Raw genomic sequence first — 72,089 nt, forward strand, 5'->3', positions numbered from 1 at the left:
GGGCCCGGCGCCGGCCCGACCCGGCCGGTCCGCGGTCGGTTGCCGTGTCGACAGGCACCTGCAGGCCCAATCTACGCTCGATCGGCGTCGACGGACGCGCAGCGCGGCGGCCAGCGGACCACCGGCCGGCACTGCGCGACCGTGGGAACCGATGCCATCGCGCCGGCCGCCAGGTGCCGCCGGACACGCGTTGCTCCGCTGCGTTGGCCGACATGCACGCGCCGGTGTAGGCAGCTGCGCCGGGAGACGCGTGCAGGGATACAGCCGCTGACAGTGTGTTCAAGGCGACAGGCTCTGACAGAAGCGCTACGGAGTGGTGGAGAATACGATGTGACGGGGTTGGCAGCGGCCAGACACATCCACTTCCGTGGACATAGTAGTTTAGGACCGTGTGGACCGTGGACCGCATAGTTTTGACATTGTCACCGAGTGACTATCAAACGGGCAGCTGGCTACACACACTTTTTCACTGCTCTCTCCATGTGACCTCAATAATTTGCCGTTTAACATTTACGCTCAGGAGGCAGTATTTCCAGCTTTTACGCGCTGACGTAACCAGCGGCTCCGACAGGCGTGGTTTGGTAAAGGACATGCGCCGATTTTCACAGACCCGTGCTGTTGAGGGCAACAGCTCCAGAGGTCCAGGCATCTCAAAAGCAACCTCAAGGCGGAGCTCCCTAACGCACGCAGTGAAACACTGACACTGACACTGAAACACTGACACACTCGGGACGGTGACCACTGATAGACGTGGTCAGTGGGGCACCCTCCGGAAATTAGGGATGGAGAAACAGCCTCTGGCTAACACACCAAAGGAGGCGGCCTCAGACAAACGCACTAAGGAAGGGTGTCTTCTGCTGATGGGCTCAGAGAGGCAGCTCTCCGACGGACACACTCAGAGACACAATTTTTGTTTGATATACTAAGCCGGAGGGGGGTGGGCATGTTCTGACTTATGCGGTCAAGTGGGCAGCCTCTGGAAGACATCTTTAGTGAGGAGGCCCCTTAGGGGCGTGCGCACGCACTAGACCCGGGGGCACTTTCCCCTTACCGCAGCCATGACATGTGCAAATCTGCTGGTACATGTCTAAATGCTTACAATTAAAAACTCCAGGCATAGCGCTAAGCTCGGCTTTCAAAGAAAAATTTTGACCTGTGCTTCTCCCCCAATTGTGAAATCCTGCGCACGCCCCTGAAGCCTCTGGTAGCCAGGCTGACCACGCATATATGGCCCCATGGACATGGAGCTCTGTCACATATGGATGGTCCCACGGACACGAACTCTGGCTCATATGCTCAGGCAGACGGGCTCTGGCAGGCACGTTTCGGGGCGACGTCTCATATACATGCTCGGTTGGACATTGCCTGATGGGCGGAGCCAGGAAGCAGATCTGGACAGACGTAATCAGGCCAGTAGTGCTTGGTGGACATCATAAGGAACGCGGCCTTCCAGAGTCGCAATCAGGAGGACGGCTTCTGACAGACGGTGAGAGCGGGAGGGAAACAGATTCTGACAGGCATGTGATTAGAAGACAGCTAACCGCCAGAGGTGTAATCCAAAGGCTGGCTGGTCGGGAGTCTTGCACAACGATTTGCACAGTAACCACGTCTAAAATCGAGGCATCTCGTAAAAACGCGGCTTCAGCCCTCACACGCATAGCATCGTGCTCGAGCGGCACGTTTCACGCTACATCTACCGAGGGGTGGTCTGGATACATACTGACAAGATCTTCACTTATCCTACCTGAATGGTGACAGCTCCTTGCTTTCGCGTAATTACTTCGCCTTTGTCCGTTGAACAGCCTTGCATGTTCAGCATAGTTCGCTTGTCGTATTGAATAACTGTGACGTCCCGGAAATTTGGTGGAGCAAAGCCGGTTAGGTTGCCTGTTTCCATGCATCACCCTAAAGTTAACCCTTAATTTCTAGGAAAAATAGGCTTTGAAACCACCGGAACAATAAACGCTTTGCTCATTCCTGCAGGCATTGGTAGGCTTTTCTGGTTCCAACGCTTACGCTACCTCGCTCGCATCGGAAACCTGCGAAAATCGCTCTCATTCGACCGCTTGTGTCGGGGATGATATTCCCGCTAGTGACGTCAGTCGTCACGAGGACCCGCTCGGGACCGGTGTGGGGCAGAGCCGGCCTTCAGCGGCGCCCCCGCGTCGCCGCGTCGGCGGAAGGCAGGTGGTCATCGGACCGGCCAGCCGCAATGTGGGCTGCTCCCAGCACCACGGCCAGCACGGCGGGGCGATGTGGCTACGCCGCGTGAGGACGTTTTTAATTCTCGGCGCTTATACGCCGATGTTATTCGACCGAAAAGTCGTCGGCTAATGCCGGCTTTTACGGCAGCTGGTGCGAAGTGCTCTGGCGGTAAATCCCATATGAGAAGGTGCAATTGATGCCTGGCTCGTGCCGTCTGGTTTTCAGCCGGAGCTCGTCCTTCATGGCTTGAGAGCTTCAGTCAAGATCCGTTCTCCAGACCAGATAAAAACCTTTGGTTCTGTGTTGACCGAACTAGGAGCAATCTTTGCAAGGATATTTCTGTGAAGTATATCTATCATCGCCTTCATTGGGTAGTTGCTCAGGTTTATTTATCAACTTGGCATTTCAAGCAAGTCATGGGCAGATTCATGGCAAAGTGCATATCTGAAGGCATTCAAAGCTTCCACCCCTGCACTGTGTTACGCGTAAAGACCATGTAAGGCTAGACTAAGGAATTGTTCGGCAGTTACCATCGAGCACGAACAAAGCATGCCGATCTTTTTCAGTGTTCTGAGGAATATACTTCACCATATGCATTACAATATGTGCTATGTGGAGATCTATTTCATTTCCGGAGCTAAAACATGCATCTGGATACGGGTTTCACGCAATTGATGTGGCGGCTGGATAAACGAAAGTAAACTAAAAGCATCTCTGCATTCAGAAAGTTGCCACCCGGCCTAAAGTATCGAATCCTTGGCGTCGCAGCCTGCACCACTGTTCCTGTCCACCATAGGTGCAACTGGATGCAACGGAGCAGATTTGCAGGTGATGCATGATGTTTTGCTCTAAGACTCAGGTTCAGACACAAACGTATAAGGCATTGATGACAGGCTCGTAGTTCTTGCAGTCTCACGCCGAGAAGGTAAAACAAGAGGCTGGTCACAGTGACTTGCTTAATCCCTACCACTCCCAGAACTAAAAAAAAAAACGCCACGGCGGGAGAGGGCGATAAGCATACGACACCTCAAATAAGGTCATAGCATGGACAATGCATGTGGTGGGTACCAAATAGCAGTGTGGGAAGCCGCTACAGATGGCGGGGCAGCAAGTTGTACTGGTGCACCGCACTACTATGAACACGCTGTGGCTGATTCCTATGCGTGACCTGGATATATACCGCTTATCTTCAGGTGACGCAGACCGCCTCGTCTCGTGTGATGATGTCGAGCCTCAGCCATGTGCAAAAACTAGCCGACTAGAACCTCTGGCTTTCCCAGGCAGCGTACTGTATGTAATAAGCAAAATATGCGGTACAATACCAAGCGCTCGACGCCAGGTCAAACCAGTTTATCTGACGGAGCTGATGCGTGATCCAGCTTCGTGGACGACAGCATCTTTTACTGCGTCGGCAGTGGTTCTCTGGACTCAGACAGGCTCTTTTCGTGTCGTCGCCATCTACTGAGATCTGCTCTGGATTTGCAAAAGAACCAAAGCGTTGACCAAACAAGCGATGGAAGGGAGTGACCGGAGGCTCCTTTGACTGGATAAGGGGACCGAAACTGTACCCCACAACGGTGGTTACGCGAGGATTCCAGAGGCAAAATGTGTCAGAGGTAGATACCAGATTGGCTTCTGCGGCGGGTTGAGGATCGCGATTGCAAAGTTGTATTGTTAAATGAATGGCAATGAGGAAATGTACTGCACTACCCAGCAGCCATCATCCTTGGAGACTTCTCGACTATTTTTTTTTTTTGCTTTGTTCGCTCGGCAGTCAAATACCAAGAGGCATCAGAGCTTCTTTCATTTTAGCTACCGCTTTGTAGCTAAAATGATCGCTTTGTAGTTGGCGATAATGTAGAACAATACATGGCAGATAGAAGAATCTTGAAGAAGTCCGATGCTTATGAAAAGCGATTGGGATTTAAAGCGTTTCTCAGATTTCAGTGAGACTGACACTACAATGGTAATTAAACCTAATTGAAATATGACACCTAAATACGATATTTATGAAAAATATATATGATATATAATTATAATACATAATTGAAATATACAGATAGTGCTAAAAACCAAGTAATGCTCATTCCAGCAAGTCGAAATTTAGTCATCAGTCTTGCTTGGTCGATCACATGAAAGCATTTGCTCAAATCCAGAAGACAAAGTATGGATATCTCCCCAAGGTCATTGGTGGGCAAGATTTGCTCGAGTATGACATCAACATAAATTTTAATAATTATCCGGTTGTGAGAAACCTGCTTTAGACAAACAAGGGCATACATCATTCTTGTAAAGAGACTCTACAGCAGACACCAGATGTGTCTAACAATGCAGTTTTGCGGAAGGTTTCCTGCTGAATAAATGACTGACATATATCAGAGCAAAGGAAAAGCCTCCAATGCCAATGATGCCGTATTGAGTCCTTGTCGTGCATCACAGCACGCGTTTTTGATGGGTTTACACCTACATTTACCAAGTATTACCAGAAGCCTAGGGTCCCAGCTTCCCTCACGATTGAAGGGAAGTGGCTCCCAATTTCGTTCTTAGCCGGTGAGCCTAGTAGCTATCAAATTTTGTAGAAAATGTGGAACGAAATGACGTCATGTGATGCCGGCTGAGCCACAGTAGCTTATTTTGTTAGGCTATGCAGCTACTTAGGACAATCATGCAGACCGGTATGGTACCATTTCGTCCCTAAGTGTAACATTTGCGTTCAAATATGAAACCTAAAGGCTAACATACCAGGATGAAGTGTCAGAATTAAACGCCTTAAAATGTGCAGACATGCGCGTCAGCCTCACAAAATTCGTATTCCAGACATGTGTCGACAGCGTTCTACACGTACGCAGTCTCAGCGCCAAAAAATTCCTAAACAGTATGTAGGATGGATCTTGACTCAGAAATCACCTAGCAGCTCAACATGCGGCACAAATACAACTTTGAAAGTCCATGTCGACATCTGTTGACCAGTGCCATCTGTTTGGGCCAATTTTGTGGGTTATGGTTATATTGACTCAAGGCCGCAGGAGGCAAAAGTGTAAATGAAACTTTACGGCTATCCGACCGCATGGCGTAATGCTATGGAAGGGAAAGGCAGTTGGATTTTGGATATTGCAAAATCAACTTCCTGGCTGAACAATGCTGCCAGGGGAGGGCTCATAGCCCACATCTCTTGACTGTGTACCACAGAAATGCACAACCTGTCAGCGATGGCCACAACCACAATCCTGTCAATCATTGCCTTTTGAATTTACACAAATGCTGAATTTCATCCAAGCGTTAATCAAGTGCATCCGTAGACATTGTCCCAAAGTACACCATCACGGAATCCATGCACCAGTCGTCATTTCATTCATGCCATCGGCCACCGTGGCATGATTCATTCCCGTCCACAGACACACTCCCGTCCGTTCAGCCGAGAGATGGGGATGAGGGGAGGCTGCATACCTGTGGGCAGACACCTGCCTCGACCCATCAAAGCGCTCGTTGTGGCTGATGCCGGGCATTTTTGATGCTCATCGTTATTTGGCTGGTTAAAACCGATTTAATTAACCTGCTGACACATTTTTGGCCCAAACCAGGCTTGCCGGACTCAATGTGTACAGGGTTACTCTCATCATTCGGTTAGCCACGCGGTCAAGATCGTATAGCGATGACGGAGAGGACGAATCATGTTAGTTTGATTTACTTCCATGAAAGTCAGATTTCTGCATTTTCCCAACAGGATTTTAGCACAAAGCGCAGAAGTCAGTCCCCACAACAGGGATATACCAGTTATTAAAGTTCCGTACGTCTAAATATGCCAGTGACTGACGGGCGGTGAGAGCGAATACATCGGTGACACTTTCAATCTGCATGTGACCCATGTGACCCACGAATGATGAGGATATAGCTTTCTTTATATCAGATTGTCATGAACATGCTTTCGTGGGATTTTTATATGCTCAGAATCAAACAGTATGGCTCAGAGAAAAATCAAAATGATTTGCCAAGAGTTAAACACCGGGGATTTTTGACCACGCACCAACCAAGTGATTCATTTGACCATACGCAAAGCAAAAGCGCCTTTTGGGGCTTATGGCTCAATAAAGAGTAACCAGAATTATGCAAAACTGTTCATTGTTGAGCCCAGCATGACCCGCTAGGTATCCTGGCGATTTATCAATTGATATTCACGCATACTTTAAATTCATAACCTCGTTGCCTCATTTGACATTAACTGGCACGACCTTGGTGATGCTTCTACACATTTTGTAAGGCTGCAACAAAGGCAAACAAGATATTTGATGCTAAAAAGGCAAAAGCAAAGATATGTTTCCCTGGATACTCAAAATTTATGCCACCATTCCACAATGCAAAGACAATTTTGTCTTGATTTGATAAACAATGAAAGTTTTATTTTTCGCCCCACTGGAAGTGTGTTCGATGCCATTTTAGATAATTTAATACTTACGCACGAACAGCAGGTCAAACAGGGATGCGGTTTTTCAAACCCTTTCTGAGCGGGGGGGGGGGAGTCCTAAAAGGATTACAGTCATCCCCGTTCACGCATGAAGGTCAATTTCGCCTACGAATTTGACTGACTATTTAGCCACTGGAGGCTGGAGCACTCCAGATGAATACGAAATTTCACTCTGGGTTTTACCATGTGACTAGCCGCATGGTAGCCAGCATCCTTGATCAAAAGACGCTATTTAATCACTACCTCCTGGTACTTTCAAGGTCGTTCACTCGACGTAAAAAAATTGGGCTCATAGTGCCAAAAATCCAGCGGCATCAAGTCCTAGCATGTTTGTAGAACGCGTACCACCGCGATCTAGCTTTTGAGGTATCTCATATGCTATTGCGGACATGTAGCTCTGGATTTTGACGCCAAATGCGATGAAAGACACAGCAAGATCTGTTAGCGTTATTTCACCTACCACATATCACCGAATTTTAATGCATCATTTATCACCACATACAAAAGTCCCGGGATCTACGCGAAGGCACGCTTCAAACTAACTAACCGCGCAAATTGCAAGACATGAACAAGACGTTTTGACAACCTGGAATACATGCCAACAGGCCAAGCTTAATATTCGCGCCCTGACTAACAGTGAAAGCATTTTCATGTCAAACGCCATTTTTACACGCGTCATTTTTGTGTAGTTCTGACATAAAAATCGTCACGCGTCATTTGGTTTGATTTCGTATTAGATTTTCGTCGACCTGGCATAATACGGTGCTCAGTTAATCCATTCGGCGCAATAAGTAGGGAAATCTCCGATGGAGGCCACGGGACCGCCCGGCGCCGAACTGCGCGCCTCGGAGGGTTGAGGTGTCCGTGTGGTTTGCGGGCCCATTCGATGCATCCGTGCCGTGTGAGCTGAACTTTTCTGTCACAATTATGTTTCGTCTTGAGGGGATCATAGTACTCCAGAGTGCGCTGACCGCATGTTCCAAGCCAGTTGAACACCAGTATTACCCCCCTACGCAATGTTCGATAGAGCCAATTTTAACATGAACTCACGTTTTCCGCATGACATTATCAGAATACAAGCACAATGACAGAGAGAATGTGCTGGTGCCAGCAGCACTTGTCGCATGCTTTAGCTCAGCGGCACATGCCACATGCCTCGGCCCTGAAGGTATGAAGGTAAGCATACCTGTTGCAAAGATTAGAAACGAAGCTCAACGTCGCGCAAGGTCTGCTTCGGCCTAACTGGACGATGATTTCCAGCATAAGCCCTTGTAGTTACCAAAAATAATTACCGTGCATCGTTGCAGGCGAGGTCGCAGCTCCCACGAGTCTAAGATCAAGCGGGGGCGCAGGTCTTACGAGGCTCAGGTCAGCAAACCTGAAGTGCCATGGCTTCGTCGTGTTAAAGGCGTCCCAGGGGTCGCTAGGGCGGCCGGCCCGACTTGTCACGCTTTTGAGGCATCTGCGCTTTTGCTTTTCATTCATTTCATCGGTGATGATTTCTGGCTTTGGTAGGCCCAAACGCAGCCAATATTTCAGAAATTTCATTTCTAAAATTTTGCACGAACGCTAAATGTTCCTCAAGTTGGTGAAACTCTGTAAGGTTTTATATACAGAGTGATTGCTTGTGCCTCTCATAACATTTCCAAAACATCTCGTGGCTGTCAGAGAAAAACGGTTTCTGAACAATAACGTTAGATAATGCATGGTTTGCTCGGCATGATAGCACGTGCACTATGTATTGAGGCATTATGTGGATGACAATAATGTAATACGAAGCCACTTTGCACATAAGTCCGAAACAGTTAACGACACACTTTGTAAGATATTGTAAAATCCTCTCGGAGTTGCAAAAAGATCAGCAGATCACCCACTATCTTTGCCAGGCCAGTCAGGAGTCCAGTCACAGACTACGATCATCTGCGAATGTCAGCATATCAAACAAACGCAACCTGCATCGGCGTAGTCAACGCTTCGCTTCACTACCTCGACCCTTTTTAATCCACGCTAAGCATCGGTAGACATTTTATGTGCCGTCAAGTTGTTAGGGTCACCAGTAGGAAACTGTAACACACCCGCTACCCTGCATCGCTACGTCGATACACCCGCTACCCTGCATCGCTACGTCGATACACCCGCTACGCTTTGTTAAGAAGGGTCCGGCGGTTGGGCCGAGAAATGCACGCCGCCTATTTTGCAACGGTTCCTGCAGGATATGCATGTAGCTATATATATATATATGTATATATATATATATATATATATATATATATATATATATATATATATTCATCGCTCCTTACATTCTAAAGTTTCGAGATCATATGTCATCGGCGGAGAAGACTGAATGGCACAAGAAATAAGTTTGAGTTTTAAGGGATAAACAAAAAAATGGTTCACGGCTGTTGTAAAACATTTTTTGGTATGGGGAACATAAATGAAGCACAACCAATTGAAGTAAAACAGAACCCTATTTTCACTTTGATGCATATAAGAAACACCCATAATGGGAACACTACAAAGGCACAATGAGAACACTATTGCCACAATCACATCAATAGTCCTCACCGCCCACCACCGAATAGTTCAAGCGTTGTGCAAGAATTTGTCTGTCCGTTTAGGGCTGGAGAGAGATCGTTAATGAATATGCTTTCCCAAATTTGAAGGCGTATTCTGTCATTGCACGTCCGCAAAATGTCAGTGCTGTCCGTCAGTTGTTGTCGTGTCATTGTCATGTCGTGTTCGTGTCGCATGTGGTTCAGAGGTGCCCCGTCACGTAAGTGCATTGTCAGGCCTCGTGGGAGTGTCGTTGGAGTCACACCAATGTAGTGTATGAGACGAAGTTTGCAGCCTTCGATATTGCATTTGAATTGATACACTATATTGGTGCATTTAAGTTTGTCGGGTTTGTCTGGGCTGTTTCTCATAAGAAAGTTAGATATTTTATTGTTACGATAATAAATGTCGATGTCTGTTTTGTGGTCGTTTTTGCCTTTAAATGACGAGAGATGATTTCACGCCAAGCTTTTTCGTCTTGTTTGTGGGCAGATGCCATTCAGATGAAGATCAGTCTGGCTTAGAATTCACAACGGAGCTAAGTGTGCAAAACGTAACACTCTTTCTTGACGTGACTGTCGATGGACAAGAACAACAATTCAAAGCGACTGTATACCGAAAACAGACTAACAACGGACGGTGCTTAAATGTTGACAGTGAGTGTCCTCGACGCTACAAAATTAGCGTCATAAGGTCCTTTATTGGGCGAGCATTTAAGCACTGCTCTGATTGGACAGGACGACATTCAGAATTGACAAGAATCAGACAGACCCTGGTGAGCAACGGTTTTTCAAATCCTGACGTTGAACACGAAATACAACGACATGTAACAAGACACTTTGACAGCAAACCAAGACAAGACATTCAAACAACCGTCAAACTGTATTATCAAAATCAGATGACATCTGTCCGCAAGCAAGACGAAAAAGCTCTACTGGAATTGTCTCTAGACATGTAAAAGGCAAAACGACCACAAAGTAGATATTGGCATTTATTGTCGTAATAAGAAAAACCCTAACTTTCTCATGAGAAACAGCCCAGACAAACCCAACAAACTAAAATGCACCAATATAGTGTGTCAATTCAAATGCAACATCGAAGGCTGCAAACTTCGTCTCATACACTACATTGGTGTGACTCCAACGACACTCCCACGAGGCCTGACAATGCACTTACGTGACGGGGCACCTCTGAACCACATGCGACACGAACACGACATGACATTGACACAACAACTGACAGACAACACTGACATTTTACGGACGTGCAATGATAGAATACGCCTTCAAATTTGGGAAAGCATATTCACTAACGAACTCCTCCCAGCCCTAAGCAGACAGACAAATTCTTGCACAACTCTTGAACTATTCGGTGGTGGGCGGTGGGCACTATTGATGTGATTGTGGCAAGAGTGTCCTCATTGTGTCTTTGTAGTGTTCCTATTATGAGTGTTTCTTATTCGTATCAAAGTGAAAATAGGATTTTGTCTTGCTTCATTTAGTTATGCTTCATTTACGTACTCCATACTAACAGATGTTTTCCAACAGTAGTGCACCATTCCTTTTTATCATTTTAAGCTCAAAACTTATTTCTTGTGTCATTCAGTCTTCTCCAACGATGAGATAGTATCTCGAAACGTTAGAATGTAAGGAGCGATAAATACATGAGCAATTTTGTGCGCACCACCTTTAATATCTATATACATGTGTGTGTGTGTGTGTGTGTGTGTGTGTGTGTGTGTGTGTGTGTGTGTGTGTGTGTGTGTGTGTGTGTGTGTGTGTGTGTGTGTGTGTGTGTGTGTGTGTGTGTGTGTGTGTGTGTGTGTGTGTGTGTGTGTGTGTGTGTGTGTGTGTGTGTGTGTGTGTGTGTGTGTGTGTGTGTGTGTGTGTGTGTGTGTGTGTATGTGTGTGCGTGTGTGTGTGTGTGTGTTTGTAGCTATATATATAATTGCAAGATATAATACATGTGAGGTTTGCACTGTGTTGTCAAAGCTAAGAACTTGACAGTGTAAAGCTTACGATCGCAAAAATGTACTGTTTTTAGCAGTACTTTAACACGCGCTCTGGGGTCATATGAACCTCCCGAAAGTTTTTCCAGAATTATTTCCGAACAGCGCGGCGTAGCCGCGCCAAATTTTGCATGGCTGTAGACAATGGAATAACAAATTGTTTGACATAACAAATTTAGGTGAGCCTTGTAAGGTTGCTGACTTATGGCAGGTCAAAGTCAGGTCATGGTTTCAGTGAAGGCAATTTCTAGGGAATAGTTTAATCTGATACAACAACGGAGCATTTGACGAAGCCATACATCTCTGAGATGCTTTTTTAGGCACCACAAATATTGAATAAGCAAATTATGTTGACCTAAGGCAAGATATGAAGGTCAGACCAAGGTCAAAACCAACCTGATTTATTACTCTAAGGCTTGCTATATGGAATAGTTTCTGGCGCTCATTTTGAATTTATTGACGGCAGGAACCGCATTATACATCTTCCATTGACTTCTTAGAGGTCAGACCAGGTCATTGACCTAACATGACCTGGGTCGACATTTTGTTTTAGGAACGTGCATCCTGGCGTAATCTTTGTCGCTTATTGGAATGCAAAACTCAGAGCACTCTTGTATGATTTTGGTCACTATGACCTTCAAAAGGCCAGACAAGGTAACTGACCTCAAATTAGCGTATGACCTTTTGCTTAGAAACAGTTGCCTAGGTTCTGGGGCACTTTGGAGACCAACCTGGAATTTAACTTTGTTTGACCTTACTTGACCTGAATGTCATGGCCCATGAAGCTCAAACTTTGACCTAAGTGAGATCACGTAGCGGTCAAAACACCCTGTAAATCTGGTGTTTCTAGCTTTCTTGGTTCCCGAGATTTCAGCGGGGGGTCGAATTGACCCTCACCCAAGCGAAGGGCATCTAGCCGGCCAACCGGGCGCGTGCTAATTGATAGCGAGCAATAAATATCATCGAGCAATAGCTCAGCACAGTCTCTGGGTACTGCACAGTGCTTAGGCTATGTAATAACTCACACAGCTGATTCAGTTGTGTTTGCTATCTTAAAATGCACACAAAATGTAGCACAGCACAGTAGCCAGTACAAACCGCTTGACTTCATGAATTTAAGGGATAATTCCAAATTCTACGCACCCAACTCTCGGTTATTGCAGTTTAGTCTTACCAATACGATATAGGAATTTCCATCTGTACACATCAGATGCTATAGATAAGCTACTTATGCCGGCATCCTCAGAGATGGAAAGTCTGACATCACCGGATTCTAAAGAGGGTGCAAGATGGCATTACTGTGCGTTTTGGAATGTTATCGCCAGCGGATGAAACCGCTCCAAGAAAAAGGTTGTTAAGGCTGGACGGACCACTTTCAGCTACCTCTGTCTGGAACCAATTCAGATTTTATGGGAGCAACGCCGTACAAACCCTTTGAATCTTACCTGCAGATGGCAATACGCATTGCGCTGGGCCTCAGGGCAGATTCGATGGATAACCAAATAGCCGCTTGTGCACGGGGTAGCTGCGCTGAGATCCGTTGACAATCCTTGCACGTTGTTAGACAGGTCGGTCTGAACGATGGCCATGAGCTAACAAGAATAGCAACACTGCATCCTGCCCACCAGACGCTCGCCTGATGACACCATGACGTCATCAGCTCAACTGCAGCCCCCAGCGTGATCCCTGGAGATAGCTGCATCTGTGCTGATGGCTATCAGATGGCTATAACTGCGTTCATGACACGAATTAGATACAGCGAGCAGTTTCATCCGCTTAATTCCTTGTTTCAGATGGCAGTGTTTCTCTACGCTTTTCCTCCTCAGTCCTATACGTCATGCGTGCAGCAGTAGCTTATCTCAGAGTCCTAGAGATAAGCTGACGCTTAGGTGATGTGAGCAGTCGCGTAACACGTTGGCTTATGCGCACCTCCCTACATAGGCGAAGGAATGTGTCGGAAAGTGAGGGAGTCAAAACAAGTTTTGAAGTCGATTTCCATGCGTGGTAATGGGTTAATGCTCAACATTTTCGGAATGTGGGGGTGTCACGGCATTTACGGACTTCTCCCCCTAACCCCGCTCTGAAAACAGGATGGCGATAGGCCCATCACCACTGTACTGTAAAATGTAGCTAGCATTGGGCGAGGGCTAGGACTAACTGATCACCTTCTTCGACAAGCATCAAAAGCTCCAATGTTCCTGTTCTAACAGTTACAAAGACGCCGCATTTCGTAAGCAGTGGCGCTGTTCAAATGATACCCTGACTTATTTGCAGTTGATATAAATAAATAAAACGACATTCCTCTTCAGAAAGGAGCCTGTACGACCCTTTTGAAAGATACGGCCGACACGGTGGCACTGGGGCCTGCTTCCAGTCGGATTTCGTCAGCAACTAGTTGCTACCTCAGTTGCCGGCTGCCGGCTGCCGTATTTGGACCGTGCGTGGATTGGTGAAGATTAGAGAGCCTGTTGCGCAGCACGAGCACAGATAAAACATTCACGGTCATATTTGTGCCCCCCACCCCGTTCAAATGACCACTTCAGAATAGAAGTTATGCACATTTGTTGCACAAGCTCAGTCCTTGCATCATGACATATACTCATCAATGGTAACTAGCGACTACTATCCGTTCTTATTTCCGGAGCTGATGACGGCTCTCAGAGGAACCTGCCGACCTTTCCTGACCCAAAAATGTCACCAGGGGTCACCAGCGATCACGACTGGTCACCAAAGATAACTAGCGCCCAACAGAGATTCCCGCTACCCAGAGCGAGCAGCGGCGATCGCCGTCCGCCGCAGATCCGGCTCTCCCTGGCCCGACTGCCGCGCCGCCGCCGCCGCGGCGTCGGGCCGGGCCGGGCTCGTGCCACCTGCCGGGGGGCGGGGGGCGGGGGAGGGGGCACCTGGCGCTGGTGGTCGGCGTCTGCCTGCGGTCAGCGCTGCGACGCTGCGGCGACGGACCGCTGCTCAAGCCGCCCTCTGCTCGCTGCGGCGCAGACCGGCGCGGCCAATGTACCGTGATAATGCAGACTTAGCTATTTAATCTGTGTGGGTGATGATTAAGGTGCGTGGTGTGCAGGCGTGTAGACGTACTCGCATAGCTCCCGATGTGCTGCGGTAACAGTTGTCGCTAGCTTAGTCGTGCAGCTGAAATTATTATTAATAAGGCGAGTTGATATGCCTAACTTTGTATGGATATATTATATATATATATATATATATATATATATATATATTATATATATATAGATAATATATATATATATATATTAATTCTCTCTTTCTCTCTCCCTCTCTCTCTCTTTCTCTCTCTCTCTTCTCTCCATATATATATATATATATATATATATATATATATATAATAATATAAAAAAATCTATATATATATATATATATGGCACGTTCAGACTGGCACGGCTGGCACGTTCTACATGGCACCTACGGCCTAGACCGATTAATTATATAGCATGTAATGTGGACTAGACTGCACTAAGCCTGATAGTTGGTAATCTGCACCCGCCTAATGCCAGCCAAGTGCATTCACACGTAGGTAGCCACATTTCCACCAGCCCGTACTAACCATGCCGCCGGCGGTCACAGGTCAACAATTCAACATCTGATTGCAGCTCTTGCAATAGCGATTAGCTAGCCCAACATACCAGCATATTATGAACTTGCCTTTCTTTATTAATGCCTATTATGAATGACGGTTGAATTTCTCACAAGCAAGGTCGGCAAAAACCCACTACACTCGGCTCCTCGTGTTCCGGTCAGCGAGGAGCTGAACTGGACTGGACTGAACTCTGGACGACTGAACTAGAAATAGGATGGCGTAGGTGCCGATTGTCGTTTCCGCCAGGATAGCTTAACTCATCTCATCAGGCCACTCTGTGATGGCTTAGGTGTGAAAACAGGTTCTCACGCCGCATAGAGATGCGAGTGCAGTGCGTCACCTTACCCGCATTCCAAGACTTCTAAATTTGGGGGCCAAATTCTCACTTGTAAGTTGTATGTTGCAGAAAAATAGTTTTTAGTTCCTGATGCGGAGTTTCAGAACGCTCTTGATGTTCTTGATGTTCTTGATGCGGAGTTTAGTTCTTTAGTTTAGTTCTTGATGCGATCCCCGGGAGGTCACGTTCCGCGACATGTAATCCGCATATGAGACGAGACCAGCTTGCCACTGCTGCTGCTTTTTTCATATGACCTTAGAAAAAGCATGCTTACATTAGGTCAAGTGGTAGTGAGCGAGGGGTCAGGTGTCTGTTATTCATTGTTGTGGCAAATGACAGTGGAAGGCATGACCAGCCTTGGATTTTACAGGCAACAGATAGTATTTCACTGATTTTAGCATGACACATAGGAATGTAGGATGGCTGTATCATGTAATATCCTCTGGTTCCTCGCTGAGCTTTGGCAAACTTTAGTTTGGGCTTGAAACCGCAATAGCCACCTTGTGGATGGTCCGCAACATACTGATACTGATACCGATACACCGTCTATGTCTCATGACTGTTGCAGACGTGTTTTATTGCTGTGCGAGTATCAGATAAACGTCATTTGGTGGCGGCCTGTGCGTATTTGGAGCTTACACATTATGTCAAAGACTACATGATATTCATATATAAAGATGTTAAGCGACTCAGCTGTGATGCAATGCACCACCCATTTGAATATAAAGCTAATATCTGCCACGCTGCTTGGTGTATATAAAGATGGGTAAATCGAATCAGCCAGTAGGAGCAGTTTACTCATACGCTTAAGTCGTCGGTGCCCTCGTGTCACACACATGTGCCAGATCTTATAGATCCATTGACTATCATGTTTGCAAGGATTCTATTCTGAACCCCAGTTTCCTGAATTACATCTCTATTCCAACGAAAAATGAGCACCGATTTTCAAATAAATTCCAGATGCTCTGGTGCCGGCTTAAAAAGTTATGGGCGTGTGCAGTAGGTCCTTCGCCTTCACATAACTCGCCTACAGAGAACGATTACATGGGTTTCGGCCCCATGAGCCGTAACATGTTCCGGACATCTCAGCTGCCAAAGTATGCTGATGTATTTGTAGTGAATCGTATGCCATGCTGCCACAAGACTTACCAATCCCTGCAGAGTTCTTTCGCGCGGCGAGCGCGACCTAGCGGAGCGATAATCCATTTACAATATTTGGCGCAAATCTTATTCCCACAGCGATTTTCATCAACGAAAATCTCACTGGGAGATGAACAACTCTTGTTGTTTGCCTCCTTTTGCCATGGAGCATACGCCAGTTTCACTTCTCTTTCTTTCAGTCTAGAGATGATTCGGACTCCACCCGGGATTAGGCACATTTTGAGCTGTAATTAGCTATGCTGCAGCTCAATGTCACCACATATGCATCTGTCCTGTCGAATGTGCCATGTGTCCCCAACAGAGTCGGGGCGAAGGACGAATACAAATTCAACTGCAGCTAATCCCCTGCGGTTTTTGACTGTCACCTGTCGCTACCGCCCGGTGGCGCCGGCCGCTTTTTAGACGGGCAGATGTTCCTCCGCCAGGACAGAGGGCAACAAGCGTCTATCGATGTCGGATTCGAGCTGGATAATGATGGTCACACAAACTAAGCAATGAGTGGTCTCAATAGTCAAGCCGTATCTATGCTCTCGATGCATGATAGCCGACGTAACATGGCTGGTCTGGTCTATTGAGCTGCTACCGAGAGCAAGCAGCTACGTTTTAATCTGGATTTTTGGATTTCTTGTCTGATTCAGGTTGTTCGATGACCTTTGTACGAGCATGCCATGCATCGCTTACATATCAGAGCCATGACACGATTAACATGTGCATGTGTTGTGGACGCTTCGGTGAATCGAGAGCGTGCACTGCTGCATGCATAACTATACTTGTGGCTGACGCCAGTGGAATCAAACCCGATCCCTGACTCGCCTCAGTTCTGGTCAGAATCGGTTCTGATTCTACTCCGGTGCAATCGGTTGTATTATTTTCGGAACTGATTTGTATACTATGCAATAAAATCGGAATTTCCTGCTTCTGACTTAAAGGGAGTGTGTCTAGGCAAGTTAGGATTTTTGACGGTGCCCGTGGGATGGTGGGATTTTCGATTTACAAACTTTGGTGTCATTGGTTTCTACAAATTTGCCTCCACTGACGAGCTATTGACACGGCCACCAGATTTTCTTGGGTTTGTATGGAAGACAGAAATCATCGGGTAGCCCCCAAGCAATATTCACTACTAACCACATCGACATCATTGAGAACGTAACGTTAATTCTAGCCAATGGCTTTTCTAGGATGTCGCTTGTCAGCGCTGACAGCAGCTTGCGAATGCGGCATTGGCGGAGGCCATGGTGTTGACGTTTTTTTTTGTTTACATTCAACTGAGGACTGCGAGTACGGGTTTAGACGCATGTTAAAGCTGGGTAGTTGATACGTTCATGTCGGCCTACTATACACTGAGATGAGGAACAAGTATTGTGTTGTGTCAATCGACTGCACCAAGCTCTAGGGACATGTGATTGTGCTACATTACTTAGCAACCAGAAAAATGGCCATGCCTCTATCGAGCATTTACTCGCCACATATATGTCTTGCTCGCTGATTGGTTTATCTTGTAGGATTATAGTTGTTCACGCACAGCCATCGGTGGGATCGATCAAATAAATAAATAAATATTGTTACGAGACCCAAATACACATTTAGCAACCGAGATTAACCATAGATAGTTGCTAAACTTCCCTTAGGCGTATATTGAGAAACCCGAAAGCATTAGACACACTCCCTTTAAAGGGATCCAAATCGCAGATGACTACGTAACGTCATAGAACGTTAGTACGAACAAACAAAGGCACTGAGAATGGTATTCAGAACCTGCTGCCATAGATCATAATAAGCAGGTGTCGGATAAGCATCACTGTTGAGAACATGCCTCATTTGGAAACACGAAATGCCACGAAATGAGTAGTTCAGTCATACAACGCTTCATGAATAATTATAAATACCGAGCGCTACACATTCTTCGAAACAGACGGCAAAACTCCTGGTTTCTGGATAATTAACTGGGAAATTAGGCGCTGATTTTAGCCCACTACAGCTGAACCAAAGAAGAGTCGTGGAAAGAGTTGTCATGAATAATAAACTTCACATGTAGTGCAACGTCTGCCACAGGTGCCACTCTTTCCAGCAGTTAGCGTATCTCAGGATTGGAATGTTAGCACAACATTACACATTCACAGATATGTGCTCTATCATTACCCCACATAACACAATGCACTAAGAAGGCCGGCCTTCCTCGCATCGCTTCATTACGCTGCCGTTAGGAGGGGCGCGGTGACGGGGCGAGGGCTCGCGCCGGGCGCCGGGCGCGGGGGACGTCGGCGCCCGCCCATCGAGCCGTTACCGCCACCGGGCGCGCCGCGCCGCGCGAGAGCTCCGACACCATGCGAGCGCAGGTGCGCGGGCGTTCTCAACAGCCGGCACGAGCCACGGCCAGCCGGTCGTCTGCAGTCGCGCCACGTACGCCGCGGCGGCGGGCGGCGCGGCGCGGCGGGCATTCGGCCGGGCCGCGGGCGACGCCAGACACTCAGGCAACACCCCGGCTAATTAAACACAGCCCCTCACTGCCAATTGCACAGATATTTATCGAGTTGTATTACCGCGGCGCCGTTCTAAGCAAATGGTTAGCCGCGCGCGGCACGAACTTGTCCCGGCTAATGATGGCACGGGCTGCCCGAGGCGGGGGCAGACAACGCCCCTTCCCAGCGCCGAGTGGCACCACCGGTCCGGCCGCACCACCACCCGAGGGTCAGCGGAGAGAGGGGAGCGACAAATGCCGTGCCGTCCAGTCCTGGGTCGAATCTCTGGACTGATCCCCGCCGGAGGGATGCACAGTGCGGGAGATGGAGAGATAGCAGTCTGTCAGAAGTGGCCGCTGCAGATTATGTTGTTCCGCCGGCCGCGATTGCGGGAACCTTGATCGGACATAGCTGACATACAACTCATTCATGAGTGTCAAGTTTGGAAGCGCTTGGTAGCCACGGCACACAATGCCTGACTGATGGAAGGATTTAATGGGACGATGAAACTCCATTATTAGAATATTTGCTTAATGAGCTTTCAGCAGGTTTTGATCTGACATTACATCGTCTCATCCGCTGATATGGTAAATCTCTTTCAGCTGCCTGACGGTGCTAGCACCTGCTCTAAATCCGAACAGGTAATATCAACGACCGGCACCGTCCACACCGATGGGTGGCCAGACGCCGCGTGAAGGCTATCTATAAGATTATTTGCCAGAGTCCTTTTTCGCCAGTGAGGTTTATCTTACCTTAATGCAAGGCTCAGATAGCTCCACTGATCAGTAGTCACCACTCTGATAAATATGCTGGTCTTGCCGGACAAGCAAGCACGTAATGACGTCACACAATGGTGTAATATGATGACATCTTTACAACACGGTTGCGTACTGCACGGTTTCCCTGACCTTCGAGCCCTCCAATCTAACTTAAGTTCATGTGTTCAGACACAATTTTAAGGTGTTTTCATTTGTTCTCTATGACCATATAACAGAACTATTGCCAGCACATTGATATCTTTGCTGTTATGAGACAAGGGCGAAGTGGTTGTGCCGGGAGAGGAAAACGTGTTAGATGCATTACATAAAAATTACCGTTATTTTTAGTGGCAGTCAGTTCCTTTCACGAGGCATGCAATAAGAGCTAGTTGGTTCATTGAGCCGCCCGTCGGTCATACACACAAAATCAATAATAGCAATCAACATGATTATATTCCTTTCTTTTATGCTGCTCGCCCTCTGAGAGAAGTTTAAAATCACCAATCAACCAGAATTATGGTGATTTTGAACACGGCAAAACTGACGCTGCTGTTTTCCACCAGACTAAATTCGTTTTAAAGATGCTCATCTTATTGCTTCTACAAAATGAGGGATGGGTTTCCTTGATGTGAGTTTAATCGGTGTGGCATTTAAAAAGCAGGCACAGGCGGAAACATTGCGTTGCAGTAGTACCATTCAAACAACTATCACGGTGATTTTTAACGTAAGCTCACCACAGTACGCGTTAAGAATCGTTCGAAAAAAAACGTCATCATAAAACCACTAACATAGATGATACGTCAATGATATGTTGTGCGCAGACAACGTGCCATTCGACGCGTTGCATACACACCCGTATTTTCGACTGAGTGCATCTAAATCTGCGTGGTCACAGCACACATCGGAAAGGAAGCTTCCACCGACCTTGGGGCACAGATTGCGGCTCTACTTTATCGAAAATTGCGCCGGTATCTATGGGTTCGATTAGAATCTGGTCCGTCGTAAGCTGTAATAAGTTTCTTCCCAGTAGAGGATTGCGTGAAACAGAAGCGTCGGGGTCCGACTCTCACCTGACGCCCTGGAGCCGAGCGATAACGCAGCGCCCGAGGCTGACGCAGCCGCCGGCCGCCTGCGTGCTGGAGCAGCGCCAGCGGTGGCGGCCGGCGTCCGCCGGGGCACGGAGCGCTGACCTCCCTAGCCGGCCGGACCCGCGACGCCAGTGGCTTTAGCTCAATTAGGCCAGAATTGCCTGCGTTGTGCAGGGGACAATTACACGCGTACTCTAGACAGCGCTTCAAGCAGTGTGGCCAGGCTTCGCCGAAATTGATTTTCTCTCACCCCTGCAATTGACAGCATTCCAGAACCGTGTGAACGCATGTGCGTGCTAAGAGATGCCTTCACCGTGGATGAGTGAGACATTAACCATAAGTTTGCAAAAAATCGCTGGCGGAGCCATCTTTATGAGATTGCTACCATTAGTGCGGCTTAGAAAGAATCACATCATCCCAGCTTCTTGGATCTTATTCACTCCTCATTCTCGAGTCACGGATACATGACAGTTGATCATGATATATTGAGAATACGAAAAGCGAACTAGCAGCGAGCATTAGAAAAAAGAGCATCTTGCATTTCAGCCTTGCGTATGGAAAAGCAATGATTTGAATCATGAATGTCTGACTTCTGACAAACCATGTCAAACGGCCAGGTACTCACATTCTGGACCTCATTTATGTTAACGTTTTCTTACATCCTGCGGTTATTGCACCGAAATTATTTGCTCGGTTGAGCAATTGTGTATTGCTTTAAACCGAAGTATTGTCGCGACTTAAACATCAACCGACCTGCACACAAATGAATACTGAACAGATGTGACGCTGCCACGTGGAACAACGAGCAAAAGGAGCTCCTTTAATATACAAAAGGTGTTTCAATTTTCCGCTGCCGTCTTAGTTGCCGTTCTCACCGTGGGTTAATGCGCTGAAAAGCTTTAAGAAAACAAAAAGCCTTTGGGAAGTTAAGTGCATACTGCACACTTTGAAAATGAAGCGATCTTTTTCATGCAATTTCATTGACATTCAATAGCTATGCCACGTTTATCGAACTAAGTAAGCGTATACGTAATGTATCATATATATATATATATATATATATATATATATATATATATATATATGTATATATATGTATCTCATTACGGAGAACACAAGTGAAGCATGGCTAATTGAAGTAAGACAGAACCTTATTTTCACTTTGATACATATAAGCAACACTCATGATGGGAACACTACAAATACACAATGAGAACACGATTGCCGGATCACATCAATAGTGCTCACCGCCCACCACCTTATAGTTCAGGGTTTGTACAAGCGTTTGTTTGCCTGTTTAGGGCTGGAGAGAGCTCTTTAGTGAGTATACTTCCCCAAATATGAAGGCGTCTTCTGTCCTTGCACGTCCGTAAAATGTCAGTGTCGTCTGTCAGCTGTTGTGTCAATGTCTCGTGTTCGTGTCGCATGTGGTCCAGAGGTGCCCCGTCACGTAAGCGCATTGTCAGGCCGTCGCGAGGGCGTCGTTGTGGTCACACCAGTGCGGTCTATGGAACGAAGTTTGCAGCCCTCGACGTTGCATTTGAATTGATGCACTGCATTGATGCATTTTCGTTTGTCGGGTTTGTCTGGGCTGTTCCTCATGAGAAAGTTAGGGGTTTTCTTATTGCGATAATAAATGACGATGTCTATTTTGTGTTCGTTTTCGCCTTTTACATGTCGAGAGAGAGAGGTATATATATATATATATATATATATATATATATATATATATATATATCTCTAGCGGCGCGCGAGCTCGTATCTGGCGCGAGACTACTATCGCTCTATCTCTCTCCGCAGCTGGCCTATCTCTCTGGATCTCATCTAGATCTCTATCTCCTCTCTCTCTCTCTAAGATAGCTCTCTCTACTCTCTCTCTCTTCTCTCTCTCTCTATCTCTCGCTTCTCTCTCTGCCTTTTCTCTCTCTCTTCCTCCTCTCTCTCTCTCTCTGCCTTTTAGATTCATATCAGGAAGCATTTCGATTCCTGGTGGTTCCTTCGGCCAAACAATTTGGCAGTTATGCCTGGGTTCTCCCTCGTCCCGGAATCAGGAACCGCAAACCGGTTCCCAAGGCGTAATCTTGGAAACTAAACGTATGCCTGATGCAGTCTTGTTTCTCGTTTCACTCAGATTCATAATAGAAAATCACCAACATTTTCCTCGAATTTTTCTTTGAGTATAAATTCTAAGGTTTCTGAATCAGCAATGGATTGATCGTTGTGTACTGAATGAATATTAAGTCATGGTTGCCGTTGGGGATTCAAGGACAGATTGCTCGAGATTTCGTCACAACATTAATACCCGCCTTTAGAAAGACTCGTGGTGTTCGCCATAAAGGGCTCATTGTTCTTATGCCTAGTTATCGAGCATACTCAAGGAGGCACTGGTTTAGCAAAGTTTGGCAGCTTTGTTCAAGCTCAAGCTCAAGCTTTGCTCAATCTCAAAGCTTTTTGGCTATATTGTCAGTACTCGACGTATCAGTATGCGCGAGTGGTCAGCAGCGAGAAAGGTTGAGCAAGGTTAAGCAACAACAAAACAACACACAACCGAAAAACAAGACATGTGAGTCCAGCAAATCCTAAAAATCTGTACAGACACGGCAACCACAACGATGTCAAAAATAATAAGCAATTTGAGCTCCCACCACTAAACACTAGATACGCGGTTTTACACTAGGGCTGCACGAGCCGGGAACAAACCCAGATGGCTATGATGACCCATATCGAGTCTTACTTATAAAATTGCTTGCCACGATCACTAGTGGTTACATTTCAGACATTGCCCCAACCTCATGAGCACCTCAGCAATTCAGGTTTTTACATCCCAATATCCAATGCTTAGAATTGCCGCAGATTCGTAATCTTCGTCCGAGGTTGAACACACAAATGCCACCACGGGAACCAATTTGAACAGCATTGCTTCCGCTTTGAATACATAGAAATAGCCCGTTATTACCTGTGATGAATGTCGATGCCGCTTCAAATTTCTGCCTATCCTGATGCTCGGTGCCAGTCATTGCAACCTTTCGTCTTAGCCGTCTGCGGTTCGGGCAGGCTTAACAGTAATGTGCATTAGGTGATAGGACGTAAAATCTGCTCATGGGGTTCGAGTGATGCTTGTGATGCCTAGGTGATTGTGGTAGATGTTTCTGCAAGCTAGTGCTCGGTATGGGTCATCGCAGTCTTAAGCTTTACCGCCGGTCTTTCGTGCAGCTCTTCGCGTAGAACCCTGTGTCGGGCGTTAAGATGTGGGAGCTTGGATAATTAGCGATATTTGACATTTTTTAGTGACAGTGTCTGCACAGATTCGTGACATTTTCAGGCTTCATGTGCCTTAGGTTTTATATATACTTTCGTTGCTTAACGTTGCTCAACCCTTTTCAGTTGTGGCCGTAAGCGCAGCTTAAAACGCCAAGTACTGCCAATACAACCACTGTTTCTCTACAACGTCGTTTGACGACCTCCTGATATCTTGAAGGTCGATAACTCAGCACGAAACTAATACGATAGCCTGAATGACGATATTTTTGTCTTGGATGAAACTTGGCCGAAAGTTCATGTTAACACACCATGTGACATAAATCATGAACACAAAGGTTAACCAATATGTAGCATAGGTGGGCAGCGGTGCATTTGAGCAAGGAGTATGTTAACGCTCTTCATATGCCGGAAAACATGCTGAAATCCATTTATTCCATTAATTTATAATTTATCGGCAGACCCTTTGTGTTTCAGGGATTTCAAATATCATTTCCACACATGTCCAGACTTTCAGAATGTTGTGCCGCAGGGACCACGGTGCGGACCACTTATAGATGTTATACATTGTTTGATAGCATGGCGACTGGATCTGACTGCTTTGCTGGTGAATTGTGGATTAACTCTCACTAGTCCGAAATGAAACGGGTCGACGTATTTCATCAAAGCACATCAAAACTGGCAATGAAGCTCTAGTATACTAATTGGCAAATCACCTTTTGGGGCTACTCCTAAAAATTGACAAGCGAGTCTCCATCACGTGGATAAAATTTGGACTGTTCTGCGCATGTGTCAACGTCTGGCCATTTCGTTTTGAGCGGCAAAGCCAGCTGCCCGTTCTGTGCAGACATATCTTACATCCTGCGCTAACGTTCTATATCTTACACCCGTGATCTGACCTGGAATAAAGATGTTTTCCACATCAGGATATATGAAATGAATCGTTTGAATGTCATTAAATGCATCGAAATCCTACTCATTATCGATTCCTCATAAAGCACCGCAAAATGGGATTAACGGATTTTCGGAACCAAGGGTTGTGCCAGGTGGAGAGACAAGAACATCCCTTTGAAGCAACGCACCAAAATTTTGCACCGTGATACCATCAAGCACGTTTTCCTACGCCCTTCTTCTGGCGCTGATGTAGGGCCGACACGCGATATCTCCACCGAGTCTGAGGGAGCCTAGTGATGCTATCTCGGAGCAGGCCCGCCGCCGACGGACAGCATGCGGGTACTACTCGCTGCCCCTCCCCCCGCGGACGACGGACGCGTGCCGGGGAACCCGCGCCGCCGCCACCCGCCGCTAGGGGGCGGAGCCAGCCGCGCCAGGGTACAAGTAGAACCCCAGGTCGGCGGCGGCCAGCAGTGGCCGAGTAGCAGCGGCCGCGCCGGAGCGAGCGACGCTGCGCGGAGCGTGCAGCAGCGCCCCCTCCCGCCCACCGGTCAGCATGTCCGTCCAGGGCGCGGTGCCGATCCGCCCCAGTCCGCAGAAGCTGGGCGCCGCCTGCCTGGTCTTGACGCCGGTGCCGGTCGTCGCCGGCGCGGGCCCGGTGCGAACGCTAGCGGCGGCGCGCGGCGTCCGCCGGCCGCCACCGGTGCCGCTCGGCCGCGGGCTGAAGCGGCGCGCCGGCTTGCCGGCCTACGTGCCGGCGCCGCAGCCGACCAACGTGCTGCGCCGCAACGCGCGCGAGCGCAACCGCGTCAAGCAGGTCAACCACGGCTTCGCGGCGCTGCGTAACCACATCCCGGGTGCGGCCAAGAACAAGAAGCTCAGCAAGGTGGACACGCTGCGGCGCGCCATGGAGTACATCCAGAGCCTGCAGGAGCAGCTGGAGGAGCACGGCGACGGCTGTCGGACGCCGCAAGAGGTGGAGCAGAGCCCGGCCGCCTACCCGAGCACGCCGGCGGCAGCGGAGGGCTCAGGAGCTTACCTCAGCCCGCACGGCGACCAACACTTCGCCGGCTACCTGTCGCCCGGCGAGGAGCAGCCGTCGGGGTACCTGACGCCGCGCGAGGAGTACCACTCCGGCTACCTGACGCCGCAGAGCTCGCCGCAGCCGTGCATGCCGTCGCCGCTGACACTGACGCCGTCCAGCCTGGCCAGCGTGGACAGCAGCTTCTCGGAGGGCCGGCCGTTCCCGTCGCCGTGGCCGGCCGGCGAGCCGGCGCTGCCGACGCGGCCCTGCCCCGACACGCCGTCCCCGACGTCCTCGTACGGGGGCGACCCGGCGCTGCGGCCGTCTGCGCACTACTGCTACGGCGAGGGCGCGCCGGCGTACCAGGACCCGGCCGACGACTTCAGCCCCGAGGACGAGGAGCTGTTGGACGCCATCGCCTGGTGGCAGACGAGCCAGTGAGGGCGCCCGCCAGCGCCGCGGAGAGGTAGGTGTACGCTGAGGGTGGCGAGGCATGTCCCAGCACGCGTGGGCCCCTGAGACGGCGGCCCGCGGTGGCCGAAGCGCTGTCTCCGCGGCGCGGTTTTCGCGGCCGACGCTGTTTCGCTCCGAGCCGAGAACGAGCCGAGTCGCGTCTGTAGCGTGTTTATGACCCAGGGCGTCGCGCTCGGCCGCGCTCGCCGGCCGTTGGGCGACCGACAGGGGCAGGTCACGGGTCATGATCACGGCCAGCCCCTCGTCCCCGGCCGGAGCGTGGGAGCCGCCGGCCGGCGCCGTCTGTGGCGGCTTCCGTCCCCGGTCCGAAGCGGCGGCGGCGGCGCGGCCGGTCGCCGGCCCGGCGGACAGGAAGCCGCCGGCGCCGTCGGCTCCGCTTGGCCGGCGGTCCGGAGAGGCGACGGCGCGGCCGGCCTGCCCGGCACCCTTGCCCGGCGACGGGCGGGGCCAGTCGAGGCCGCCGGCTCCCCGCGCGCCGCTCTCACCGGATGTCATGCCGCTCGAGGAGCCTCCAGTGGCTGGGGTCCGGTGGACAGTGGGACGGCCGATCGATGAATGATCACAGTCGGCCAGTTTGTAACTGGCTCCTACGCTTTTTACGTGGGCATCTACCCTCGGTTTCTTTTGTAAATTAATGGCTGCGACGGATATGCGAAACCTTTTGCCTGGAACTATTGCCCACCGCAGCACCGCAATGCACCGGCGAAAAGGGACCATTTCTGCTATTATGCAAGCCTCATCGGCCAACTATGGAGCTATTTACGAGGTGAACTCGTTCAGACGGAGAAACTGTAAATCTCACACGAAATACCTGTCCAGCTACCTGCCGATGTCTGCATTCTTCTCTGTCCCTTGGTTTTTTTATAATCAGGATCCTTTGTGCCCTTTGAGACGCCGGGTCCCTTTCATTTCCCCCGACCGTCGCTCGGAGGGGACTGGACGGAAACATTCATCCCGACAGGCCGGCCGTCTGGGTTGTCCCGCCCGATTCAGGACTGGGTCTCTGGGGACCAGTTAATCTGCTGGGTTCTATGCCTTTCCGATCACAAAAACGAAATATGATCCCTCCTACAGAAATGACTTGCTTTCAAGCGCAAAGGTTTTGCGTTTACCGGATTTCACTTTTGCGCTTGGTCCCTCGTTTTGATGTTCGAATGTCGTGTACGTCGTGACGTGATAGTGACGAGATGGATGGTGACGAGATGGTGACGATCGATCCTCTCGTCCGCAGGAACCTAGTCACCGACGGCGCCGTTTCAGCCACACCGGCCCACTGCCCCGGCCACGGCCAGCAAGATCTCAGCCGCCCGTCAACGGAGCGTCGCAAACCATCAGAACGTCACTCGCCATCATTCGACGTGACCCGCCATCGCTTGACGTCACCCGCCATCGTGTGACGTCACTCGTCACCTTCTGACGTCACACGCTACCACTGACGCCGGCAGCGGTCAGACGCCACTCGTCATCAGCACGTCACCGGCCGCCAACACGCGTCACCCGCCATCAGCTGATGCCGCCATCAAGCACCCGCCGGCTGCCGACGCCACGGGTCGAGCGCGTCACCAGGTGCGTTCTGCGTTTACGCTGAGCGCGCGCTGTCCTGCGGAGACCAGCCGGATGCCCGCTGCCAGCGGCACCGCCGGCTCGGCGTGTTTTCTCGCTGCGTTTCCTCGTGCTCTGCCGCGCTCGAAACGGATTCATTTATAACAGGCCCCTCCTGATCGGATCTGATTTAATTGGATTAAACCCTTCTGCTCCGAACGGGTCGTATCGACGTCAATTAATTAAATGTGTCTTACTCGATAACGAGCGCGTCTGACGTGAGTTTCTCCTTCGGCAGGTGAACTGGAGCGAGACGTCGGGTGCTCCGAGACGACTGGCCCGGGAGCTGACCCGACCTGACCTGACCTGACCTGAGCCGATCTCGGAGGTCCGGCAACCGACGGGATGCGCTCCGTTCGGCCGCAAGAAGTTTATCTAAAACTGCCGAGGTCACCTGTCTTGCTTGTGGTTGCAGTGGCATTTACATTCGCTTATTAGAATTAAGTGGTTCATATTGTTAACGTTTGTTCGACGCTTCAGTGGATGGAGCTGACGCATTTACGGGATCTCCCTATTTGTAGCTACTGTGTTCGCAATTGATGTCTGGTGCAACCAGTGTATATTTGTTAATCTGACCTTTGGTCGATGATGACAGGTGAACAATGCCTGCGTTTTTTGCTGTATGACTGCGCATGTGCGTCATCAGGTTCATGTTAGAGGCTTCCCTGAGTTGTGGGCGCATGGTCATAACATTCGCCCCTCGTTAAGAATACATGTAGCAATCTCACTGCGTGGTATTTTCGACATAGATGTGCAGGTGACGGTGATGCCCTATGAGCTGATCTAATTCTTAAACGTGGAGTGCGCCCAACCCTGCCAATGCCGCACTGATTATTGACGGTGGTAAGCCGAACATATGCGGCGCAGCCCAGCAGCTTGTTGACACGGAGCTAACAAACGGTATGCATGATCAAGAGAGCCTGGAGTCTCGCAGATGAGCAAGGACACGATTGACCGCTGCGACAGAAAGCGATTAACCGCTGCGACAGAAAGTGATTGACCTCTGTGACAGAAAATGATTGAGCGCAGCAGTGTCGCACTGCGATAGGTGCGAGATCTTTCACCACCGACAGCAGAACGGCGCAAACTCAAGCCGGCTGCCGCTATCGAGCTGATGAAATACGTGGACGTATAAGGCGGTTGTTTTCCACAGGTGCGCTTGAGGCACTCTGCACTCTGCACTCTGCTGCCGTACAATATCCTGTTTACCCCAGGGCATCTTCCGTCCAGTCCCGGCAACGGGACGAAATGTCGCACACTCTCTTCCCAGTTCCTGCCAGGCTCATTCCTGATCCACCCAAGAACGCCCTCCGCTCAAACCCCCAGCCCACTCGCATGACATCCAACATTCGCTCTCCGGTTCCCTCACGAAACGTCCCACATTTGCTCGCCGATCCCCGAGCGCCCCCTCCGGCCGGACCGCGCCCGCCCTTCCGTCCGTTCTCGAGCGGCGGTGACGCGGGCGCCGATGGCGCTGCCGGCCGGGCCGATCCCTGCCCTGATAGAGGCAGCGTCCAGCCGCCTGTCAGCTGACGCACGGCCGTCGGCCGGTATTCAGGGGGGGGGGGGGGCGCACGCGCCCCGCCCCCGGTCGGCCGCTGAGCACCGCTGCCGACGCCGCAGCGGTCGGCGCCGGCGGAGGCGCCGGCGGTGGCGTCCGACGGCTCACCGGGTGGCCTGATCTCCGCCGCGGTGGTCACAGCGGTCGGAAACATGTGTGTTAGTGTGCTACCCGCTCAGAAGAGCAGGTAGCTCTTCTTAGCTTAGTAGCCTTTGGTATTCGAGGAGTTATTGTCGTAATTAGGGACGACGCTGAAACATCCTAGATAACAACATATAATGCATAATATATAATAACAATAGCATTTCTAGTCTCTCAGAACAACCGTTCTTTGAAACGACGCCCATCCTCTGCCATCTGTTGAGAAAATATGTAATCAATACGTGGATATCAAAATAAGTAACTGAACGACCCACACCAAGGACGCTGTTCTTTGGCAGTCCCGTACTGACGATCGTGCCTGTTAGCATGTAGTTCCCGATGGTGAGTAAAAATAATGTTTGATCGAGCCATGCATCTGTTTATCTCTCAGAGCCTTTGTTACGGAATATGTGTTGGTCATGAGGCCAGAAATGTGTTTAGCTGCTCTGACACTGGGCAGCGGCATTACGCTTTTGTTAAAAGCTAATCGCAAGGGCACCTCTGGCTGCCTCACGCTAAGATGCAGCTAAGGTTGCCATCCTGAGAGTTATTACAGGGTAAAGGTATCCACAGAAGTAGGCTTCTCCTGGGCATTTGCACCCCAATAATTATTTTATAATAATAATAATTTCAAAATGATAATAGCAATGGTATTATAATAACAATATTATCATTTGTATAATAATAATACCAATATAATGATAATAATAATAATACCGATGTAATACTAATACTAATACTACTACTACTACCTACTACTACTTCTAATAATAATATTTTATAAGAATAATTCACACCCAATAATTTTATTTCTATTGCATTTTCGGCTAAATCCCATGACCCACGGCTCCACCGTCGGCTGCCGCGGCGCTGCTTCATCACAGCGCGGCACAGCCCCACTGGGAGCCGTCGTACTATATTGAGCGTTTCTGTCATCAGGTCTTGGAAAGAAACCGACTATGGTGCGAGACCAACAAACGGCGCTGGTTGCTCACCATGTTAAAAACCTGGCATTGGTATCAAAGGGGCAGCGTCTGCATCACTTGCCATTAACTTGAAACGCTGGAGGACAAGTCAAAGTTCCATCAACACATATTGCCGATATCTTGAATAGCTTTTGATAAGGGGCATTGCGAGAATAATTAGGAGGGAGCAGATGTCCCGATATCAAGGGTCGTCGCCCACATTAATAGTGAATCGAATTCATATAGATATGAGAAGGCTGTCTTTGAACTGGTTACGATACTCGAAATGCAGCCTACAGCTGTACTGTTGGCCTTAAAAATAGGTTGTTCAGCAGACCAAAGACAACGACACTAGGTGTTCGCATTAGACAACATTGCAGCCACTGAGCGTGAAATTTCCCCAATCTTTAATTATCTTGACGATACAAACCATCGGATCTGATATAGTTCCTTACACAGTTTTGAAACCGGTAGCGTGCTTGATATCGGAACCCGTGTCGTCATTACACAGCGAACCACTTAGACTTATTCCCGACCTCTTGGAAAGAGGCCATTGTTTGCCCGGTCTATACAAACCGACCTTCAGCACTGGACTCTCAAAGTCACAATCCATTCTGACTGCTTCCTTCTCTTTCAAACATTCCGGACACCGGACAAAGATTGTCATGCTTATCAGATTCTGTGTGCCGTCACATTTTGACCACTATGACGTTATTCACAACGGGCACATTACAATGACGGACCAGTGGAGACTCGAAGATCCCCCAAAGCAGGGTAGCCAGACCAGCGGCACGGACCACCGACACCGACAGAGGCACTACGACGTGGATTGGATTTGGACGCACTCAGCGCGTGACGGGACGCGCATAACGCACATTTCAACAGAAAACTCGTAAACACACTACTCTCTCAGGGTATACCACATAAATTTCTAAGGTCGATCCTTCATCCTAAGTAACATAAGACTCTGGCATAATCTCACAGAGCCTAACCGCTTACAGCGCTCACCCAAAGCCCTCAAAACAGCTCTTAAACAGCGGATGGGTGCAGAAAGCCCACCACGCCTCTCGCCTTTGACTCCACTAAAAGCTGCCATTTACACGCAGAATAATGCTGCGCATGCCACCTGTCAAAGCTCCTCAGTATGGGGGGGGGGGGGGGGTAGAGAGATTCCAAAGGCCAAAATGCATCTGTGCACATCATGCACGAAGCACCGAACACTTTGTGTTGGAATGTCCCCAAGCACAGCCAGCTCATAGCAGAGTTCTTCACAAGCATAACATTACTAACGGATTCAAACTTTTCGTCTCTTTACACATATACAAACCAGCCAGATATACTTCTCCACGGCGCAATCCTCAGCAGCATCGTGGGTCGCGCAGTGGCACTCCACCTTCAGAGCTGCCCCATGGTGACTGGCTCGCCTCGTCCGTCAAGTCCTGTTCGCGAGTACTGGGGGATGGGGTTGGGGGTCATTCGGGCGGGGGGCTGAAGCCAATGACGACGGACAGGCAGAGCTTTACGCCGACGCGACGGCTTTGAAATGCATAGTTTAAGTTCGTTTGAGAAGCGTGCTTCGATCTAAGCGATAGCTTATGCACCCATCCTTCTCACCTGTGAATGATGTGCCATGCTGTTCTCTTTCTCTGTACAACCGTGTCATAAATCAAAGAAAGACATGCTGATAATAATGATCCACTGCACACTTTGGCTCACGTTTAGCTGTTACGTTTTCTGGTCGAGTCTTTTGTTTGTCCTTTACTATCTGCCACCGTTCCAAGCGCTATCTGAAAATATCTTTATTTCTGATCGGTGTCCTGACCCCTTTCATTTTTCACGCCGGCTCCGGCTGTCCACAAAGGCTGTTCTGGTCCGTTGTCTTATCACCTCCTCAGCTCCCTGGCGTCTGTCTCGGCTTCTAACGAGCGTCCCGGCCGGAGACGGCCCGGTGCCGGCCGCTCGCGGTGCCCGCGGGCGCACCCATTCCCATGTCGCCTGACCGATGACGGCCACGTGCCGCGACGCGTCAACTCTTTACCATTCGGGCGCGAGGCGGCTCTGAAAGCCGACACCGGCTGACGACAGGGCGACCGGCAGGATTACCAGTCACAAAGACCGGCCATCCATCAGACGGACAAACAAAAACGGTCGCGGCACGCCGCCCGTAAATGTTATTCACAGCGTAATGCCATTAATACGGGTCATTTTTGAGTCATCCATCTTGTTTTGTTTCGCCGATTGAAACGTAGAGACCGAAGGTCGCCGCGTCGGCGGCCCGGCTGGGCGCAGACGGCGGCGCCGGCCGATGCCTCGCTCGTAAATAACGTCCCCTCGACAAAATGATGAACGCTAATGGTCCGGGCCGTGCGGTGAGAAGTGGCAGTGCCGGTGAAATACTGCGCCCGGCCGACTGACCCACTGGGGGTCAGCGCTGCTGTTACGCGAGGGTTCCGGAGCCGTCACGACGGCATCGCTCTGTGATGAGATGGCTGACGCTCGTACGCAAGGTTCCCAATTAAAGGTGCAGTGCTGCTCCACCTAGCACCGACCGGTCCACCGGTCCCAGATCATGCGGGATAGACGGGCCGCGTAGCCATTTTTCATCTTTCTCTTGGATAAATCAGATTATCTTGCCATCGGAGTGAGTGCCTTTTAAGCAGTTTTATTTCGGTGCGTCCTTTATTTTGTGGCTGAGCTCGATCATCTGCGCGAGTTTTATATACCACAGCGGCATCTGTCAATTAGGGCGATATGCCACCGCAATGAGCCGCCGATGCGTGTAATTGACTCGTATAGGCTAGTCCTAAGACCGACGAGGGGAAATAGCGGTGGCTTATCTCTAAACACGCAGATGATTCCTTCAACGTTCAGTGAGCATGTGAGCCTAAGTGACGCTGCAGGATGCCTTATGCACTCTCCAAAGATCATCAGATGTTTTAGGTCATCACTGCCCACATGGTTTTCTACTCAAGATCGCAATCAACCAGTTTAAGCGACTGAGTTCGCATTGCTCTGTGCTCTATTCCGTACTTTGGCTAAGCTTGTGGTGACCCCTGAGCAGGAATGCCTAAGCCAAATCTAGTGATTTTTTCACAATTCATGGTAAAATTATGGCGAGTGCTATGCACTGATTGAGTTACCGGTGGAGGCCGCGTAATTTGTCCAGAGTACAGACACGCCTCGTTCACCCATTCCCACATGACAGAGGCCTTCACTGACCGGGGAATCCGGCAGATACATAAACCGCGCGTCCCAATCCGAGATCTCAACATGGGTGCGAGCACTAGAATTACTCAAAACAAAGTTGACCAATCTTTGACTGCATTCCAAGAACGCAACACAACCAATTTGTCTCCAGTGTACCACCAATCAATGATAATGCAGGTATGTTTGAAACAAAACACTTCAAACGAACAGGACAATGACCTTAAAGAAGTCTGGTAGAACCATGGCAAACCAAAGCGGATTACCTAAAAACTGCGTTGGACGGCTAATGCTCTGTTCACTTCTAAAGCGAGCCATGCTACTCTGCCAACTATGGCAAGACGTTTTCACTTAAATATCATAATGAACCAAAAAGAAGCACGCATTTCTGGTAGTTTCAACTGAATAGATGGCAACAGCTCTCGCACCTCAAAGCATGTGTATAATACAAATATTGAGGTAAACGCATTCTAGCAGACACCGTCTTCACCAACACCGAATCTTTCTGCAAAGGTACCATCTACCACCTACGCCACTTGTCACCGCCACTCCGAGTGGTTGCAAATCTTCCGTAAAACGGTTGCGTTCTGCAAGAGCTTCTACGAATTCCAATTGGAGTTGGATATTCTATCCAGACGTTTGTTTGCACAAGACGAGGTAACATATTTCGGACGGTGGCCCATAATGTTTTCTCAGATAAAAAGCCTTTAGATGGAGTGTTAAACCAAACCCACGAGCTATTGCAAAAATGTTTGTTCCTGCATTTGGCAAAAAGCATAGCACACTTGGGTCAAAATGGCTCTCCAGAACCTTGCTTACTATTACAGTTCTGCGTTAAATCTTTGGTGTTGAGCAGAAATTGCAACAGAGGCTTCGGTACTAAGAATATGTCATCGGCTCCCCGTGGTATTGCATGAGTACAAAAGGGGCCGGTAAAATAAGCTTCTGGACTGAGATCACCGTTTCCATTTATGTCCGAGGCCGAAGGCCAGAGCGATCAATGTACTAAAAGTTGTTGCGGCCTTAGTTTGGTATGACTTTTACCAAATACTATCGTGTGACGAGACATGGAGATAAATCTAAAGATTCTTCCCACCATACTTGGGTCATGATATCCGAAAGGGAAAAACGATTCATTCAGTCAAGCCATAGTAAGGAGTCACTTTTTGTCATTTCACACTGGTCTCGATCTTCTACACAGATGTTTGCAATCTCAGCTTACCTGCTGTAGCATTATCATCACAATTCGTCAGGAATCCCCATGCAATGGTAAGGGACTCCTGTTGCAATGCCTAGAGGATATTACAAGGGCCCCGTGGTCGGTACTTGAGGGATGTTGCATAATGTTTTCTAGTCCTTAGCATCAAAGGCGTCGATGACTCTAGCACACGATGTCAGAAGAGCAATAATGCGTACCTAGGTTATCGGCGTTCCTAGTGATATACAGCAGGTTCACATTAAATTCACACTACCTCTCTGGTCTGCCTCGTAACGTATCACTGCAACCCGCACATCATACTACCTATTGTCATACATGTCACAGGTCTGACAGAAGTGCTCGATCATCTGCAAGGGAACGCGCAGCAGGTTTTCATTGCTAGTTTGGTTGGTGAAGTTTTGCACCAGTTTGATCGCTATTTGCACTTCGTCCATGGGAGTGACTGGGCTAGTATGGCTTGTGGCCTCTTTGACGATGTCGCGAAATAATTCAGGAGATTTAGCAGTAACGTCCTTCTTCGTTCAACTGACTCTGTTACAAAGGCCGCCTGATGATCGGTTGGGGTTGTACGATCCTCACAGTAGATTTGCACTATTTTAGTCGCTTCGATGTTTCTTCAGAAACCTGCGCTTTTGATGCAGATTTTTTAGGATATGCAGCATGACATTACAGACACCATACTCAGCTCCGGGGTGGCCAAGAAGTCACCTCATTGTTGCAGCCAGCTCTCAGAAGTTGCTTTGCTTAAGAAAATGGGGAGACTCGCACACGGTGGGCTTATGGTCCCAAAAGGCCGTTTTTCCTAACCATCACGTGTGCCTCGCTGTTCAAACTTTTCTCACGACTAGAGAGAGCCGACGAAACGGCGAACTCGTCGCTAACGTCATCAGAGGTCTGAAGACTGCTCTGTCTTGGCCTGGGACGGGGTGAGGCGCCAGCAGCACCCCGTCTTGGTACACCCCACAGATCAACAGGCATGTGCCAAGAGACGAGACCCGGCTAAAAAAATGTACGGCATGAACGTCCTTGTTGGGAAATCGCAGCGTGATCTTTGCTGGCCGTGTGCAAGGGCATTGCTGGTGCTCAAGGGTCATATTTCTGCCTGTCGATGCCTTTTTTTACTCATAACAATGCCTCCGTCCGCAGAACAATACATTCGGGCAGCCGCTTTGCCAGGGATTCGCTCTCTACAGAACAGCTGAATTTGAGTTTGCGAAAAATGAAATTGGAGGTTGGTTGCAACGATGATCGGCAGCAGATAGGAGGCGGTGCATTTTACAGCACTGAAGCTTAACGCGATTGCTGAGATTTGCGCTGGCACGGTGCAAATAGAAGGTGCAGACCCCCGACACATCTGCGTGCCACGAATATAACAAACTCAACCGTCTCCCAGACAGCCTCTGGCAACAGAAACAACTGCTTGGCTAAGTATCTCAGTCAGTTTTCATAGTTCCTTCATAATGTTCTTTGAAAACGATTAAACGATGTCAACCACCAACCACTATCCAGGGCGAGGGACAAGCTGTAATCGAATTGCTACGGAGCCTCATCGAGCGGACTTGTGATGAGGACTTCTGCAGCCTGTCCTCCATGCGGGCGAGAGAGCACCGCCGCCAGACCTGTCCCAGCATGGAAGTGGATGCAGTGGTGGAACGCTTTGGAATCACATCTATGTCGCAAGGCTTTGAAGTAGGGTAACATGACATGAATGTACTGGATATCGGATGGAAATAAGCGAACAACTAATGAGATGATCTTTTAGCCCTGCATTCCTAAAATGCAATCATTTGGGTGCCTATGCGCCATTTGGTGCCATTGCCATTGCCATTACCATTTGGTTCCATGATGGGTGCCATTTGGGTGCCTATATTTTAACGAACACTTGTGCACATTTGCCCAGAGCTGCTAAAATATCAAGATCTCTTCGTGCACGATTTCATTAATGGGTAAAATAGGGAGCATATTTTTTTCCGTCCTCATCTGATCAGCTGTCGTCCCGGTAGTTTGTGATGGATGCCATCCTAACAATCAATACTGGTTGTGTGTGTCAGACTGTTCTTAGTCCAGTTAATGCTCTATTTCTCTAACACAAAAGCTATTCCACATATTAACACTACCAGTTCCGAGGGAAAGATTGGGACATGCTTGATTTAGACATGCTAACGAATTCTCTTTGCATTAGTCATGGTCAATCTAACTGACTTTTATTTGGCGAAATTACGCATAAATTATCGGGCGAATTGTCCTTGGGGATATGATATAGGCTACAAACAAATCACGCTGTCCATGATACTACCGATACAACTGGGTAAGCAACGTGGTTCTAAATGGTATGCTGGCATCCTGCTATGTTCCTGATTTGTCAGTAATGTCATGGAGTTTCTACTGATGTTGCTTTTTCGAAATTGTGTGGAACAATTCAAATATTCAAATTCTAATCCTGCCTGCTTTTCCCATCATCAGTGTGAATAACTATCATCTGGCTTAAGAATTATCAGGCTGCAAAGCCCCAGAGTAATAATTTTACCTTTTTAAATCCGGTCAAACTTGAGAAAGTTTACAATACCGCAAACGGATGCATGGCAAACGGGTGGATCCTATAGATAGAACAGGTAGCAGATGGGTATGAATCTACAGATATGTGACATACTCGCGGGTGCCTCCACTACCTCCACCCCACAAGTCCGTCTCACCACCGTCCCGCCAGCCTAGAGTAGCCCTCCATGACATGGGACGGAAGGTCAGTAAAGGCCGCGTAGCTCTCGTCTCGGTGGCTCTCTCGGTGGCTCTCGCCAACCGCCCACGCCCTGAGCGTGACCCGGCTTCCGGTCACACCGCGACGGCAGCGGTCCCGTGCCGGGGCGCAGGCTGGTGGCCTTGTGGCCGGGCGGACAGCAGCATCGATCACCGGGGGGGACGAGCGGGCGCCTCGGCTGGGACGTCCCGCTGATGGCATGCACCGCTCAGACGGACACGGAGACTGGTCGGCTGGTGCCAAGTCCTTGCCGTGTAAAACTGAGCAGCGTGATAAATCGATTTCAGCTCTGTGTTAGCAGACCTTTTTAAAGGCCGCTGCGAGATGAGACGTCCGACCAACATCTCCCTAAAATCTCCTTGGGACCACGACGAAAGGATTTCATCGGGTCATGAGACACGTCGAAAGTACCTCCCTGAACAGTTTCCAACGACTGATTGTATGTCAAAGTCCTGCTTAAAACAAAAGTGTATTCTTCGATTGCAGCAAAGTCCCATTGTTGTCAAGCATTTTGGATGGTCTAATTGACAGTGATGAGTTATTTCTGCAGAAGGCAGAGCACAAGCCCAGTGGTAGACACGCCGGTCAGTGGGACGGAATGCCTGCCCTCGTCCTTTCCCTCTCCTCCCCTTAGGCGACAAGCGGCCCGCCGCCGTCTCGGAAGCAGCCCCAGGCGAGACGCCGGAGACTTGAGGACCGACCACCAGCGTAACCTGGCGTTAATGCCCGGCACAGCCTACCACGTCAGGCGGCGGCGCGATGCCGGCCAATCGCCTTTCGTTTTTGTGTGCACCAAGCACTGACTGCTCACCATTGTATCGCACCAAGCGCGATAACGGAGACACGCGGGTGTCACCTTCGCCACCCAGCCTATCTGGCGACTCTCCGACTCACGAGTCATCAGCGCGACGCACGCGGGCCGAGCAGCGGTGCTTGCCATCGCAGCTCAAACACCCGGAGCTATCGCTGGCGCAGCAGAAGGACGCGCCGAGCACCGCCAGCCAGACGCAAACATGCCGTACGTGCCGCTCAAAATATTTGCCTTCCAGCTATTCGGGGGAGCGGGACGCCGGGCCTGGCGCCCGTCGCCGTCACGGCCAGGCCCCGGACGGCGTGTTTTTACCCGGGAGGGGGCGGGAGGGGGAGAGGCGAGCCGTGGACGCCGTAACGCGCGTGCGCGTCTGGCTTCTGTGAGGTTTTGCCGGCGCCGGAGGACAAGCGGTCGGCGTGGCGGCGCGCCCAATGCAGGGACGAATGGGGGAGGGGGCAACAGGTGGTCAGTGAGGGCATGGATGGGGGCCTGCGGCGCCTCTCCCCTCCCCGCGCTGCGGGACCGCGGTCCCTGGCTCGCCAAAGTCTGGCGAGTTATGGACGTGACGAAAGCCTGCAAAAACCTGATGCCCGCGGTGTGTGACCAGCTGACACCGAACACATTTCTGCGAACAAATTGCCGCAGCGTCCCCCCCCCCCCCCAGAATCAGCTGGATGGCGCGGCGTTTCCACCGTGAGCGGCGAGGAGGTGACCTCGCCGCCGGCGCCTGCCTCGCGGGGGCGCGCCCGCGTCTGTCGCTCGTCGACGGCTCATGGCGGGCGGCCGAGTGATTCAGGGCTCCGCCAGCCGTGACGGCGACGTCGGGTCGGGTCTACCGCTTCCGGCGGTGGACCGCAGGTCATCGCGCGCAGAGACACGTCTGGACACCACCGGGCCCGGAGAGGCTGCTCGCGGTCTGTGTCGGCGGCGGGTCTCTGTTGGTTGTGACTGTACGGGCGGATATGCCGATGTGTACCAATGGGTGGTGCAAGCGCTGCAGTTTGTCTCGTGCGACGATAGTGATGGGCATTGTCATCTCGCATGTTCTGCTGTTCCAGCATCAGATATGGAGCATTGGCTCCCGGTCTTACATCCGTGAAACTGGAGGCAACTTTTTGCTATCAGCTCGTAACCAATGCTGACAGAATCCATTCAAACGATGTGTGTCTTAATAAAAAACCGATACAAAAAAAGAACTAGAAAGCCATAATTTGGCGAGGTTCAGCAGATTTGTAGCATTCGATCAATCAGGTTTATGTGTTTAACTTGTACAATAATTGCTGGCGCATGTTAGAGCACAACGATTGGGCATTAAAAACAACTCAACCGCTTCAAACCGCTCGAGCTGCGTTCAACATCACCAAAACTGTCAAAACTAGCCACACCAACCAACCCCACCAAACCAACCCAAAACAAAGACGGAGGCGTGACACGCTCCCCGGCGAAGCCCCTGACCGCGCCGGCGGTGGCCCTCGGCGCGGCGAGCCGGCGGCGGTTCGACGACCGCGCGGTGGTGCCGCCTCGACACGCGACCCCCGGCCGGCCGACCTGGCCGCTTCCGGCCGGCCCGGCGCAGAGTCGGCGGCCGCGCAGACGCGCCGCCACTGCACGTAATTGCGCGGCTGATGAGCGACCGCCATGCAACGGCCGCTGCATGGGACCTGTGCAGCGATAAGCGACGCCGTAAAGAACAGCCGGGCGACGGCAGCGGTTGCCAGATGCCGCTTGTGGCGGGCGGGGGAGGGGAGGGGCGGGGCCCAGGGTCTGTCGCGCGCGCGAGCGGCGGCCCGGCGCGGTGCGGTCATGATCGTCTGTTCGGGTAGCTCAGGAGTTTGAGTGGTCCTGCGGACGGCATGATCTGTAGGGTACTGCTGATTTGCTGCGTGTTCTGCGCAGGAACGTCCGGTTTGAAAAGGACGGTCCGCAGGTGAATGTCATTTAGACATTTGGTATTTCAGTTTATTGCGAGTGAAGACAATGCGCTTAGAGTGGATTAGTTTTACTATTACAATATCATTTTATGGGATAGACACATATCAGCCAGCCTGTCGATACTTTTGCGACTTGAACTTAGTGCATCAAAATTTGCTCTGTTTTTCTGCCCGAACTTCGATTGCATGGCGACAACGTTTAAGGTGGGCTTTATCCTTGCTGTACGAAAGACCCTGCGAACCAATTGTTTCGATGGCTTTTGAAGCGCTGGGTTATCCAAGGTCAAGCCAGGTTAAACTCTGACATTTGAAATCAGATTTGGCCCTTTAACAACCGCCCGGGTGGCCGATTGGACACCCTTTGCCCAGGTGGGGGTAAAGTAGACTCTCCTGAAATCTCAGGAACTGAGAGAGCTAGAGACACCAATTTACTAGGTGTGTTAACCTGTACGTAAAGTCACTTAGATCAAAATGTGAGGTCCCTAAGTTATGATCTTCAGGTCAGACACGGTCAAACAAGGTTTTATTCCAGGTTGGTCTTCGAAGGGTCCCTAGAACCTAGATAGCTGTCCTAAGTAAAGGTCACATGCTCATCTAAGATCAGTGAGCTCGTTTGACCTTTTGAAGGTTATGGTGACCAAAATCATACAAGACCGCCTTGAGTTATGCATTTTGACAAGCGACAAAGGTTACTCTAAGCAGTATGCTCCTAAAAACCAAATATTGGCATTGGTCATCCTAGGTCAGTGACCTATTCTGACCTTTAAGAATCTACGAAAGTTGTATAATACGTTTCCTGTTATCAGTAAATCCTAAATTACCGCCAGAAACTACTCCATACAATAAGCGCTAAAGTAATAAAGCAGGTTGGTTTTGACCTCGGTCTGACCTTTATACCTGACCTTAGATCAATATGATTTGCTCATTTAATTGTTGTGTTGCCTACGAAAGTATTTCAGAGATATATGGCTTCGTCTAACACTCCGTTGTTGGATGAGATTAAACGATTCCCAAGAAATTGCCTTTGATGAAACCATGCCTGACTTTGACCTGCCATAGGTCAGCAACCCTACAGGGTACATCTTAAGTCCTGATGCAAGACGATCCACTATTCAATTTTTTACAGCTATGCAAAATCTATCATGGCTATCCGGCACCATTCGGAAACTATTCCGGAAAAACCTTCGGGGGTCAATTTGACCCCCACCGGAACGCGTGTTAAAAGGTCCTACGACCACTAATGGTACATGTCTTACAGTTTTGGAAGACATTTATAATGTCGCTTTTCCAATTGGTGCAGCTTGTTAAGTTCTTGACATCATCGGACGGATCAATGCAAACACAAGTTTCGTTCCATTGACCTGACATGACATAACACGGGTCACATGTGTATATTTTCCTTGAGTCTGTCTGCTTATTAGGTTATGGTGACCCGTTTATGGTGACCCGGTAAACTAGGTAGGGAGTCATTTAATGTCGTCTGCATTTTCTCAGCATGCTTGGCTCTTGAGATAACAGGGGTCTGCAAACGAAGTGATGATTTAACCGTTTTGAGATGTTTTGATCAATTAAGGGTCATACTCATAGTTCAGTGGCGCCTAGCTGATGGAGCTTGATAAGAGCTTTCTAATGCTGTCTTTCCTGTAGATTTAGCATGATACCTCCTTCAGACCTTAGGAGGCTCTGAGGTCCCCCTCGTGGGGTGAAAGCAAACAGCTCCCGTAGATCGAGCATGGAGGGTCGAGGACTGCTCATCTAAATGTGTATGATTTTTATCAAATTACTTGTCAGCGGGCTAAAGATTATCTGAGTTTTACTATTCAAGCACTGCTTGCAGAAATCAAGTCAGCGAGCCTGCGAAAACGCCTAACGTATTTCGCTGAAATTGCCAAAATCTGCTCCGTAGCCACATTCCCGTTATCAGAACGTCAATATCTACATTATCTTTTGTAGACGAGGTTAACCACCCTACCCTACCGCAGACGGCCTCTGGTCGCCACGTAAGAAGGCATGCAGACTGTTGGCAGACCTACATCAATGAACAGGGGTTTCTGCAAGTTTGTGGTAGTATTTTCAAAACAACTATCAAACGGATGACTCCGGAACGCAAACTGGAGATCAGAGCCCAAACCAAGTAAGGTAGGCAGATCTGGTAGGCTTAGATCGAGCAGCTCAGCTGGTGGCCGGGCCAAGTTTTCAGCCCAGGAAAGGATTAATGTGTGCTGTTCCTAGGCCATCATATGCTTCAATCATTTGTGGTCACAACTTACCTTGAGTTGCCGCGAAAAACATCATTTTCATGTCACATTTATTCGTGCGATTGATTGCCTCAACCACCTTTCTACATCTGCCCTCTCTCATTTTTCGCTGACTTCACTGTCTTCAATCTCTGTTTTAGGCAGCGAACGTCCGTAAAGAATGGCAATGTACATCAGCGCCCCAGAAGGTGCAGTCTTATGCCCAATCCACTAGTCTTTTAACACTCTCCAGATACATTTGACAAAAATGTGCGCATGCTCCTACTCGAGTTTCACAAAAGGATACCCAAATCCGAAAAAAATCCACGCTTTCTTTAGCTCCGGTTGTAACACAAGCACCGTGTCCTCTATGTTTTGCTCTCCCCACGCTGCACCCATCCGCCTTCTACGGTCTCCTATGACACCGCCGGCGCGTCCCCTGCTACCCGTCCGCCTGCACCGGCGCCCGATGGTCCGCGGGTGACCTCTGTGGGTGATCCCTGCGTGTGACCTCTGCGGTTGAGCTGCACACGACACCGCCGTGCCGGGGCGCGACCGGCAGCGTGGCACCCCTCCGCCCTCCCTGAGCGCAGCGGGGCGCCCAGCGCGGCTCCTCCGCTCCTGACATCAGGTGGGAGGCGTCCAAAACAACCTGTGCCGCCGAGCCAGCAGATTAAATGGCCGGCGTTACGATCCAATTAGGCCGGTGGGCCAGATTGCCTGCGACCGTGCCGGCTCGCCGTCGGTCTGTCGGGGTCCCGGCCGCCCAGCAGCTGTCAGGGAGGCGACCCTGTAGTGATTTTGGCTGGCCAGCGGCGGTAGACAAGTGCAGACGCGGGCAGGGGCGGCCAAGGCGCTATGACAGGTGCACCAAGGTCGGCCGGGGTTGCTGCTGACTTCAGAGGCGGTTTGCTCTGGTTAGCTCCAATCTGCTCTGGTCCGACCCGGTCCGTTTCGATCCGTTTGAATCCGATCCAGTTTTTTTCTGGTTGAGTCCAACTCGGTCTGGTGCGCTTCCAATTCGCCATGGTGCTCTTCAGTTTGCACTGGGCCGCTTTGGTCAGCTGTGGTCCACTTGAGCTTACATAGATCCGTTCCGTCCCAGTCCGCGTCCGGCCTGTCCATTCTCAGACAGCCTTGTCCATTCCGGCCCTCTTCAGACTGGACCCGAGCTGCCCGCGCTCCGATGTCCCTGCCCGCGAGACGCCATATGCACTGCCACGTTCTCTCCGGGCATGCACCGTCATAATTTATGCTTATTCAGCTTGCTTTATCTTATCCTTTTGTCTTCATACGTGCCATGCCGTCCTGTCTTGTCTTGTCTTGCGCCGGTCCTGGGCTCAGCTTGCTGATCTGTTGCTGTCAGGTCTGCCCTTGTTCCGTGATTAATGGACAGGCAACAGTCCACCGGAACAGCTGGCCAGTGAATGGCAAAGCCCCATAGAAACTTTGCTATAAAACCTATGCGCTGTCAGCCAACTGCATATTTGACGACGGCAGCCAATTCCTGTGTTCTTTTTTGGTATGAACAGCGCAGTCGTCCTTTCTGAACATGCTTAAAGGGGGTGCTCCACATTTGAATCGGGGTTTGAACTGAAAAAACAGTTTTGAGGATCATTCCATGCAGTTGGCAGCCGTGCCCTTCTTAAGACCTAAACCATTCCAGTCGCTGAGCTATACGCCCGATAAAATGTGCAGATTACTTTGGGAAGAGTATTTCAAGGTCATCCAGGCATCTATGACGCGATGATGGCGTCATTCAAATCCTGCCATTCCATTTGCCATGCGGCAATCAAGGCCCAGAAAAGTAAAACTGACCAGTTACTCATGTCTGACGTTCGTGAGCACGATTGTCAGATATAACGGACGTCAACTAACTTTAAATCAATGTTGCGCAAAGTATGATGGTATAATCAAGCAATGGCGTATTGAGGAGCATATATACTAAGCAGGAAACCTTTGCTGTTCAGTGCCACCTTTTCCACTGCATGGGTCATATGAGTTGTATTATATTGCCGACACTAATACACACCTTCAGATATTTTACTACTGTATTGCTGCTGTAATCATTACAGAGAAGTGCACTATCGTTGCACACGCAAGCATCTCGATTTGGACCGATCGGCAGTTGCGCTGATTCAGACCGCACGGCCAGTTTACTTTAATTCGTCAAGAGCTCAGTATTCAACTCGAAATAGCTGTTTTCGCGGGATTCTTTCATTGGGTTTCGTGATCACCACCGTCAGAAACTTTTCTGCATCCACACATGCTGACTGGTGTCATCCATGCGCGGCGGAAGCTATCGTTCAAAAGGCATTGTAACCGAATTCCCTTGAAGTAAAGCGCATGGAAGCTACAAATGAGCAGTACCTCGTATCATAACCAATTATCACCGGCATGAATAGCATATGATATCGATAAAATATCCGATTCAGATAATTACCGTACGGCGAAATCTCCACAGACTAATGAGCCAGTGATCTAGATTGCTTCTCGTCAGCGGTACCAAGCGCTCTCGTGCAGCGTTATCGCAGTGCAGAGGATCTGATAAGGCTGTTAAAATACCGGCTCCGTCAGCGGCCAGCACACTGACGGTGGCGGCCGTACCTCATGTGAGTTTGTGAATAGGCAGCTCTGACCTGACAACTCGAGTTTTTCTCGAAGCAATTGTAGTCCTCATGCTATGGATGCACCGATGACGTCTTTTGCCATGTATGCTCTTTCCTACTCGCTGCGGAGTATTTCTGCGATTGCCCACTCATTATCGTAGCATCGCTATGACTTATTGTCAGGCATTCACCGACAGTAAACCCCACGAAGTATTCCTCCATTGTATATTCTATTCAAATTTAGCATTGTCTCCCTCACTTGCCACATGGTAAGGGCATAACTTTGCAGCAGGTTGCAGGCAGCGTTAACTTTTTTATAAAACACCGGACATATCCTTATGGCACTGGTTGGTTTTAGCGCATGGCCCACATCTTGCGGTGTATTTCTATCAGCCTCAGGAGACAAAAAAAAAGCCAATGGAAGACGTGATCAAATACATCACGCACGTCTGACTCAGACCAATGGCGAGTTCTGACCCGAACTCGCTATCGGTTCGAGTCAGACATATCAATATCAATGCACTCCGCACGTCTTGAGACACTGTCAACAGAGTAGGACAACGCTCCATGACGTCCGCGCAGCTGTGCGGAGGTCGGCGCGGTGTGTGAAGCGCTCCGCCTCGGGCTGGACCGGCCGGGGCTGGCCGCCGCGGAGGAGGAGGAGGCACCTGCCGGCCCTGCGCCGTGGACCGTGACGCCACCTCGGACCGCTCGCGGCAGGGGTGGACCGATGAGTCACCATAGCGCACCAGGAGACACGCGGCACCCGCTGCCCACCAGCCGGCCGTGGCTTATTAGGCGCGTTCGCTGTAATCACATCCTCTTCACTTTGGTAAGCTCCCGGGGCGAATGGCGGGGGTGATCGGGCATGTTTATCTGCTTTTGGCCGTCGGCATTCACCGAAACTCTTGTAATTCATAGCGCCATGCCTGTTAAGCAGTAACACGAGAACAGTGTATATCGAAGTAACATAAAGGTATAGAAATAGCTAAGACTAGTTGTCATATTAGGCAAGAGCTTGTCTTACTATTTGCAGGGAATGTGGACCATTACTACACTTAAATTTGAGTGGAGTTCCAATTGAAAGCTCAAATCAGGACTATGCACTCGTAATAATTTCACATTTACAAAACTCGACATACCTGAAAGCCATGCTTGCACATTCTAGGCTAGTTATCATGCCAACTTCAGCAGGGTATTCATGCCATTCCTTTGCATACATTCCAGAACACAAAAGGTTCCAAACACGACGAACAGCATCGCACAACAGCAACGCCACCAGGAGTCTGTAGCATCGGTAGGACACCTTGAGTGGCGTATAACAAGGAAGGTAAAGCTAGGCATTCGAGTTGCCGATTCCATCATGCAAATAATACCAGAGCGCAGGTTGGTGGATTCCCTCGCCTATGGGGACTGAGACAGTTCAGTCAAATTAGTACGATGGAAATCCCTTCGTTTATGAAATCTGAGCGTGCAGAGCGGCACATATGGCTGTGGGGACTCAGGTTCGATTTACACGACGTTCATGCACTGCTTATCAAATCACGCGTGTTTCATATCAGCTGGTCTGTCCGCGCGATTTTATTAGGCGAAACCGGTAAGAGATAAACTTGTACTGATTTCTGTTCTGGTGACTGTGCTCAAATAATGACAAAATTCAGAATAGGTTTGATAGATGTTGATCACACGTAGCGTGTTCTTGGCCCAATCTCTCTCGGCTTAGATTGCGGTGTGTTGATTGAAGATCGATTGGATGAAAAAAACATTCAGACTATTGGCCAATTCTCAACATGCCGGTTGTGCACGCTTGGGTCGGACAGTGAGATCTCGTAGTGATTGGTGGACGATACATCTGCCTTCACCGTTATACTCGATTTTCATTTTTCTCTTCTCCGATTGCAGACTTTGCACGTCAGCTCTTAAGAACGCGAAGCGAGCTGATCCATGGTTTTCACTAATGTGCGCGTGATTGACTGAACATATCAACCCATCATTTGCCAACATGATTGACCGTTTTTACCCTGCGCTCAACTGCGTGGTAAAGTGTCTCTGGTATGCCGGATAGTTGGGATGCTGACTTAATTACTAACCGAGTTGTGCAGATTTTTCACAATTAGCTCATTTCACCTTTCTCATGCTAATGAATTGACGGAGGGAACAGCTTGCTCGCATCATGGTGTCCACGAACATGAAGATTTATGAAACGGCTACAGATGTCCTACAATTTGCGCTCCATAACGCATAAATAATTGCGCTTTTCGTTATTGAAAATGTCGCATATCTACAACCAGTGCTTGTTGCGTCAGGTTCTCGAAAGTACGCTGGTTGGACCGGAGCGGGAGGCAAAAGTTGAACTCTTTTTCACCGCTCAGGTAAGACTCGCTCCTCTGCAGCCCCAGTTGCGATCAACCGAGATTGCTGAAGCGGAGATCTCTTTCCATCTCCACAGTCGCGCTCGGCCATCTCCAAGGCCGAGAGCCTCCAGCTCCGCCTCGCTCGAAACTCACTCGGTGAGGTCCCCGTGTAGCCTCTGGCGCCAGAGGCCCCGGGCCTCTGGCGCGGCCCGGGGCCCTCCGATGGCCGGCGGTTGGCCGGAGGCGCCGCCGCTGCACCTGTCGCCACTTACGGCCGGCCGGCGCCGGAACCGCGCGCCCACGTGCGCCGCCTCGTGCGCCGCGGGCGGCGGTCAGCACGACGAGCGTGGGAGAATCGCCCGACCGCGGGCCTGACTCAGGGGTCGCGGGTCGAGGCGGTGGCCGCTGCCGCTTCTCACGCCGCTGACGCATCGCTCGTAACCGGGCGCTGGGCCTGCAGCGGCCGTCGCAGTACGGCGCCGCGCCGCCGGCAGCCGTCTTAGTAGGGCTTCGCACCGCCAGCAGCAGTCGCGCCGGTGCTGTACCGCAACCAGCGCTCGTAGCAGAGAGCTGCACCACACGTAGCGGTCGTACAAGCGAGCTGTACCACAGGTAGCGGTCGTAACAGCGAGCTGTACCACAAGTAGCGGTCGTACTGGCGAGTTGTACCAAAAGTAACGGTCGTACAAGCGAGCTGTACCACAGGTAGCGGTCATAACAGCGAGCTGTACACAAGTTACGGCCGTAACAGCGGGCTGTCCCACAAGTGGCGGTCGAAGCAAGGCGTCATGCCGTCGACGGCATCCGCAACTGGACGTTGAACTACCAGCGGGCGTCGTATCACGGCGTTAGCAGAGGTCCTGACTTCGTCGGGCAGAGATGCTTTGCAGAATGTTAGCGAGAAATACCAGATGTTGTCTATCCCAGCCCTGGCCTTGCAAAACCTGAGCACTAGCACACGTGGCGAGCAAACACCCACTAAAAACGAGCATTGTTCAAAAGTATGACGTAACATACACTGCATGCATTTACAAAGAGCCGCTTTGAAAATGGTATGGTGGCCCCTGGTGCTGCATTTTAGTTTGTATCAGGCCAGCAATTAACATCGAGGACATACAGCTTAGCTGGGCTGTTCCGTTCCCAGGCATTTAACATGATGTATAGCACGTCATTTTTTGATCCTCAGGAGCGATTTATCGAACACATTCTAAATGATGGCGAATTATGGCGGAACGTAACAACTTTATACTTTGTATGCACCGAGGGCTGTTGACATCGTCAACCCCGTTGTGCGATGGCAGCAAACGTAAAGCGCTGTCCTCCGACCCGACCGGATCACGACAGGCTGGACACACACTTCACCAAAGCAGTCGGCGGATCTTATAGAAGGTGCACATCTCTTGACAGCAGCCGTACTGAGGCGGACGAAATAGCTATATGAAACGCACAGCATTTCTTAGGATTATGCAAGCCTTCATTTTTATCCGGGGCATCACAGCATGTGTATGGATACATGACGCGTTCCTTGACTGATCTTGCCAACGCAGGCACGCGGCCAGCTGTGTTAATCTTTCCGCTGTGCGTGCGCTGTCCCGTAAAATGAGCTGTCTGTTTACAGACTGGTGTGCGAGAGCACGTCACTGCACAGGAACTCATCACGCGTACATCCGCTGATCGTGCCAATACTGACAGCGGGCGTCGCTTCATGAGGACGTCCATGCATGGTCATTCTGGAACTAGGGAGGTTACGTACCACCCATTTTCCACCATGCGGCCTCCACCATGCGGCCTCCGCAGCCCCTCGGTAAACATTCGCCGTGCGCTGTCTTTGTTGGCACTGTCCGTTCTCCCACCACCGGTCCGTCAGCTGTGTGGTGTCCACCATCCACCCGACCGCCGCCCGCCTGTCCACCGTCCGCCAGTCTACTGTCTGCCTGTCCACCGTCCGCCTGTCCACCGTCTGCCTGTCCACTGTCGGCCTGTCCACCGTCCGCCTGTCCACCGTCCGCCTGTCCACCGTCTGCCTGTCCGCTGTGCCTGTCCACCGTCCGCCTGTCCACCGTCTGCCTGCCCACCGTCCGCCTGTCCACTGTCGACCTGTCTACCGTCCGCCTGTCCACCGTCCGCCTGTCCACCGTCTGCCTGTCCACTGTGCCTGTCCACCGTCTGCCTGCCCACCGTCTGCCTGCCCACCGTCCGCCTGCCCACCGTCCGCCTGTCCACCGTCCGCCTATCCACCGTCTGCCTGTCCACTGTGCCTGTCCACCGTCTGCCTGTCCACCGTCTGCCTGTCCACTGTGCCTGTCCACCGTCTGCCTGCCCACCGTCTGCCTGTCCACCGTCCGCCTGTCCACCGTCTGCCTGCCCACCGTCCGCCCGTCCACCGTCTGCCTGCCCAGTCCGCCTGTCCACCGTCTGCCTGCCCACTGTCTGTCCGCTCACCATTCGTCACTCCACTGTCTATCTATCTCTCACCCTGCCGTTACCATGCCAATCCAGTCGACCGGTTCTTCGCCTATCTATGCACCGTTCGTCTCTCGACATCCCTGACCATCCCCCTCTGTCCGCGGCCTCCCCAGCCGAAACTGTCCACATTTCCGGCCATTCCCCCTCTGTCCACCGCCTCCCCGGCCAGGACTGGCGCCGCGGTGGTGGTCGCGTGCCGGCCGGTCCGGCGGCGGCGGCCGGATGTTGGGTCACACTTGGCTGGCCGGGGCCACCTTGACTCGTGCGGCGGCGCGCGCCACGACCGCCGCCGGCGGCGCCCGCGGCGCGGCGCCGTCACGCGGTCCGGGAGCGCGCGCCCGATCTCTCCCACGGCCGGCGGCCGCGTGCCGCTCACATCCTACCGCGAAAACCGGCGGCGGTCGTGTGTGGGCGGCGGCGGCAGGGGTGTCACACCTGTCCCGCAGCGCCGCCGGCGGTCGGGGCCGATCCGCCCCGGCCGCGCCGGGCAACGCGCGAGGAGGATGAGGCGTGCATGTGTGTGGGCTGTACTGTGGGCATGCTGTGTGGGGGGCGCTGTTATGTATCTCTGCCTTCAGGTGCCTGTTCCCTTAAACACTTGTTAACGTCGTTAACGGTCATTACCTAGCCGTGAGTGCCGCGTCTTTCACGGATACTTTGCACATGCCTCTCACCCTACTTTGTGCTGTAGTTCGTGCGATCACGGGCGGTGCCGCCGCAGGGAGTTTGTGCGATGTGGCAACACACATACAAAGCAAGTGCATCACCGCGTGCCAGAGGTGCAGTGGTTTGGTGTAAGGGGTGGGGGCACATCATGGAGGATTGAATCCAATCCTTGCTCCACAAGCCCTACATGTCTCATTTGAAGTCTAGAATGCCTGTGGTTCCAACTCCATTACGTGGAAAATTGCCCGCCCCGATTCGCCAGGTACGTCCCTCCGCCTGCTCCGTGTGGTTACCCCGCTGGCGGCGGTCACGGCTCGGGCCGCCGCGAGCCGGGGGTAATGGCGACCGTGGGAACAGCGGCCACGGCCGGCCGGGCGCGGCTCGTGTTGACTGCGCCCCGTCGCCCGGCGTCACGAGCCGTGACAGGACGGTGCCCGTCGTCGACCAGCGTCACGTGACGCTCCGATGTGTCGGGCGGCGTACCCGCCGGTCACGGTCACGTGGTTATGTTTCGGCACCCGCGAACGCTCACCGGCCGGGTCACGTGGTGTTACTGACGCCGGCGGCGTCTGTACTAGGCTGGTCAGCAGCCGTGCGGGCAGCAGCGTCCAGAAATCATTCTCACTGACTTCCTCATGGCTCATACTGATTGTTATGTTACTGCTTCGTGTGACAAATGTCCTCTCCTAAATGTTGCTAATTGTCGCATCTAGTCCCCGATTCGGACACAACCGGATACTACTTCTCGATACGAGAGTGTTCTTTCCGGCCGGCTCAGACTATAGCTTGAGTTTATGTAAATGTTTTTTTTTCACTTGTCGCAGCAAGAGCGCTACGAAATTAGCCTCCACGTCGACGTAGCCGTTTTCAGCGCCTTCTAGCCACCAAGCGAGCCAGGAGTGCCCGCTCGAGTCACACATTAGCTCCCCCTGCCTCCAAGCACGTGACTGATCCAGTCCTCACGGTCCCGGTGGGTTGTGTCCCGCTCTCCCCCCCCCCCCCCCACCTCCACCTGCTATTGCAGACGACACGCGACCGTCAGGGGCGGCGGACGCGGCGCGCGCGCCCCTCTGGCGGCACACAACCGCCGCCGGGCCGCGCCGACGGCTCCGATGGCCGGCAAAAACCCGCGCAAAAACGTGGCCGCGGGCGCTGCAGACAGAGCGCGCGCCGACCGCCGTGCACCCGCTATTGACGCACTGTCCGGGGTCTTTAGCGCTGTCAGCGCCCGACGGGCCGCGACCCGACCCGACAAAAACGACAGCCGCGTCGGCGGCGGTGGCGGCGGCGGCGGATGTGCCTGAAGTCTTACGCTCGTCCGACCGGGGGGCCGCGAGGGCGGACTGACCTGCTTGCCCGTCCCGTGAGAGATTAAGCCTGGAGCAAACGAGTTTGTGAGAAAGTGACGCGCTGAGGTTGGAAGTGAAATGTGGATCGGTGGCAAGAATCGATGCCGGAGATGAAGCAGGCCAAGCGGCTCAAGCGCGAGGGCCGCGTGACGGCGAGCCACCAAATCGGCGATTGCTGCGGGGTGAGCTGCCCTTACCAGTAGTACTAAACCAAAATCGTACAGTAAAAAATAGTATTCGCTTTGCATATGGCTTAGCAAGATGACAAGGGCGAGGGTTGGTGCCCGCGAAGAAGCTTCGAATAATACCCTCGTACATTTATCGTCTTCCTTCGGCTCTAGTGACGTCATGGCGGACAATATTCTTCGCCATCGCCCAAGGGCTACGCATTATAATTATGCTGTTCTGATGTGTCCTGAGAGGTTAAAGTCCTTCTCGACCACTTAAAACATGTTTTACCTTATCCTGTGGCACATTACCGGGTCTAAATTATCGCGGGCTGCGAGCCGGAAACACCGCGAGGTCCCTGAATCTCCGGCTAATCGACATAATTACCACACACACAATGTCAAGCAAATACTGTTTCCGACAATTATGTCCACTCACTCCAGTAATGCTGTGCCGTAGTGATGTGATGTATTCAGTGCCAGCGGTCCGTGTGCTTGAACAAAAAAGGAACAATATTTTCGGACCTCATCTTTCTTTGAGTTCTCCCCGTGGCACTCGTTTTGCGTACAATTCGAGGTATCAGTGCGGTGTTCAAAATGTTTCAATCCAAACCTCCTTTTCCCTGATCCAGCCTCCCCTAGCACGTCTTGAGCCCCGTTTCGCAAGCCTGGGTGGTGATTGTTTTTGGTTCAGCGCCAAAGTTCATTATATTCAGGCCGGCGGCCACAAAGGATGTGGGGAGAGGGGGCGATAACCCGCCCTCGCCTAATTATCCACAGCGCACGGAGTCGCCAACGGAAATGAGCAGGCCCTTCCGTCCGAAGGAGGCCTATCGCCGCCTCATCTCTCGCTCCTGTTTTTGCAGTCAGCTTCGTTTCGGAGGCCCGTGATGGTCGTAAGGTAAGCCAATGAAACTCTAGAACGACTCACTCACCGGCGCAGAGCAAGCCATTGGAACCTTGAGACAGTTTACGGGTGTCACACCTCAGGGAGAGGCCAGTGCACCAGAGCTGGACCCACAGCCGGTCCGTTCACCGACGTCAGATGGAGTGGTCGCAGTTCTGTACTACCAATTTCGAAAATAAGGATCAGCTGCCGAAAATAAGGACCTCCGGTTTACGAACTAAAGGCCAACTTACCCACCAGTATCAGACATCAAAAATGGCCAAACAAACCGTGGAGCACATGTCATTTTCGCAAGGAGTGGGCCAGACTTAGAGAGGGTCCCGATAGGGGTCCTGGTTGGCTCATTGAGAAGCAGCCGCAGACCATCATAATGCTTTTTATATTGCTTGTGGGCATGCTGATGCTATGTCTTGGTGCGCTGTACAAAAATGGAATTCTATGCCTTTCTGGCCCACCTATCCGTTGTATCTTTCTTATTGAAACAGATATCTTGTGATACAAGTCAATTTGAAGACGTATTATCTCAAATTTCAGGCTCCAAAACGCGTCCTTGACCATTTCCGGCATTTTTTACATTTGTGGCTTTCATAGTTTTGCCTTTTTAGATGATGTTGCAACCCGTGATGAGCCCGCAACCCGCAGCCCTATCGCAGCCGGTCGACCGCGGGCTGCGGCCAATGCGGCGCTCCTGCTGACCTCCGCGGCTGCCGCAGCTGCAGCCTGCAGGCGGCCCACGGCAGCTGCCAGCGGCAGGGCAGCGGCCGGCGGCAGGGCAGCGGCCGGCGGCAGGGCAGCCGCCGGGGGACACGGCAGCTGCCGGCGGCAGGGCAGCGGCCGACGGGCACGGGCGCGTCCGCACGCCGCTTCCGGTGGTGGCCGGCGGTAATTGGGCGTCATCTCCTGGCCGCACTCGCCGGCGGCCCGAACCAGGCCGGAAGGGGGCCGCGCGGGCCGGGTGCCGCTCCCAAGTACTCATCGAGGTCATCGGGGTCAGCCAGAGCAGAGCCGAGGCTCATCAGGAGCGTCTGCAGAGTCAGTGAACTCCGCCGACTGCTCGAGAGGGGCGCCCTGTTGTGCAGGATTCCTCGCCTTGGCATTGCCCCCGCAATGTTTTGATGGCGTTAGCGCTCTATAATCTTGCGGAGTGGTAAGATCGTAAAAGCGACTGCAATTCGATTGAAGCAGAATCAGTCCGGAACTGGCTAGCGCAGCTTCTGCTTTGGTTGCATGACAAAATGGAATGCATGCATGCACTCAGGTAACATGCACTCCTTGGGAAAAGCCTGCCAGCTTTGTCAACCGCAGAGTACGGCGACCACACCACTGAGCGGAAATGCATGTGAAAGGGTCCAGCAGGACGTCCCTCTCCACAAGCACGGCAGTTATTTGGATTCATACTGGTGGGGAAACCGTACACATCATACAGCTATCCACGAAAGGAAATAAGGATACGGTAGTCTCACGGGCATCATTCGTCACTTCGCTCTTAAAGTGGAATCTATATTTCCCGGGATCCTGATAGAACGCCAAAGTAGAGATTACATTCTTTGTCTCATAAGTGAACCTTACAAGTGCGCACCCATCTGTCTACAGGAGGCCCAGATGGAACAGACTGAAGCATTTGCACCATGTGTCGACTACGACTGCGGGTTCAAGGTCGGGTGCAGCTTTGGTTGACCTCACGATACCGCCATTCGAGCCAGTGGAAGGCTTCTGATCGTTTTTCGCCTTCATGCAGATCGTGGCACAAGGCCCGGATGTTTGGCTCGCTCGTTCTGGCTCATATATTCGCCACCATAGACATTTAACTGACCCAATGGGGGTATGAAATTGAGAGCCGCCTGCATTGGTATGCTTCGACCTGCACAGGTCAATGCGATCACGTATTCGAATCAACTATCCGATGATCCCTGAATCAGAATCTGCCACTGGATTATCGTCCAGATGGTTGGCTTGCGTCACCTGCTGCATGATCTCGCTGATTATCAAGTGCTACAGCGTTATTGGAGCAGGTATAAAGTGAGAGCAAAACATAGGGTCGTAAACAAAGAGGACAGCAGTCGGCATTGAACTCCAGCGATTTGCTCAATATTCCGTATCCTATACCCAGTATACAGAGCGCATTCAGATTATCATGCATGTCCATCTGGCATTATTTATGCTGATGAAACTATTTACGTTCAGCGCTGAATTGAAGCATGAAGAAGGGTCGATGAATTCAAGGCATACATAGTCATACACTCGCAGCCTCTCAACGGACACAGCAGTGGATGCTTTCAGTAGGACACACGCTTTGTGTTGTCAGATTATGAGCTGATAGTGCATTTTGCATACGCTCACATGAATAGTTCCTACATGTCGTTTACCGCTGCGTGTGGCTCGGTTTCCGACCACAACATACCTCCAAAAATTATGATACTGTCGGGCATGGTGGCTGCATGAGCGGCAAAAGGGTCAAGCCGTCATGGCCTCTCCTTGTCGATGGAAGCCCATGGCGCTCCTGGCAGTCCTCCTCCGGGTGGCCGGCGCAGACGTGGCCACCGACGGACAGAACGCGAGCCGCGCGGCCCGTGACGTCACGAGCACGGGAGCGCCGGCCCCGCCCCAGTGACCGGGGAGGTGCGCCTCTGACGGCGCGTGTCACCCGAACCAGCCCATGATCACTTCCCCAATTACGCGGACGGCCCTCTATTTACCGCGCGGTGGTTGAACCCGCCGCGTGATGGATTGGCGCTCGGACAGAACTGAACGGGTTCGCCTGGCTGGCGCTAATGGCGGCAAACAGTCGGCGCGCGCACACAAAAACCGACAAAAATCGATAATTTTCACCTGTGCGTGCGACGGCCGCCTCCCTATCGGTTCATCAACCTGCATGTTTCCGCCCGCGGCGCAATTAGTGACATTTCATCACACCCAGTCGCCGGCAAAAAACAGCAATTATCAATTAAACAAACACAAACAGCTGGGAGGGGGTCGGGTCTAACGGCACGCCTGTTTTACACCGTGTGTCCCCCGCCCTCGGGACGGGCGGCACCGGCGCCCGACCCACCCCTGGACAATGCCCCCAGTTCGCCGGACCTCGTCCCTCCCCCGTAAACACAAGGGTCCCGGAGCGCCCCCGAACCCTGTCACGCTCCATATGACGTGTTGTTTGGTGTCAACGTGTCTGTCTGTCAGACTTAGCACGGCCTATTGGTCTTAACCGGTGGATTAAAACAAAAACCCGCAGACAGGAAATCTGCAAAATGCTTTCGAACAACGTCATATGAAGACATAATGGAGAGTTGAACGTTGGTTATAACTGTTGTATCGCTATGTCTCAAATGTGAATTATTTGAAAACGCAGAACAAGTCGCAGCGTCCCTTAACCCAAATGCTATAACCGTCATCATCATCACCACAATATGTCCAATCCTTTCTCGGGGCTATACAATTTGCCTGCTCGCCAGGAAAACGAGCCTGTCGACGTAAAAAGACAAAGCCTGGGTCCAAACCGGAGCTGTATCGCGTTAAGTCCAAGTCCATGTCCTGCATTCCTTCTGCACATTACTTAGGTCCGTAGATTGCGAACAGGGCTGTTGGATACGGACCTCAAATGAAAGGTCTATGACCCAAAGCCGTACCAGAATCTAAATTTGTGTCCGAAAACGGACTCGGTGTCAGGGTTCTGCGCATCAGACTCAGACTCTAACCTACGGCCGTGAAACTGAAAGGAAACGGACTCTGGATCCTGTTGTTCAAGTCCTGTCGCCCATGGCAACCTGGGTTGCCCTGGGCAACGGGTGTTTCTGATTTGAACCACCTGGGTTGCCCTGGGCAACGTCGTTGTGCTGGGCAGTGGGATGCCCTGATTTGAACAACAGGATCCGGAGTCCATTTCCATTCAGTTTCACGGGACGTAGGTCAGAGTCTGAGTCTGAGTCGCAGAACCCTGACACCGAGTCCGTGTTCGGACACAAATTTAGGTTCTGGTACGGCTTTAGGCCATAGACCCTTTACTTGAGGTCCGTATCCAACAGCCCCGTTCGTAATCTTAGGGGATTCATGTAATCAGAGGTTAAGATTTTCAACGACGAAAACTTTCAGAACTAAAAATTGTGGCAGATATAACTTAGCTCATCCTGAGGAGCCCAAATCTTACCCGTTGTAACGTCCATCCTAATATTAGTTCCCGCCGAATCAGAATCGGGACTGTTACTTGATCTGACCATGACCATGATCTGAAACTGACCAATCGATTCCATCCCAACCGAGTGTTAAGTACTGAAATTAATCAGGACATTTTCGGTACAGGGCTTTGTTGGGAAAACACAATGCGTTTCTAGAAATGGAAACGCATCTACCTAATGGTTGAGACAATATCGATCTTACCTCACTCTGGGTCACGGATGACCTGTAACCAGGGCTCAGTCAGCGCTGGATAGAAATGTAATGTTAAGCACCGCGTTGGGTTTTGCTTTCAGTCTGAGTCAGTCCCGGGTTATTTTGGCCGGAATCCAAACCAGAGCTAAAGTCGCAGTTTTTCGAATTTTAATTTTCCTCGAACCTGATTCACATTTCCTTAATTTGTGTCGGAAGCCCGGATCTGAGTCCTGCGCCTATTGAAGTTGGTTGATGCTGGTATGAGTCTGATCCATTTGAGAAATAAGCCCTAAGAGTAGCCCCGAGACCTTATAACCCAGAATCGATTCCAAGCCAGACCGTATTCGAACCCATGCTTGTAACCAGTATGCTATATGAGTGCAACACCCTCTGTTGAAGGAAGAACCAGAGATGCCGCGAGGTATCACTTGCTTGCTGTTTGAAGCGCGGACTTCTCAACGTTTTATTATGGCGCATCTGTACGTATATGCAACTGTATTCAGTTTTATCCGTCATTTGAGCTTAAACTTTTAGCTCTCGCTCTTGGCAACAAGAAACGTACATTGAGAAATGGCTAGAGTAAAAAATATGTCCTCCCCGTGTTGCCGGCAAAAGCAACGTGCTGGACTGAATTCTACGGTGCTAACTGACATCACTTTATTCATGTCTAGTTAAGTCGATTTGCGTCCCGTTGTCTTTGTCAGATTGCCGTGTTTCCTGGCCTTCTCAGCTGATGACCTAAGAGCCCCACTGCTTCTCGAAGCCCATCACCACATTCTCCAGCGCTTCTCAAAGTCCATCACCACATTCTCCTGCGCTTCTCAAAGCCCATCACCACATTCTCCAGCGCTTCTCGAAGCCCATCACCACATTCTCAACAGCAGTGACTCGCATGAAGGCTTATAGTGTAAACCTGTTTGGGATGGGAATGTCATCATACTTATCGCACCTCTGAGCCACTGTCGGGCGTGCCAGGGATCACGTGAGTCACTGGGCGGGCGTGCCGGGGATCATGTGAGTCACTGTCGGGCGTGCCGGGGATCACGTGAGTCACTGTCCGGCGTGCCAGGGATCACGTCTCCAGCTCGGCTGCGCCAAACTAACGTGCTGAGTGGACATCGCAGGCATGATAGGCCAGACCCGGCTTGGAAAAACACTGCTAGCAAATTCTCTTCGGGAACAGCATTCAACGCCCTCAGCGACGAAACATGCGTTTTGTTTTGCTTGATTACTGACTGACGGAGTCGACCGAAGAAAATGTTAGTGTGGCATAACATTCTCACGCCAAATGCGGTTAAACCTCACAAAGCTGCGGGGAACAAAACCAAAACCGTATGCCTTCAAGGTGCTCCACTACCTTTCTTTTCCGTCATCACACACTGAACGTACCACCCTGCGTGCTGTTGGGCAACCACCGCCCCGTCCCCCATGCCCACCCCTGCCTGAAGCCACTTCACCAAAGCCTATCTGTAGTTGCTCTCAACGGACAATTAGGGGTCGAAGTCGTCCCCTCCTGCGCCTCTGCACCGGCCTGATTAAAACCTCATCACGGTGGTGTTTTCACTTTCCTGCACGAGGCGTCGGCCGCCCGCTCGCCATATGGGCAGGGTGTCTGGAGGCCGCGGGCGGCCGGCCTGCCCCGCAGGCCGGCGTATTTCATCCCCGGGCGAGGGAGGAGGGGGGGGGGAGGGGGGAGCTGCAGTCGACCGGCACCACCACCCCGCCGGAACGGAACAGCCCCCATTACCGTCACACCGACGCTAAGCGGCCGCCCCAAATGAGCTGTCTCCACGAGCGGTGCTGGCCTTGAACTGCACGCTCCAACATCTGACGTCATATATCAACCGTTCGACGTCACAGCGGCGCGGACAGTAAATCAACCAGCGTGTTCCCCGTCTCTAAATGAGTTGTCCGGTAAAAAAAGTCATCGAGGCTTCCTGTTTATTAGTCTCGCTGGCCATTGCCGCTCAGCGCTTGCGGTGGTGGCGAAATTGATGATTTACGACGCCATGGTGGCACGACCAATTACCAGAAGCCAGTAGCAGAATTCGGGAGCCTTTCCTTTTAAAAGGCAGAAGGTTCGCATTGGTGGGAGCCTTCCGATATGTTGTGCGGGAAACATTGGCAAAAACAAATGGATCGTTTAATAACGTGAGGGTTGATGGGAGCCAGCTAACGAAAACTGCGCATCTCACTCTGAAACTGGACGGTAGGGAACCATGCTCGTAATCTTGTTGACTTCAGAAACCCCTAAATCTGCCGCCGCAGTTAATTGGCGGCAGAAAAATACACACACAGTTAATTGGGCTCGTCCTAGCTATGATACGCGATGGTTTTCATTTTGCGTTTCGTGATCAACCGCCATTGGACATGACCTTTTGTGCTCAAGTACTTCACCACTGCAATGGAATGTCATGTCCATGACTGGACAACCACCGGCCTCCGACGAGGCCCCGGCACTCCTGACTCAGGGGTCCTGAGTCCGTGCGGCACCACTCACGGCCCGAGCTCCCCGGTGAGTGATGGCACGAGTCACAACACCGCTCCGCCGCGTGCCGCCACCGAGCGCCGGCGCCGCCGCGGCGTGGGACTGCTCGAGGTCAGAGCATGTCTCCGTCCATCACCATCGACCTTCGGCACCCGGCCCGGTCAGTCCGACACGACGCGGCCCGACGACGCGGGCTCGGCGGGCGACGCCGCCGACAGTCGACGCGCGCCCCGACGACACGTGCCAAGTGCTTGCATTGTGGCGCATGGACGGCACGTGACAAGTGGACAGAGCGCGTGGACGGCACGTGATAAGTGGATAGCATGTGATAGGTGGACTGCAGGTGACACGCGAGCATGACACGTGGACGGCACGTGATAATTGGATAGCATGCGGTAGGTGGACTGTAGGTGACAGGCGAGCATGACATGTGGACGGCACGTGGCACGTGAGGGACACGTGTCGCCGACACTGGCACATGCCTGTATCACCCAGCCGGACGGCATGCAGACACCGGCTCCGATGACAGGTCCGAAGGCCGTGGTGAAGCGACCGGAGATGACTGTGCGAACCCTCTGCCGTGCCGCCGGCGCTCGACAGCGATGTCTGGAGCAGACGCGGTGTGTGGCCGATGCGACATGTCCCGGCCCATCCCCGGCTGACGGCGACAGCTTCTGTCTGGTCCCGGCCGAACCACGCCGGAAATAAACCGACAGCGATCTTCGAGGTGCGCCCTGAACTGGGCTGCAGAGTGGGGATCGGAGACCGGTCCGAGACCGATCTCAGACCGATCCGAGACCGATCTGAGACCGGTCTAAGACTGGTCTAAGACAGCTCCAATACCGGCCTGAGACTGATCTGAGACCGGTCCGAGACCGATCTGAGACCGGTCCAAGACTGGTCTAAGACAGCTCCAATCCCGGCCTGAGACCGATCTGAGACCGGTCCAAGACTGGTCTAAGGCAGCTCCAATCCCGGCCTGAGACTGATCTGAGACCGGTCCAAGACTGGTCTAAGACAGATCCAATACCGGTCTGAGACTGATCTGAGACCGGTCCAAGACTGGTCTAAGACAGCTCCAATGCCGGTATGAGACCGATCTGAGACCGGTCCGAGACTGGTCTAAGACAGCTCCAATACCGGTCTGAGACTGATCTGAGACCCGTCCACTACTGGTCTAAGACAGATCAAATACCGGTCTGAGACTGATCTGAGACCGATCCGAGACCGATCTGAGACTGATCTGAGACCGGTCCGAGACCGATGCGAGACCGGTCCGAGACCGCGGATAGTAGCTGGTGAACGCCTACTGTGGTTGGTAGTGACGTATTGTGACCGATGATGACACAGTGCTGCGGATGACATCAACTGTGACCGGTGATGACATGATGACAAGCTGCCACCGGCGATCGTGATTGTGTAGAGAGATTACGATTGCAAATTACGATGACGGATTATGAAATGTGACAGTGAATAGAGTTGTGATGGCAAAGTGCAGCTAGTGTCAGGCACTGCGGGGCCACGTAGGCTGAGCAGCTGGTGCACCGTAAAACCCCAATGACGATGTGCAAAATAAAAACTGCCATGCAAATATTGTCTTAAAATGTTATGCCCATGTTCAATGACGATGTGCAGCCTGCTCTGTTACGGAATCTGCTGTGATGGCGAGCTATGAGGTTGGTAGTAGCTGGCATCTGACGAAGGATTCGTCTGAGGCAATTTGTCTGGCAAGAGCGAGGGGGGGGGGGAGGCGTAAGATCACTATCGAAGCCAGCTGTTGCTAAGCAGTTATGCTTCAGTGGATGGTTTTGTAAAGTTTTTTTTGCTTCGACTCGTGTGGCAGGGGTCGTGGCTGGGGAGTCTGTCCAAGCAGAGCATTAGGCGGGCCCCTACGCATCACGACCATTAGGATGGTGAAATTATCACGCCATTGCCATAGAGGCACATTCATGCTGAAATTTCGCCTTCGCACACGCAATTATTCAGCGCGAGATCTACACTGGCGTGCTGCAGATTGCACGATGACGGCCTCTGATCTACAATGACGGATGGTGCGTGCCGGCGACGGTCCGGCAGCGTCCCAGATCCGGGGCCACGTGCTCGACAGCGCACCGAGACACTATCGTCCGGCGCGACGACAAACGGCCGTGCCACTGGCGCCGGGCGCCCAAAGAGGGCGGCAGCGTCGCAGGGCGGCGCCGGGGCCCGGGCGACGCCGCCACGCCGGACGCCGGACGCGCACGCGGAGGGGAAGGGGAGGGGGAGGGTTTGGCCGGTCGGGAGGGGAGGTGGTACCGCTCCCCGGTGGGCGGTCAAGGGTTCAAGCATGCGTGTCTGAAAATAAAAGTAGCACACGAACAAGGATATGGCTGTATCAAATAATTCGAACTTCATGTTTCGTCACCAATCGATTTCCCAAAAACCTTCTATAAATGTCTCGAGCCCTCTTAAAAAAAATATATGATAAATAAAATCCTTTCTTTTTGTGTTCCCTGGAAAACCGATTGCGATCAAAAGAGCGCGTGCCATTCCGTTCTACCGTGAATTCGCTTCATTACTTCTAACCGTGAAGCCCGCGTGAGAGAGTCACGCTGTAGCCTTCGACCTTGAGAGTACGGGGGAGTCTGATGGGGAGGTGACCTGGTTCTGGCCTAATTACCTATGGGGAGGGAGGAGAGCTGCGACCGCCGCCATCAAGGACATAATCCACAGTCCGCTGACCAGCCAGGATCCCGGGCTCTGATGCGCTGGGCTGGGCTCCGATGCGGAGTACGGTTATTGGGTAAAATATTGTGTGTTAGAAATCCCATGGCGAAACGTCGTAGGCGAACTACTGTAGGAGACGGACTGAATGTGGCAAAATACCGTTTGATTGAAGTTTTCATGAACAAAATTGCCTATCAATATCAAGAGTAAAAGATCGTGTGAGATGAAGATCGCCAAGGAAAGTATCGCGGGTAGTAAATATTGCATTGCAAAAGGTAGTAAGCAAACGTTCGAAAGCAAGATAGCACATGAAGACATGCTCGTCGGAATATAATCTTCAGTGCTAATTGTCGCGCTGCTAGCAATGTTAAGCAAAAGAATGCATGCGCAGAATGTCGTTCGCCAGCGATTGTAACTGACAAAGATCACCAAAAGCCAATATCTCAATAACATCACGAGGGAGACCGTTGCAGAACAAGCCGAACGCTTATGTTGCAACGCTGTCTGTTCCAACATGAGCGTTGGAATGCTTCTGCGAACGAAATATGAGGAATCTCTTAGGCGCTAGTTCTGTGAAACTGCACACAAGTTGCGAACCATGGGTCCTGAACCACTCTCCGACCGGACTACGGGCATAGCCCGGCAAGTGCAGCATGTGAACCATGGGCCGTGAACCACTCTCCGACCGGACTACGGGCGTAGCCCGGCAAGTGCAGTACGTAAACCATGGGCCGTGGACCACTCTCCGACCGGACTACGAGCATAGCCCGGCAAGTGCAGTATGTGAACCATGGGTCGTGGACCACTCTCCGACCGGACTACGGGCATGGCCCGGCAAGTGCAGTATGTGAACCATGGGCCGTGAACCACTCTCCGAGCGGACTACGGGCATAGCCCGGCGGGTGCCGTATTCGGACGCATTGGTCCACTGTTCGGAGCCTCCCGCCTCGTAAAAAATGATTTTTAAAAACTTGCGTGGCACGCCAAATTTCTGGGAAGGTTTTACGGATGAACGACTGTATGCGAAACAGAGGTGTGTAAGACGGGCTCAAATGCTTAGCAACGACACTAGATTCCTTTAGAAGTATCATTTCCATACCCAGCTTTCTATCATACCCATCTTCCTATCATGCCCATCCTTCATCCCTATACCCATCATCCTTCGTTCTCTACGCGCGCAGTCTTCAGCTTCAGCTTCAGGCTGCTTCAGCTTCAGGCTTCAGCATCATCTTGATTCGGTGTCAGGCTTCAGCTTCATAGGCTTCAGCCATCCATGTATCCACCTGTTCGAAATATACTGCCTTCTTTTCTTTCTCCCACCCGTCTGAAATATTAAGGCTTGGTCTCAAAATGCATTATCTTTATATCCATGATGTGCCAAGATCCTTGCATTTACCTATTACAACTTTTCGATTAATTACAAGCGTTTGTGTTTAGTTCATGCGCACAATTATTACACATCATCATGGTTCTAAAACTGCGTTTAGAGCTCTGCAGTCCTGCGCAGCCCAGCGTCTGCTAGTGGTGAGCAGTATATTCACGGGCGGACCTCAACGGATAGCTTAGTGTCCCATTATCTGTTCAGGTGAGAAAAGGCAGGTGTTTGCTATGAGGACTTACAGATATTGCGAAAATGGCAGCTACAGAGGACTCAGCCAGGTTTTCACCGAGGAGGGGCCAGATTGAGGTATAGGGGGTCTTCCGAGCCAAGGAAGCCCTCTCACATTAAACGGGTCCTGTTTTGATTTTGGTTGACGTTTGTGGGCTCGGTATTCCATTTTGATACTTCGGGGCCCTATTTTGATGCATTACAAACCCTAGGGACGTGTTAAACAACCCAAAATTGTGGGAGCCTTCGGGCCTCGAGGGGTTCTCTCACCTGCCGCAGGGGATAGCGTGGTCCCCAAAGTCCCTCCCTGGACTACGCCACTGCGGCTGCATGTCAATGTAAGAGTTCCAAAATTCCAAAATTCCAAAATTCTAAAATTTCATTTGGAAATTTTTTACCGAACCATGTGATTCGGTAAAAGTTGGCATGGGATTCTGCCTTCAAAGCTTAACATCACATATCGGTGCATACTAACTCTAGATTGTGCCTTAGCTTACCAAAATAAAACCAAGTGGAGCGATTGCGAGCGGCTCCAAACAAAAAATGCTACCACGACAAAAGTAATTTTTTCTTTCTTTTTGTATTTCTTGTCTGGGAGGAGAAAGAATATTCTTATTGAATCCGGAGCCCGAGATGACAACATTCATAAGCACCCAGCGCAGCGCTTGATCAGCTAATGATGCGGCCTAAATTACTGCCATCGCAGCGAGAGTACATAGGTAAACAGGCATAATAAGACACCACAGGGACAAACAGCTCAAGTTAAAACAGACCAACTTTGTTCCCTGAAATACATTATAATTTTAAACAGTCGCTGTTTTGAAACTCATCAAACTGGGTGCTTTCTTGATAAATTGTGGTCCCTTAGAATTTATGCTCAGGCTATTTGTATTATAACTAGCATCAAAGAGAATCCATAGCAGCCGCCAGCTATATGGCACAGTTCGCACGGGATAATGTTTTATGCACATATAGGTAATATGCATATAGAGATATGTGTCTATATACATATGTATATATATTTATATGGGGCATATAAATGCATGTGTATGATATATGTATATATATATATCTTGTATATATATAAATATATATATATATATATATATATGTATATATATATATATATATATATATATATATATATGTATGTACGCATATACACATGACGCATATATAAGACAAAGACCATAGACGAGGGAAGCGTGTGTTTAGGTGTTAAATATGATTTGCAGTGATGCGCTCGGCGGAATGCATATTTTATAACCTTGGCTTACCATAATGTAGATGACATAGATCGGCCTCTTGCCCTAAGATACAACTCACGAGCCTTGAGATTACTTTGATTCAGGGTACCGTTTTGTTCACATAGGTTCATAGACCTGAACCAATAAACAACGTTATACTCCTAGATGACCTCCATATATCGACCATTCGTTAATCTGGATTTGCGGCGGCAGTACCCAGGGAAAGCTGCAGAAAAGCGCTCTTGTGGGATGACTAAGCGCACCATGCCTTGTCGTAGTGCTGTACGTGAGTTTACAATCACCTGCACACGCATGGATGAGGTCTGGTGGCTAGTGCAAACTATGGGAAGATATGTTCTCCTGCCATATCTTTTACTGCGATTGAACTGAAATAGTTACGGATTTTTCGCACATGTGTATTGCATGATATGTCCCGGTCCTGCGGAGTTCATCATTCAAAATTAGTAGGTATAGCGCCTAGGCCGCATGCGTAAGGCAAATTCTCTTTCAGCTATAAGGCAAATTTGTAAAAAAATTGTTTTAAGTCTGCTTGCTGGCGCTATTATACAATAGTCCCTGAATGCATGGAATTATTAATGCATGGAATTATTAACACATCGCAGCATTTTGTGTTGAACAAGCTTGTTTAGTGTTAGGCGTCTTTCCAAGGACTGAACTGCTGGAAAACCATCAATCCGACAGCGTTTTGCGTGCTGGTACTCGTGTTCATGCCCGGGTTTTATGCGTCTGTACCCGTGGTGAATCCTGCACTAAAAGCTTCTCACAAATGTTTCAGCCATTCACGAATTTACACGATAATTTGGATGCCAGTGGGTTTACCTGGTCCACGCACGCCTCTTCCTGCCGTGAGCTGCATTTTCTGTCAGTGCCGGCCCACGGCCCGTTTGCCCGGTGCCCGTTTTGGTCTCGCTGCCATTTGGCCGAAGTCAAGCAGTTGTCATTCGTCGACCGTTGGTTGCAAGTTGTGCCTTCCTATGCATTCGAGCATTATGAATTTAGCGGTTTTGCGGCCTTTGTCTCGTACGATCTTTGCGATCTTTTGACATGGAATGTTTATTTCATACTATCTTTTTCATTTTAACCTACATCCTATGTTTTTGTAGAAAGGGAATGCGGTGCAGTCGCCACGCACTATTCTGTGGACCCCCAGCGACTGCAATGGACGTAGTAGCACTTCCGAGCCCTAGCGCAACCAGGATTCAAACCTGTCCCTGTCCCTACGTGGGTAACGAAAGCACAAACCACTCACCCTGACCGGCGTCCTGCACAATCATCATTCCATGCAATATTTTTCAAATGATCTTTATGCATAAAACATGAATCCCGTACGAGCTTTGCCAAAACGACCCGTATTACATGCGATCTTATGACATACGGTCTTTTGGCTACAAGTTCAGTCAAGCAGTCCTTCACCCGGTACCCGCAGCATGCACATGGTCTCGTAACGCCACCACCCGGCCCTGACGTGGCTGAGCCAGAGACCACGAGTCGACAAGCGCGTCCCGGCCGTCTGATGTCGTTTGAACGCCGCCTGATGGCCTGAGGCCGGCGCGATCGATTGGTGAGGCGCACTGGTCTGCATATACAAACGAAGGACGGGCTGAGCTGGCCCAAACGTCGTCGAAACAATGGTTGGCCTTATTGATTTGTTGCATGGTGCGGCGCGCCCATACAAGAGTAGCATCAAAAAAGCTCAGTACAGCCACGGGATGACATTAATCTTCTTGTTGGCGGGCACTATCGTCAAGCATTTACAGCACAATGCATTCCCTAACTTAGCTAACTGATGCACGTAAAAGGTCCTTTTAGGTCATCTCGTCTCCTGGCCGGGCTATTTCGAGCTGCAGTATAATAAATACCCTTCAACGGAGCATCTCCGCTCCGCAATGATCCGCCGGGCACGGCGATCTTATCTCCGCCGTTCGCTGTCCCATCCATGTCCAGCCCACTGTGCATATCTATCCGCGGCCGATGCGCGGCTACTCCGCCGTTGTCGAGAGCCACTCACCGGCCTCGGCCTTCGTGTTGACAGCGATCAGCTGCTCCCGCCTCTGCATCAGGCGCGGCGTCCCCGCCGAGGACGGCAGCTTCTGGCCATCGCATGAAGGCGACGTTCCTCCATCATGCGCGCACGCGGGGTGACGACCCTATCCTTCCCAGTCGCCATACGTATGAATCGGTGACTTACTGAATATGACTCTCACAGTACATTATCCGGTGACGGTGAACTATGTCATTGACGATGTGCAGAACAGCTGGCCGGCTGTGACGGTCCGACACCGTCATACTGAAGGACCAGCTTATTGCTGTCTTATTGTTTGGTTCAAGCCGGTTGAGCTGGTTTGACCGACAGATGATGCATGAAAGGGAACCTGCCGCACCACTGTCACGTGGCAATGATGACGACCACCATCATTGCCAGCACTAGCGCCACGTGACTGGATATCCCCAGCGCGTGATCCACCAGTTGGCGTTTGTTCAGATCGGTTGACGCCTGCTGTAGGAACTGACCTTCCGCCTTACAGTTTCAGGGCATGGGCTCTCCAGAGAGCAGCCTTCCCTTCAACCTACATAGGTAAGCTAAGACTCAGCACATTGCTCAGCGTGGCAGGGCGGACATAATGGGCTCTTGCAGCTTGCTGTTGGCTGGCTCAACGGCATCCCAGCCGTACACAGTCCGCATTCAAAGGCATCCCAGCCGAACACAGTCCGCATTCAAAGGCATCCCAGCCGAACACAGTCCGCATTCAAGGACATCCCAGCCGAACGCAGTCCGCATTCAAGGACATCCCAGCCGAACACAGTCCGCATTCAAGGGCATCCCAGCCGAACACAGTCCGCATTCAAGGACATCCCAGCCGAACACAGTCCGCATTCAAGGGCATCCCAGCCGAACACAGTCCGCATTCAAGGGCATCCCAGCCGAACACAGTCCGCATTCAAGGACATCCCAGCCGAACACAGTCCGCATTCAAGGACATCCCAGCCGAACACAGTCCGCGTTCAAGTCGCCGGGGCGCTGGCGACTGCGACTCGCCACCAAAGGATAACAGCTGTGTCTTGGGGAGGGCCGATGCCATACCAACCGCTTCTGTTAGATCATTCACTAATCTGAGCGTCCAAAAACAATGAAAAATTAGATACGTTAGCATCATCAATAATTTCGCTTTGGAATTTGAACAGGTTCAGAGTATTTGGACATGCCAAAACTTCACTTGGACAGAGAAGCATTCGATTAACCACTTCTGAGAAACAGGATTAAGGAGAGATCCGAGAGGTGGGACAGGCCCGCGACCATCGCGGGCTATCACCGTCGCGCGAATCTTTTACCGCACGGAGATTCGACATCGGGGTGTTTGTAGATGCGCAAGAGGGATTCACAAGGGGGCCGCCGTGATGTCGACCCGTGGCAGACGGCCGCGGCAGGCTCTTGGCGAGGCGAGCCATTGCGGGCATACACTATTAAGCGGCGAAGAAAAAAAACATGATAGACGGTGAAAGTAGCACGTTTTTCACCTCGCTCTCGTCGTGCTTTGTCTATAATCAGTTTGAGCGGCTGGGCACCCTGAGCAGCCGACCGAAGAACGCTCATCACGCTTCTAATTAGACAGAGAGGACTGGGACCTTGGACGGTTGGTGTCGGCCAGGACGCAAAGGCCACGCACGGATGACTTTGTCCTATTCCCCTGTTGGTTGTGTTTGCGTGACACTTTCCTCGACCTGCCGCCACCCGAGCGTGACTGGGTCCCTCTGGACCGCACGGAACACCACCCGGGATAACGACTTTTTCTGAGTTGCGATTCGCGGAGGTGCATCAGATAACATGCCACGAGTCGTCCCAGTGCTCTACCGAGACGTCCTGATGCAGTGATCTGGCACCTCAGCTCACGATAAAACTCAAAGACAATGGCGCCTGCGTCCAGACATCTTTTAAGCCTCTTTTGAGTGACCAAAAGGTACAATCTGGCAACTGGGTCAATTTAAAACCGGATCGCTTCACCGGTGAGCTCAGATCAAACGATTTATACTCAAAATGACGTCTGACTCGTAAAAGAGATGGACGGTCAGCGAACTCGAAGTTCGATGACCTATTTGTTGGACAGCTCAAATCCACGCTGCGGTGCACGGTGTGCCGCCACGCTCACGTGGCGTTTGGCCTTTTCTGGGACCTGAGCCTGTCGATCCCACCCATGTTGGTCGGGTGCGCTTGCAGGACTACTTTGAGTATTTTTACTCAGGAAAAGGTGCTTGACGGAGAGCAAAAGTCGACTCCATGTGTCAGAAAGGTCAAAAGTGCCTAAAAACCTCGAGATTCAGGGGCTTCCGCGTATCCTTGTATTACACCTGAAACGGTTCTTGCTGCAGCTGAATCAGAGGGGACACAAGCTCAATAGCGCTGTAGACTCCTCCGCCAGTGGTCTGGGCCTCTCACCCTACTTTGCCGTGCCGGGAGACTGGATTTATAAGCTGTACGGCGTGATACAGCATTCTGGCGTGGCGTACTCGGGCCACTACACGAACCTCCATAAGCACCCCTTTTTGGGAATCTGGTACGACTACGACTCCACAGTCCAGTCCATCCGCATGCACCGCGCTTACAGCTGCGAAGCGTGCATCCTGTATTTTTAGCTGACCAGTCATTGATTTGGTGTCGACCAGAACGTCAGTGCTCAAAGAAGTGGAGAGGGCTGTCCAAACTCTAGTTTGGCCGGCAAAACATTCCAACTGCATATGTACTAGAAATACAGCCCGTAGAGAACATCACCTCCACATGGGCATCAGCCTTCGCTGGGTATGAAGCTTTGCTGAATGGCCAGCCGGCCAGAGAGGCCTCGCAAAGGGCAACGGGTCCGCGCTCCATACGGCCCGGCCTCCTCTTTGAGCGTCGACCTTGAAAGTCTCGCCGGCCGTCTCGCGGTGCCTGGAGACGGTGGGCCTGCTTTCATCCTGCTCCGAGGATCCGGTGCCGTTATTATGAGCCTGCCTGGTCGCAAACACTGGCCTGGCCTTGGAGCTGGACGGGCGGAACCCTTTATGGGAGCTTTAACCCCACGCGTGCGACCACTGTCCACAGGGGCGGCGGCGGTCTGGGACGGCGACCGGGGCTGAGCCAGGCGAGAGCAGATGGGCTGGTGGGGCACGCGTTGGCAGGGGGCTGACAGCCTGACATAGGACGGGAGTGGTGATGGAAGTTGTCTCGACCACCAATGGCTGCACAACAGGAATGAATAAATGCAATTTCCGTACCGTAGGTTGAGGAGCACGACACATATTAAAACCATGATCTTCCAATGATTTGCACAGTGCACGCAACTGACATGATTATCAACGTTTCAGTATTCCGGCCTTTGAGTTGAGAAAATGCCCATAAATCAACGTAAGTCATTTTTACATCAAATAATCACCGACACCAAAATTTCATACTTAAAGTGACCTGGTATAGCCATGCTCATATAACCATTTTTACCGTTTCAAAGACATCAGATATCTTGTGTTAATTGGTAATTAAAACAAGTCTATGAAGGTGAAATAAGATGACACGAAGAGCACTTGAGTGACCCTCATTCTTGCTTACAATTGTAGCTAAAGCGCACGCGCGCGCGCGCACACCCACCCACACCCACATACACGGACACACACACACACACACACACACACACACACACACACACACACACACACACACACACACACACACACACACACACACACACACCACACCCACACACCCACACCCACATACACACCCACATACACACCCACCCACACACACACCCACACCTACCCACGCACACACACACACCACACACACACACACACACACACACACACACACACACACACACACACACACACACACACACACACACACACACACACACACACACACATACACATACACACCCACATACACACACCACACACCCACCCACATACACACACATACACACACACACACACACACACACACACACACACACACACACACACACACATACACATACACACCCACATACACACCCACACACCCACCCACATACACACACATACACACACACACACACACACCACACACACACACACACACACACGCACACACACACACACACACACACACACACACACACACACACACACACACATACACACACACACACACACACACACACACACACACACACACACACACACACACACACACACACACATGTGTATTATCCTGCACGGGCTGTAATCAGCGACGCAAGAAGGGAACTGGGCTTATCATCGAAATGATTGGTAAATATGGCAGGTAATAAATCCCAAGGCGACGGATGTAGGAAGCGGTCAGAGCAACTTTACACCTTGGTTCGGCAGAAGACTCAGAGCTCAACTATATCACTTCGGTTAAGGTCAGGAGTTGCGGCCGATGGCC

At 51.0% G+C, this 72,089-nt stretch overlaps 1 protein-coding gene across 1 annotated transcript; it reads left to right on the forward strand.

Annotated features, from left to right (window-relative positions):
- The first annotated feature begins 25,355 nt into the window (after positions 1–25,355).
- Positions 25,356–28,626, forward strand: LOC119108384 (achaete-scute homolog 1b). Its single transcript, XM_037231960.1, has 4 exons — positions 25,356–25,418; positions 25,527–26,289; positions 27,529–27,863; positions 28,138–28,626. The coding sequence occupies exons 1-2, from the start codon at positions 25,356–25,358 to the stop codon at positions 26,262–26,264; spliced, it is 801 nt and encodes a 266-aa protein (XP_037087855.1). The 3' UTR covers positions 26,265–26,289; positions 27,529–27,863; positions 28,138–28,626.
- Positions 28,627–72,089: the final 43,463 nt, after the last annotated feature.

The sequence above is a fragment of the Pollicipes pollicipes genome, unplaced genomic scaffold (assembly GCF_011947565.3).
Source record: "Pollicipes pollicipes isolate AB1234 unplaced genomic scaffold, Ppol_2.1 Scaffold_6686;HRSCAF=7923_pilon_pilon_pilon, whole genome shotgun sequence".
Classification (NCBI taxonomy): Eukaryota; Metazoa; Arthropoda; class Thecostraca; order Pollicipedomorpha; family Pollicipedidae; genus Pollicipes; species Pollicipes pollicipes.

Coding starts and splice junctions, on each gene's coding strand:
- LOC119108384 (XM_037231960.1), top strand. CDS start 25,356: ATGTCCGTCCAGGGCGCGGTGCCGATCCGCCCCAGTCCGCAGAAGCTG. Junction 25,419..25,526: donor AGCTGGGCGCCGCCTGCCTG/GTCTTGACGCCG, acceptor CGCGGGCTGAAG/CGGCGCGCCGGCTTGCCGGC.